At 46.2% G+C, this 71,353-nt stretch overlaps 1 protein-coding gene across 1 annotated transcript; it reads left to right on the top strand.

The window, feature by feature from the left end:
• The first annotated feature begins 20,054 nt into the window (after positions 1–20,054).
• On the top strand, positions 20,055–64,016 carry PARP1 (poly(ADP-ribose) polymerase 1). Its single transcript, XM_049868214.1, has 23 exons — positions 20,055–20,384; positions 26,793–26,958; positions 31,645–31,760; positions 33,686–33,900; positions 35,179–35,278; positions 38,595–38,711; positions 39,403–39,579; positions 40,799–40,946; positions 42,597–42,737; positions 44,165–44,407; positions 44,666–44,734; positions 44,992–45,124; positions 47,177–47,372; positions 50,724–50,852; positions 54,458–54,541; positions 56,086–56,208; positions 56,764–56,892; positions 57,541–57,639; positions 58,110–58,262; positions 61,306–61,433; positions 62,358–62,419; positions 62,999–63,113; positions 63,468–64,016. Exons 1-23 carry the CDS (start codon positions 20,265–20,267, stop codon positions 63,547–63,549), a joined length of 3,045 nt encoding a protein of 1,014 aa, XP_049724171.1. The 5' UTR covers positions 20,055–20,264; the 3' UTR covers positions 63,550–64,016.
• Positions 64,017–71,353: the final 7,337 nt, after the last annotated feature.

Raw genomic sequence — 71,353 nt, 5'->3', positions numbered from 1 at the left:
ATATAGTCAAGGTGACCAAGCCTGTCTTGGGTTGACCTGGCTGTGTGAGTCTGAATCATCACTGGCTTGCTTATTCCTCTCTTCCTTATACCCCTCCTCATTTATTTATCTTACAATTATAGAATGCCACTTTCCAGAACACTGGCCCTTGACTCATAAATTAATCGTGTTCCTCGTACAGGCACTGTGGCAAAATCTTGGACCCCAAAGACTGTGTGCTCCCACTTGGCCACTCACTAGCTGGCTAACCTTTGGAAAATCACATCGCCTCTGGATTTCAGCTGTAAATCTAGGGGAAGAGACACATCTCCCAGGTCCCTCTAGGTTTTTTTTTAAAGTCTCTGGGTTTTGCTTCATGTAATTATATGCCAGGGAACTAAATCTGACTCAGTTATTTCTGCATATGTCAAATAAAAAATCATGCCACAATAGGGTTCTACTGTAATTCCAAAAAATCAAATCTTAAAACATTACTTACGTTTATTTAGTTCTAATTACATTTTCTGCCCTCTGAAATTATAGAGAAAAGAGATTCAAAGAATTTTCATTTTAAAAAAGGAAGTTATTGAAAAATAAATCATGCAAGTGAAAGGTGCCTATATGTGAGTATGGTTATGAAATTTCCACTCTGATTAGAATTATGTAACAATTTCCGCAGCAGCTATCTTTCATAAACACTAAAACTCCCAGCTGGGTCACGGTGTAACTGCGGTTTGGTGAAGCTCTTTTCCTCCTGAACCGGTGGTCTAGCTGTAGCTTTCTTTTCTTTCCTCCTTTTTAAAACAACAAAGGAGTAAAATAAGATAGGCTCAGCCAGTTAAGATAAGGAGGACAAAGATGTTCAAAGTAGAAGCAAGAGAATAAAAAATACACATTTCTCGTGGCTGTGCTCTCCTTGAAAAAACGAGCTTGCTGCGCCCACTTAGGTTCCTCAGTGGGACCCAGTCCTATGGATCAAGTCGTGATGCCCCGCGTTTCTTCCCACCACAACAAAGCCCATTCCTTGATGGAATAGTGCATCCGGGGCAATTGCGTGGGCTTCGAAGGGAACATAATCTTCCGAGGCAATTGTGAGTTTCTTGATGTTGGCCTCGGGTTTTAAATAACTGGGCTCATTTGCTCTGTGAGGAGCGTGCCCAGCAGAAACTGCGCTGCATGGGCAGGGCTGGGCACCAGGCAGGGGTTCGGCCAGCAAGTGCTGGCTGAACTAAAACGACCCCTTAAAGGGCCGCCGCATAATGCGTCTCGGGTCTCCCCCAGGCCCTATTTGACGTTCCCCAACTTTTGTAAACACAAGTCTCTTTTTTTTAAACGTGTGTTCAATCATTCATTCATTCAACAAGTATCTGCTAAGCATCCACCGTGCATCACGTACTAGGTTAAGGGTTAAGAACACAGAAGATTTCATATGTTAGAACTTAGCTTTATTGCCAGGTATAGATCCCTGGGTGGGTTAAGGTGTTTGCCCTCGACTACTAACCTAAAGGTTGGAACCTACCCAGTGGTGCTGCAGGAGAAAGGGCTAGTGATCTCCTTCCATACAGATTAAAAAAAAAAAAAACTGTTGCCGCAGAGCAGATGCCAACTCATAGCAACCCTATAGCACAGAGCAGAACTGCCCCATACGGGAGTAGACTGCCACATCATTCTCCTCTGGGGCACCTGGTGTGTTCAAACCGCCAAACTTTTGGTTAGCAGCCGAGTGGTTTAACCACTGTGCCACCAGGACTCCTTCCATAAAAATTACGGCCAAGAAAATACTATGGAGCCATTCTATTCTGTAACACATGGGGGTCACCATGAATCAGAATCAACTCAACTGAAAAGGATTTGGTTTGGGTTATCGCCAAGTAGGAGGGTTATGCTCTTCATTCACTGAATCATTCATACATTCACTTGGCACTGGAGGTTTAAAATGAGTAAGACTCTAGAGGAGTCCCTGGATGGGCTGCTAGCTGAAAGGTTGGAGTCCACCAGAGCTGCCTTGGAAGGAAGGCCTGGCAATCTACTTCTGAAAAAAAGCAGTGATTGAAAACCCTATGGAGCTCAGTTCTACTCTGACAGACGTATGGGGCTGCCATGAGTCAGAGACTCAAGGGCAACTGCTTTGGTTTTCTCAAGGAGCAAGTGCCAGTCCTCAAAGAATTTATAAAACAGTAGGAAATGCAACCACCACGATAAGGGCATTGCTGAGGGCTGCCTGATTCAGGGTCTTTAATGAATTGATTCTGTTTTATTTCTTATCTAGAGAAGCTGTTTTTCTAAGTTGCCTGTCCCTTTGGAGCAGACCTTTGCTCAAGTATTATCAGTCACTTAAAAAGTATGGAGGCCCCCCCCAACCTTGATTTGACCTGTGGCTCTACAAAGGTGCCCACCTGGTAATCCTGGGCACCAAAACTTGTCCTGGGAGGTGGGTGAAAATAAAACTGCCAGAGGGCCAAGGAGTCCCTTGGGAGAAAGGACAGGATTCCAACCTCGCACCCCGTGCACCAAAACTTCTCTGACTGATGCAGATGGTTCTGTCTGACATCCACGGGCAGCCACAGACACTGAGCCCCGAGGATGCCAGACCGCTAGGGGAAGGTTCAGCACAATTTGTGGCCTGCATTTTGAACTAAACGGCTAGATTCGCAAGACCATTCTTCTCCCCACCCACCCTGGGCTCCACGAGAGCTTCATGCCCAGGGTGCTCCTTCAGGTCAAACCATTGTCTTCCTCTCACAGGAGGCTTAGGAGGCAGTCATAGCAGCAAGGGGAGAGCCCTCTAGGCATCCACGTGGCCATACTTATGCCAGGCACTATTCTAGGCATCAGGGACATAGCGATGAACAAGAACGAATCCCGCAGAGCACTTGCCCTCAGGCTGTCTCCCTTCTGGGGTACAAGAACGAATCACACAGAGCGCTGCCTTCCCGGGTAATCACTGAAACGTCAGCAGGTAGGGTTGCAGGTGTTGTGCATCCTCCCTTGTACTTCAACATAACGTACTTCTGTTCTGTTTTTACAGGCAGCAGGTATTATTTACATAACCAGGAAAAAAAAAAAAGACAATAAGGCTGTTTACATTATGATTGTTTTTTAAAAAATGAAAAGAAAGGAGAGGGAGGCTGTGTGTGGTGGAAGTAACCATGGAAACGGAGCATTGCCTTCCCTCTCTTCCTGCACCAAATCCAAACTAGACCTGTTGCTATGGAGTTGATTCCAACTCACAGCGATCCCATGTGTCAGACTAGAGCTGTACTCCATGAGGTTTTCAACGGCTGTAATTGTATAGAAGATTGCCAGGGCTTTCTTTCGTGGCACCACTGGGTAGATTCAAACCGTCAACCTTTCCAGTTAGTAGCTGAGCACAAACCGTTTATGTCATCCTGCACAGCCACCTCCCTTGTTTCCACCCACCTTCCACAATTGTTCTTAATAATTTCTTTCTTCTTTCATCATGCAAGATCATTTTTTTTCTCTAGTCTCACTCTTCATAAGCTAGGCAACATGAAGTAGTGCAAAGAGCATTTGGAAACTAAGAGCAAACAAGGAAATAAACGAAGACATGTTTATATCATAAATAAAAACAACAACAGAAGAGTAGCTTCTGAGGCTGCTTATGTATAATCAAACGCTTCATGGGATTTGGTTTCTTCGCTTGGAAGTTTAGTGTCATGATTTCATGGACATCCCAGTTAATTGGCCTAATAAACTTGTTTAGTGCTTCTGTTCTACCTCCTAGTTTGTTGAATAGTGCCTGGGGCCTTAAAAGCTTGCAAGTGGCCATCCAAGGCACGACAATTGGTCTCTGTCTGCCTGGAGCAACAGAAGAAGGAAAGTCAGGAATAGGAGGAAGAAATGGATGTGTGGCTAACTGTCTCCATGAACAGCTGCCTCCTTTGCCATGAGACCAGAAGAACTGGATGGCACCTGGCTACCATTAAGGAACATTTTGATCAAAGATGCCATAGCAGAATCCTGATCAAAAGGGGGAAAATGCAGAATGGAACTTCAAATTCTCATGGAATCCAGACTTTCTGGAGCCATTGAAACTGCGTCCCCTGAAACTATTGCCCTGAGATAATCTTAAAAACCTTAAATCAAAAATATTCCCCAGAGTCTTCTTAAAACCAAACAATAGTTTAGCTTAACAGTAAACAAAAGGTCTGCCTTGAGCATTATGCTCTTTTAAGAACTCTCTATATGGGATCAAACTGACAACAGTAACTTGGAAAGATTAGATAGAAACCTTAGGAGGCAATGAGTTTCTGTTAATGAGGAAGGAACAACTTAGAAAAGGAGGATGAGAATGGTTGCACAACTCAAAGAATGTAATCAGAATCACTGAATGGTACATGTAGAAACTGTTGAATTGGTGTATGTTTTGCTGTGTATATTCTCAACAACAACAACAAAATAAAATTAAAAGCAAAACAATGAAGCTTAAACATCAAGGGGAATTTCTTTTTTAATTGGGCAAAAGGTAGAACAGGAAATTCACAGAAGAAATTGAAATAACCATGAAACATAAAAAGATATTCGATATCATCGGCAATCAAAAAATATAAATAAAAATAACCTTAAGAACTGACAATAGTGTTAAGAAAGATATGCAACGACTGGAACTCTCATACACGGTTGCCGCGAGTGTACAACCATTTTGGGAAACCATTCAGCAGAATCTGCTAAAGCTTAATCGATGCAAACCCTATGACTCAGCAATTCCACTCCTAGGTGGATACCTAACAGAGATTGGTACAAAGGCACTCCAAAAGATAGGTAACGTTCCTGCGGATAGCAGCGAGATGTGAAAGAGCCAAAAACCTGGAAACAGCCCAAATGTCCATTTATAAAAGAATGGAAAGTAAATTGAGGTACAGTTACACCATAGAATAGTACACAGCAATGAGAATGAACAGACTTGCAACCACAATGCCATACAGAGGAATCTCACAGACACAATGTTGGGCAGGGGAAACCAAACCCAAAAGAGCACATAGAGAGAGTATGGTTCCATTTAGGAAACTCAAAAGCAATCAAACTACAATGACAGAAGGCAGAACTGTGGTTGACGGGAGGTGATAGCTGGGAAGCATGAGGGATGCTTATGAGGAGCTGCGAATGTTCTATACCCTGAACTGGATGGTAATGGTGGTGGTGGCTGTTAGCTGCTGTCCAGACAGCCCCTGACTCATGGCCACCCCACACACAACTGAAAGAAATGTTACCAAGTCCTGTGCCACCCCCATAATGGGTTTTGGGTGAGACCCTTGTGATCCATAGGGTTTTCACTGGCTGATTTTTGGACATAGATTTGCCAGGCCTTTCTTCCTTGTCTCTTTGACTCTGTCTTTGGCTGTGTCTGTCTCTGCCTTAACCTGGAAGCTCCACTGAAACCTGTTCAGCATCATAGCAGCTCACTATCTTCAATAACACCATTTACAAACGAAATCAGAAAATTATTAGAATCCGAAATTGTAAAGGACTGTGCGTTTTCCTCACACTTTCACAGCAGAGGACATCATTAGTCTCATATGCTGCTGGTAGAAGTACAGATGGGAATGGCCTTTTCAAAGGGCAGTTTTCCAGAATCTCTAAAAATGTTCACGTCTCATCAGCAACCCCACTTCCAGGAATCTATTCATAGAAATAATAGCAGAGGTGTACAAAAACAGAAGTACGGGGTGAAAATTGCAGCATTGTCTTTTTTTTTTTTTAATTATTACTGTGGAAAATATATATAACAGAAATTTTCCATTTCAGCTAGTTCCTGTTCTAGATATTTCACATTAGTGGGATCATTTGTCCTGTTGTGACTGACTTATTTCACTCAGCATAACGTTTTCAAGGTTCATCCATGTTGTGGCATGTATCAGGACTTCATGTATGGCTGAATAATACTCCCTTGTATGCCCATACCACATTTTATTTATCCATTTACCTGTTGATGAACATTCGGGTTGTTTCCACATTTTTGGCTACTGTGAATACTGCTGCAGTAAACATTGGTGTCCAAGTATCTATTAGAGTTCTTGCTTTCAAGTCTGTAGGAGTGGAATTACTGGGTCATTTGGCACTTCTGTGTTTTAACTTTTTGAGGAACTGCCAAACCATTTTCCACAGTAGCTTCACCATTTTGTACTTCTACCGGCAATGGATGAAGGTCTCAATTTCTCCTCACCGTCACTAATACTTGTTACTTTCTGTTTTTCTGACAATAGGCATCCTAGTGGATATGAAGTGGCATCTCATTGTGGCTTTGATTTACATTTCTCCAAGGACAAATGATGTTGAGCATCTTTTCGTGTACACACTGGTCATTTGTACTTCTTCTTTGGAGAGATGTCTATGCAAGTCCTTTGCCCTTTTTTTTTTTTATTGGGTTGTTTGTCTTTTTGTTCTTGAGTTATGTAAGTTTTTTTTTTATATGTTCTGGATATTAATCCCTTATCAGTTATACGGTTACCAAATACTTTCTCCCACTCTGTAGTTGACTCATTTTCTTGCTAAAGTCCTTTGATGCACAAAAATTTTTAATTTTGATGAAACCCATTTTATCAATTTTTCTTTTGTCGTTCATGCTTTTGTTATCATATCTAAGAACTCATTAGCAAAAGCTAGGTTCTGAAGCATGACCCCTGTGTTTTTTTTTAAGGAGTTTTATGATTTTAGTTCTTATGTTTAGATCCATCATCCATTTTGAGTAATTTTCATGTATTGTATGAGGTAGGAGTCCAACTTCATTCTTTTGCTTGTGGAGACCCAGTTGTCCTTTATTGAAGACCCTATTCTTTTTCCAGGAACCCTGGTGGCTCAGTGGTTAAGTGCTCGGCTACTAACCAAAAGGTCAGCCATTTGAACCCACCAGTGCTCCCGTAAAGATTACAGCCTAGGAAACCCTGTGGAGAAGTTCTGCTCTGTCACATGGGGTTGCTAAGAGTTTGAATCAACTCGAGGGCACACAACAACACCATCAACATTCTTTCTCCATTGAATGGACTTGGCACCCTTGTTGAAAATCAATTAACCATAGCTGCATGGGGCAGAATTATCTTTTAAGAACAACAAAAAAGGAAGTGATCTAAAATTTTTTAAAAACCAAGGAAATTATGGGAAGGCTGACTGAGCACAAGCCATCAAACACCCATCTCATCCCAAATCCCATGAGGTCAGAGAACAAATATTTTAAAGAAAATGGATAAACCCATAATTGAAGGGTAGACGGCAGATGGTTAAATCCATGGGGAAACTCCTGGATAACACCACAGGAGAAGCCGTCTCAGAGGTAGGAGTGGGTAAGGAAGCTGTAAATACAGACAACAGCTAAGAGAAGGGAGAGGGGATCCTGGACATTAGTCCCAGTAATGAGGGCACATCCAGTGAGGGTACAAGGCTGGAGAGGCTCTTGTGGCTACAGGCTGTTACGTCCCCCAGAAGGGATGGGAATGCTGGCAGCCAGAAGTTAGATAACCCATCGGCACCCCCATCATATGAGCACACCTCTACCCCTCACCTCCCACACCTCAAATCGCTAGAAACGGGTTGTGGAATACAAAACAGGAGAAGAATAGCTGTATAACCTCATATACACAAATGAACAGTTAACCAAGATCCACTAAGTATTTGAACACTGTCAATACTATGTGTTATGGATTGGATTGTGTTGTAAATCCTAACTCCTACATACATGGATATAATCTCATCTGGGAATAATGTCTTCTTCATTATGTTAATGAAGCTATGTCAACGTATGGTGACTGTCGTTAGGTGCCTTCAAGTCCATTCCAACTCACAGCTACCCTACGTGCCACAGAACGAAACACGCCCGGTCCTACACCATTCTCACAATCGTTGTAATGCTTGGGCTCATTGATGCAGCCACTGTGTCAATCCATCCAGTTGAGGAGGGTCTTCCTATTTTCTGCTGACCCTCTACTTTACTGAGCATGATGTCCTTCTCCAGGGACTGATCCCTCCTGACAACATGTCCAAAGTATGTAAGACACAGTTTCACCATCCTTACTTCTAAGGAGCATTCTGGTGTACTTCTTCCAAGACAGATTTGTTCGTTCTTTTGGCAGTCCATGGTATATTCAAAATTCTTCACCAACACCATAATTCAAAGGTGTCAGTTCTTCTTCGGTCTTCCTTATTCATTGTCCAGCTTTCCCACGCATGCAATACGATTGAAAATACCATGGCTTGGGTCAGCGCACCTTAGCCTTCAAGGTGACATCTTGCTTTTCAACACTTTAAAGAGGCCCTTGGCAGCAGATTTGCCCAATGCAATGCATTTTTTGATTTCTTGACTGCTGCTTCCTTGGGTGTTGATTGTGGATCCAAGTAAAATGAAATCCTTGACAACTTCAATCTTTTCTCCGTTTATCATGATGTTACCCATTGGTCCAGTTGTGAGGATTTCTGTTTTCTTTATGCTGAAGTGTAATCCGCACTGAAGGCTGTGGTCTTTGATCTTCATCATAAGTGCTTCACATCCTCTTCACTTTCAGCAAACAAAGTTGTGTCAACTGCATGTCTCGGTTGTTAATGTGTCTTCCACCAATCCTGATGCCCCGTTCTTCTTCATATAGTCTAGCTTCTTGGATTATTTGCTCAACATACAGACTGAATAGGTATGGTGAAAGGGTACAACCCTGACACACACCTTTCCTGACTTTAAATCATGCAGTATCCCCTTGTTCTGTCTAAACAACTGCCTCTTGATCTATGCAAAAGTTCCGCACAATTAAGTGTTCTGGAATTCCCATTCTTGGTAATGTTATCCATAATTTGTTATGATCCACAAAGTCAAATGCCTTTGCATAGTCAATAAAACACAGGTAAACATCTTTCTGGTATTCTCAGCTTTCAGCCAAGATCCATATGACATTAGCAATGATATCCCCTTTTTGACGTCCTCTTCTGAATCTGGCTTGAATTTCTGACAGTTCCCTTTTGATTTACTGCTGCAACCATTTTTGAATTATCTTCAGCAAAATTTTGCTTGTGTGTGATGTTAATGATAATATTCAATAAGTTCCACATTCTCTTGGGTCACTTTTCTTTGGAACAGGCAAAAATAAAGATCTCTTCCAGTTGGTTCGCCAGGTAACTGTCTTCCAAATTTCTTGCATAGACGAATAAACACTCCCAGTGCTGCATCCGTTTGTTGAAACATCTCAATTGGTATTTCATCAATTCATAAAGCCTCGTTTTTCGCCAATGCCTTCAGTGCAGCTTGGACTTCTTCCTTCAATATCATCGGTTTTTGATTATATACTACCTCCTGAAATGGCTGGAAGTCAACCAATTCTTTTTTATACAGTGATCCTGTATATTCCTTTCATCTTCTTTTGATGCTTCCTGCATCATTTAATGTTTTCCCCATAGAATCCTTCAATATTGCAATTCAAGGCTTGAATTTTTTCTTCAATTCTTTCAACCTGAGAAATGCTGAGCGTGTTCTTCCCTTTTGGTTTTCTATCTCCAGCTCTTTGCACACGTCATTATAATATTTTACTTTGTCTTTTGAAGCCACCCTTTGAAATTTCTGTTCAGTTCTTTTACTTCATTATTTCTTCCCTTTGCTTTAGCTGCTTTACGTTCAAGTGCAAGTTTGAGTCTCTTCTGATATCCATTTTGGTCTTTTCTTTCTTTCTTGTCTTTTTAATGACCTCTTGTTTTCTTCATGTATGATGTCCTTGATGTCATTCCACAACTCGTCTGGTCTTTGGTCACTAGTGTTCAACGCATCAAATCTATCCTTGAGATGATCTCTAAATTCAGGTGGGATATACTCAAGATCGTACTTTGGCTCTCGTGGACTTGTTCTAATTTTCTTCAGGCATGACTCAAAATGAGAAGAAACAGCTGCAAACATCCATTAAAAATCAGAACCTGAAATGTACGAAGCATGAATCTAGGAAAACTGGAAATAGTCAAAAATGAAATGGAACGCATAAACATCGATATCCTAGGCATCACTGAACTGAAATGGACTGGTGTTGGTCATTTTGAATCAGACAATCATATGGTCTACTATGCTGGGAATGACAACTTGAAGAGGAACTGTGTTGCATTCATCATCAAAAAGAACATTTCAAGATCTATCCTGAGGTACAGTGCTGTCAGTGATAGGATAATATCCATACGCCTACAAGAAAGACCAGTTAATACAACTATTTTTCAAATTTACCCACCAACCGTTAAGGCCAAAGATGAAGAAATTGAAGATTTTTACCAGCTATTGCAGTCTGAAATTTATCGAACACGCAATCAGGATGCATTAATAATTACTGGTGTTTGGAATGCAAAAGTTGGAAACAAGAAGGATCGATAGTTGGAAAACGTGGCCTTGGTGACAGAGATGATGCCAGAGACCTCATGATAGAATTTTGCAAGACCAACGACTTCTTCATTGCAAATACTTTTTTTCACTAACATAAACGGCGACTATACACATGGACCTCACCACATGGAATACACTGGAATCAAATCGACTACATCTATGGAAAGAGATAATGGAAAAGCTCAGTATCATCAGTCGGAACAAGACCAGGGGCCGACTGTGGAACAGACCATCAATTCGTCATATGCAAGTTCAAGTTGAAACTGAAGAAAATTAGAACAAGCCCATGAGAGCCAAAGTACCACCTTGAGTATATCCACCTATGTCAGTGTATTGTGTCTTTTAAGCCAACCACATTTGAGATATAAAAGGAGTAGCTGAGGCACAGAAGCAAGCAAGCACAAAGGGAGAGGAAGATGCATACCACATGAAGATCACCAAGGAACCAAGGAACAGAAGCTGAAAAGAGACAAGGATCTTCTCCCAGAGCCAATAGAGACTTCCCCTAGAACTGGTGCCCTGAATTCAAGCTTCTAGCCTCCTAAACTTTGAGAAAACAGATTTGTTTTTTAAAGCCACCCACTTATGGCATTTTTGTGACAGCAGCGCTAAGACACTGTGAAAACCACCTGCAGTAAAACCCAGTGACAACACAGATTCAGTGTTACGGTGATTGGTGGTTGCGCCCTTCCTCTTTCGTACCTCAACTTCCAAATGGGGGCAAGATAAATCTTATCTTTAGAGGATATGGCAGTGGGACATGGAGGACATGGTATTTTTCAGGTAGGAAAATAGCAAGTGACTCTCCTCAGAAGCAGAAGGCAGAAGTTGGGTCCCTGTATCCCAAGTATTCTCCAGGCCCACTTTCCTTGGATCAGGCTAACAAAAGAGGAGATTCCTGAAACACTGCTGCTGTCTGGAAGTCTCAGGCAGTCACAGGACCCCAAATCATCCCCATTGGTATATAAGCCAGGGTGAACAATTGTTAGCAGGTGATATCAAACCACAGCCATGACCAGGATGAATTTGGACCCCACGGTCTTATCCCTAGAACTGCCAACTAGTTACAGTTGGAAGACTCAAAGCAGTTCTTTTATTAACCTCACAATTACATAATCCCCCATTCTAACACTTGCATTTTAGGGAACTCCTACATTATGTCTTAGTGTACCAAACTCTTATATTATGTCTTAGTGTACCAAATTCCACAGAAGAACAAATACCTAAAAGAAACACTGTTAATAGAGCAATAAATTCTAGAGTATGTTGCATCCATGAAAAAAAAATCAACCAGAGATATTGGAAAATAACACATGTAAAGGCCAAAATAAAAAGCTCAGCAAAAGGTGGACTGGATAGCACGGTGGGCAAGCCGAAGCTTTTGGTAATGGGCTGGGAGATGGAGCTGAGACAGTCTCCCACAAACAAATTCCAAAAGTTCAAACAGATGAAGTTATGAAAATGGAGCAAAGCAAACAGCCAGAGCAACCATAGAGGGAAAAAAAATCCCAGCACTGAAGATCCCGCAGTTTTTAGATTGCAAGGGCCATCTAGTGGTGAGGAAGAAGAATGATCCCAGACACAACATGAGCGGGGGAGGAGGTGGTGAGCTGTCACAGAAATCTGTTCCTGCCTTCTTTTTGGACACAGGCATTACCATCTCCATTGTAACTCGGAAAGGCAGGTGACTAGTGGAATGTGAGCCCAGCTCATGTGTGCAATTTTTGCATTACCTGCTGTTTTAGCCATCTAGTGCTGCTATAACAGAAATACCACAAGTGGATGGTTTTAACAAAGAGAAATTAATTTTCTCACATTTAAAGTAGGCTAAAAGTCCAAATTCAAGGCGTCAGCTCTAGGGGAGGCTTTCTTTCTCTCTCAGCTCCGGAGGAAGGTCCTTGTCCTCAATCTTCTCCTGGTCGAGGAGCTTCTCAGGTGCAGGGACCCTGGGTCCAAAGGACGAGCTCTGCTCCTGATGCTCCTTTCTTGGTGGTATGAGGTCCCCCACTCTCTGCTTGCCTCCCTTTCCTTTTATCTCTTAAGAGATAAAAGGTGGTGCAGGCCACACCCCAGGGAAACTCCCTTTACCTTGGATCAGGAAGGTGACCTGAGTAAGGGTGGTGTTACAACCCCACCCTAATCCTCTCAACATAAAATTACAATTACAAAATGGAGGACAACCACACAATACTGGGAATCATGGCCTAACCAAGTTGATACACACATTTTTGGGGGGACACAACTCAATCCATGACACCTGCTTAACAGGAAATCCCTGGTGCTGGGCTTTGGTCTCACTTCGCAGTCAATATTGTGTTTGTCTTTTCTCTTGCTCTTTTTTTTTTTCTCCTGATCAGTCTTGCCAGTTTGGGATTTTTTTTTAATAATTTTTGGCTCGATCTTTTCTATTTTACCTTTATTTATTGTTCCACTGATTTCTGCTCTCATTTACATTGTCTGTCCTTATACTTTCTTTAAAGTTCATTGTGTTGTTTCTTATCACTTCTAAAACATGGACAGTTAACTCACTCATTCTGAGGCCGAAAGGATAGCTACAGGAAGAAGAATCAGTACCAAGTTGGTTCCTATGAGGAGGAGGTCAAGTGTATATATCCCTGCTTTCCAACTTCTCCATTATTTCTGACGCCAGCTGCTCCTCCCCCAGCACTCTTTTTCTCTGCTAGGATCAATAACTCGCTGCAATGTCTCACAGAGCTCAAGACTGTACTTAGAGCTATGTGGTTTATTGGGGTAAAAGGGTATAACTCAGGAGAATCCAGACATAAACAGGATACAACTCAGGATGAAGGTCAGGAAGAGGCATGGGGCAAGGTCTAGAAGGGTCCCCAAAGCAAAGAGCACATCCCTCCCTTCAGCAATTAGGAAGCTCTTGGACAAAACACCCTCTTGCTGGTACAGCTCATGAGGCTGAAGGAAAAGTGCAAAGGATATTGCTGCATAGGCTAAAGAAAAGCCTGGTGTGGCAAAAAGGGGGGAGGTTTTGGCCATAATTGGAGAAGTGTCTAAGACATCCACGTAGAAATTGTGAGGAGGCAGTAGCATATAGCAGTCTGGAGTACACACTGGTCTGGAAAAGCTGCAAGTTACAAAACGGCTTAAATAAGAAGGGTGTATTATCTCATATAAGGACCGATGCACAGTGGTTAAGAGCTTGGCTGCTAATCAAAAAGTCAGCAATTTCATTCTACCTCGGAAACCCTATAGGGCAGTTCTACTCTGTCCTACAGGGTCACTTTAAGTCGGAATTGACTCAACAGCAACGGGTTTTTTTGGTTTATTATCTCACATAAACAGCAAGAAGTATAGAAGTAGGGGGAACCCTGGTGACATAGTGGTTAAGTGCTATGGCTGCTAACCATAGATGTCGGCGGTTCAAATCTGCCAGGCGTTCCTTGGAAATTCTATGTGGGAGTTCTACTCTGTCCTATAGGGTCGCTATGAGTCAGAATCAACTTGAGGGCAGTGGGTTTTGGTACAGAAGTAGGACTAATGGGGGTTGGTGACTCCGCTCACACCATCATCAAGTGTTGAGTTCCTTTCATCTTTCTGCTCCAGCATCCCAGGTAACTCACCTCTGAGATGGTTGCCACAGCCCCAAGCATCTCAGACTCAACCCCCAGCAGCTGGACAAAGACCGTTTCTTCTTCTAGATCTCTACTTTAGAAGGAAGGACATCTTTTGCAGATTTCCTCTCACAGCTCGTTGGCCAGTTGTGCCACCTGCTCAAGTGTGAAGCAGCCACTGGCAAGGAGACCCGGATTAGCTCTCAGAGGAATCTGGGTTCAGCCCCTGGGGTTGGCACCTACACTGGCACATGCTGGAGGGCTGACACCTGAACACAACTGGAGTCCTGTGAGCAAGAAAAGGGGATAGCAAACAGGAAATGGCCATGTTTGGCAACCAGCAGACTGTGCTACACACACACCCAGCCCAGCCTTGTTCTCTCCCTGCCCTCCTCAATTCTGGGAGTCCTTGCTGGGCCTTCCCGCTGGCCTGAGCCTGGCTTCTTACAGATTGGTGAGCCAGCCCCTTTCCTGGTGCAGACTTCTGCTTGGGCTAGCTCAGTTTCACTCCCATATGAACTTTACGACAATCTCACCTTCTTCACAGTCTTCCATGAGAACTCCAGTCATAACCAGCATGGAGTAGTTTTTATGGCTTTACTGAAGATGTTTTAGAGTCACAGGGATGGGTCACACAACACAACATTTCTGACCTCTCGTGAGCCCCTTCTTACTCAGCTTCCCTTCCTTTCCAATGGACTCTTCCCTCAGACGTCCCCCCAGGCTGCTACCATCATGCTCCACACACAAGGCAGGAGAGGAGAACAAATCGTGCTTCATTTTGTTTTGTTTTCTTGTGAACTTCATCGGGCCCTCTCCTGTGATCTGTAAGAAGGTCCTCAAAGTGGAGGCCATGCCTTCTTGGTGGCTATCCCCTCAGTGGGAAGCTGGGAGCTCTCACACTCGAGTTGTCCCCATGCCCCCACGTCCCTCCACTCCCCACCAGGAGGCTACATGTTGTGGCCTTCCTGGAGGATGGCCCCGGGGAGCCAAGGCAGGACATGCAATCCTGACATGGGATCTAGGACAGGGGAAAAAAGAAAACATTTACCGTTAAGTTAAGCCTGGCTCATGGCGACCCCAAGTGTGTCAGAGTAGGGTAGCATAGGGTCTTCAATGACTGCTTTTTTTCATCACCAGGCTTTTCTTCCAAGGTACCTCTGACTCGAACCTTCAACACTTGGGGTAGCAGCTGAGTGCATTAAGGGCAATTAGGTGATACATGGTGCAATTAAACATCTTTTTATAAGCATTCTAGTTGTGTTGCTCTCTCCTACATTCAGTACAAGAGAGGAAGTAGAGGAGGTTGAGAAGCATTGGGTAAGGTTGATGAGCAAGAAAATTGGCTCTCCTTAGGGCTCTAGGGCAGGAATTCTTAACCTTTTGTGTGTGTGTGCCAAGGACCTTTGTGGTGGTGTGTAAAGCCCATGAACCCCTTCTCAGAATGGATTTTGTGTATGAAGTTATCTCAGTGCATTGGTAGCTTCCAAGTACACTATCAGGCAAGCTATTCCAGAAGTCACGGAAGAGAAAGCCTCACAGACGAAATTAAGATATTTGAATCACAGGGTTATTGAATCAGTTTAAAACACACAGCCTGAGCAAGGGGAGCCAGGTGGGGTTGGTCATACACACAGAGGAGGGTACCAAACCCAAACCGAACCTGTTGCTGTAAAGTCGATTCTGACTCATAGCAACCCTACAGAACAGAGTAGAACTGCCCCACAGGGTTTCCAAGGCTGTAAATCTCTGCAGAAGCAGACTGCTACTTCTTTCTCCCACAGAGCGGCTGGTGAGTTCTAACTGCCGGCCTTTTGGTTAGAAGCCAAGTGCTTAACCACTGTACTACCAGGGTTCCTGGAAAGAGTACAAGCAGGTGAAAGGACCATATCAGCTGAACCCTAATATTCATATCTTCTCCCTCTTCTCCTGTCACATCAGCCCTCCCCTCTGGTTGTGAGGTCAAAAGCTGAGGGTGCTCAAGGCGCTTCCACAGACAGAGGGTACCTGGAACCTACACACACTTGCTCTACGCCTGGACTGCAGCTGTAGCTCGCCATCTTTATACAGTTCAGCCTGCTGAACAGACATGGGTTTTATCTGTATTTCCTGGGCAGAGCAAATGTAGAGTCAGAATGGGGCCATAATGGTATTATCAATGGCGGACCACTTAGGGATGGCCTAGTTGTCAACCCAGAGATGGAATGATCACACCTTTTGACCTAGCTACTCTCTAAGTTAAACTTTCATTTATTCTGTCACACATTCCATTTATTCTATCTACATTTAATATATCTAACAGGTTACTAACTTATTTATTATCTATATTTAACACATCATATGGACTCCGGCTAGATCTCACAACCTACTTGCTTACTCATCATTCATTATCTCTTAAACTACTAGCTTCTTTACTCTCTGTGCTTAACACTTTTTATGAGTTTCACTCATTCTGTTTTTCTTGTCCTCTATATAAGAAGTGAATATTTTCAAATCCAGCACCCTCCCATTACAATAATGTTTTTAAATATATAAAGTGAAATATATAGTATTAAAAAAGAAACCAGTTATATTGAAAATACAGTTCTACTGAAAGACATCCTGTGTTCATGGGTTGATACACTTAATAGTCTAAGATGTCAACACTGCCCAAAGCAATCTACAGATTCAATGCAATCCCTATCAAAATTGCAACTGCCTTTTTTGCAGAAATGGAAAAGCTGATCCTTAAATCCATATGAAATTGCGAGGGGGCCCAAAAAGCCAAGGAAAACTTGAAAAAGAAGAATAAAGTAAGTGGACTAAACACTTTCCGATTTCAAAACTTGCTACAAAACGACAGTAATCAAAACAATGTCGTACTGGTATAATAATAGACATATAGACCAATGGGATAGAATTGAGAGTCCAGAAGTAAACCTATACGTCTATGGTTAATGAATTTTCAACAGAGTGCCAAGTCCATTCAACAAATGGTACTGGGACAACTGTATTTCCACATACAGAAGAATGAAGTTGAAACCCTACCTCATGACATATACGAAAATTAACTAAAAGTGGATCAATGACACAAATATAAGAGCTAAGCCATAAAACTCTTAGGAGAAAAAAGAGGGGTAAATTTTCAGAACCTTGTATTTGGCAATAAATGCTTAGATACGACACCAAAAGCATGACCAACAAAAGGAAACATATATAAATGAGACTTCATCAAAATTAAAAACTTTTGTGCACCAAAGGACATATCAAAAAAGTGAAAAGACAAGCTACGGAATGAGAGAAAATATTTGGAAGTCATACATCGGATAAGAGTTTAGTATCCAGAATATGTAAAAAACTTATACAACTCAACAAATAATCCTATGGAAAATGAGCAAAGGACTGAAATAGACAATTCTTTTAAAAAGATATGCAAAAGATGCTCAACATCATTAATCATAAGGGAAATGCAAATCAAACCCACAATGAGATGCCACTTCACACCTACTAGGATAGCTGTTATCAGAAAAAAAATGGGAAATAAGTGTTGTCGAGGACGTAGAGAGATTGCTGGTGGGAATGTAAAATGTCAGGAGCTGCTCTGGAAAACAGTTTGGTGGTTCCTCAAAAAGTTAAACATAGAATTACCATAAGCCCATTGCCCTCTAGTAGATTTCGACTCATCCCATGGCCATACAGGACAGAGTAGAACTGCCACACCCGGTTTCCAAGGCTGTGATCTTTATGGAAGCAGACCGCCACATCTTTCTCCCCCTGAGCGAGCTGGTGGGTTTGAACCAACCAGCCTGAACCTTTAACCACTGTACCACCAGGGCGCCTTGTTAAAATTAACAGCAATTCCATACCAGCAATATACTCAAAAGACTTGAAAGCAGGGATACAAACAGATATTTGTACATCAATGTTCACTGCAGCACCATTCACAATGGCCAAAAGGTAGAAACAACCCGTTACTGGAATAAGGTTCTTGCCTCTCACTGGTCAAGAATGAACAGGCTAAGGCACGCAGAATTTTCCACATAAGCAAAGCTTTATAGAAGACGCTTGCAAGCAGAGAAGAGGATGGCCTAGAGCAACGCATACCCCGTCTCACAGAACAAAAGACAGGCTGGGTTTTTAAAAGTTCTTGGGCGGTAAAAGACTCATGTTTATTAACACAGGCGGAGATAGTTAACTACAGTGCACGCACAGCAGCTTTCCAAGATAGCTCCTGTCCTGGAGGCCTCTGAGATTTGTAGCAGGACTTACGATGGGGTGTTGCGCCCGCGCAGTCACTCGCTCCAGCGTTTGATTCCCTGGCTGCTGCTGCAGCCCCTCACTGCCCCTGGTGCAAGGTCACACAGCAGGTCACAGGTAGATGTTCTGCGCATGTTCCTGGGGCTGGTTTTCTCCAGCTGCTTCTGAAAAACAACTTTAAAGAAATGTGTGGGCTATTTTCTGATACCCTGCCCCATTCTGGGCCCCATTGTTCTGGAGAATGGCTTTGTTTCTGCGCCCTGGCCCATTTCCTGTTACTTCACTTGCAGATTTGGGGGGCCCTCTATTTCCTGTGTTCAACCCAAATGCTCATCAACAAGATGAATAAACATATGTGGTACATAAATTAAAAAAAAGAAAAAAAAATTTTTTTTTAGTGGAATAATTACTCAACCATAAAGAGAAATGAAGTTCTGATACATGCCACCACACGGATGAACCTTGCAAAAAACATTTATACTAAGTGAAATAAGCCAGACATAAAAGGACAAATATTGTATGATGTCATTTTTACGGAATGTAAGTAGCAAATGCATAAAGAGAGAAAGTAGACTAGTAATTACCGTGGACTGAGGGTAGAATGAGGAGCTTTTTCTCAATGGGCACAACGTTTTTCTTTGAGGTGGTGAATAAGTTTCGGAAACAGTGGTGATGGTTGCACGACATTGTGAATATAATTAATGCCACTGAAGTGTACACTTAAAAATGGTTAAGATAGGAAATTTTATGTTCTGTATATGTTTTACCACAATAAAAAAAAAATTCAGCTCTGCATTAAATAACAAGATAAATCAACTCAGCAGTACCGGGTTTGGGTTTTTTTGTTTGTTTGTTTGTTTGTTTGTTTTGGTATGAGGAGGTCTAGTAACTACCGCTCGTGCAAGTACCGATGAACTTAAACAGTAGTTTGAATTATCTCCAACAACTGTAAAAACCCATTATCATCAAGTTGATTCCAACTCCTAGCAACCCTATAGGACAGAGCAGAGCTGCCCCACAGGATTTCCAAGGAGCCCCTGGTGCATTCAAACTCCCAACCTTCTGGTTAGCAGCCGAACTCTTAACCACTACACCACCAGGGTTTCCAACTGGCATAAAGTGATATGAAAGTATGTGACACTGTATATCACACTGTGACCCCACCCTGAATCCTCCCCCAACCCTTCCCTTCAACAGCAGATACTGGTATTGCTAATACTCCTGGGATTTAAATTCATAATGAGCAAGAGTCTGAATTTCAGTTCGTCTTCTGTCCCAATGGTCTATGGACTTCAGGTTAGAACACCCGCCAAGGGTCAGTTCGGGTTGACCTCCCACCACACGGTCCACCCTACAACAGATCAGTCATATTCAAGAGCCACCCAGCATCTTCCAGAACAGACTTGCCCTTCGCGGGCAAGAGGACACACTTGAAAAAGGGCTACCCATTGCCATGGAGTCCCTGCTGACTCATAGCAACCCTATAGGACAGGGTAGAACTGCCCCATAGAGTACCCGAGGCTTTATGGAACCCAAATGCCATGTCTTTCTCCCGCAGAGCGGCTGGTGAGTTGGAACCGCCAACCTTTGGGTTTGCAGCCAAGCACTTAACCACTGCGCCACCAGGGCTCCTTATAAAACGGGCAAGAAAAAAGAAGATTTTTTTTTTTAGAGGGTAGAATTAGAGTAGTAAGAGCAAGTAAGCTTCTCTGGAAGACAAAATGGGTAAAAGGAAGGGGACTGGTCCTTCACAGACGGTTCGAGCCCCACCACCATCCCCCTCTGGCAAACAGCAGCTGCTCAGAAAACGCCGCTTCGGGCGCACAGGAGACACCGCCCACCCGCGACCCGCAGGGGGCGCGCGCGTGCTGCCCGCCCGCCCCGTAAGCGCAGGCGCCGGGGACGTTCCCGCGGCCAGGCATCAGCAATCTATCGGGGAGCGCCGGGTGGTCGGCGCGGCGTGGTCGGCGGGGGCGGCGGCTTTGGGCGCTGGGGCGCCTGCGGTGGGCGGGCAGGCACGCGCGGGGCGGACGGGGCGGCGGCAGCCGGCGGCGGCAGCGTGTCTTCAGGTGGCGGCGTCGGGCTCCAGGAGCTGCAGCGGCACGAGGAGGAGGATGGCGGAGTCCTCGGACAAGCTCTATCGGGCCGAGTACGCCAAGAGCGGGCGCGCCTCTTGCAAGAAGTGCAAGGAGAACATTCCCAAGGACTCGCTCCGGATGGCCATCATGGTGCAGGTGCGGCCCGGAGGCCCGAGCTGGGCGTCCGTTGCGGCCCCGGCGGCGCGGGCCGCTTTGTACCGAGCGGGTCGAGCGGCGGGCGCAGCCCCTCCCTGAGAGCGCGAACCCCCCACTCGCCCCCGCAGTGTTCAGACGTGGAAGGGGCGGGTTGGGGAGGGTGCAGGCTGGAGAGCTGGCCCGGAGGGGCGAGCAGGGCCGGGAGGGGCGAGCAGGGCCCGGAGGGGCGAGCAGGGCCGAGAGGGGCGAGCAGGGCCGAGAGGGGCGAGCAGGGCCGAGAGGGGCGAGCAGGGCCCGGAGGGGCGAGCAGGGCCCGGAGGGGCGAGCAGGGCCCGGAGGGGCGAGCAGGGCCGAGAGGGGCGAGCAGGGCCCGGAGGGGCGAGCAGGGCCCGGAGGGGCGAGCAGGGCCCGGGGCCGCCCGAGCCGCTGGCCTGGGCCTGTGGGCGCCGCTGCTGCCACCATTCCTCGCGCGCTGCGTGGCCCGCCCGGGGACATTCCCGGACGGTTTTGTTGATCTTGCAGCAAAAACCCGGGAAATCTGGGGCTGCTGGTACCTTTTGATTTTTAAAAGTCGCTTCTGCCCTTGTTTAGGGCGGAAGAGCTCTTGTTTTTTCTTTTTACTGTCCGCCTTAGGGGGGAAAATAGATATGGTCTTTCGAAACTAGGCTGATTTTTTTTTTTAACACGTTATTTTTTCGAGCAGTTTTAGGTTTTCGGAAAAAGTGAACCGACTAGAGAGCTCCGTATCATCCCCTCCCCGCTGCACAGTGTTCTCCCCGTTATTAACACCTTGCAGTGGTGTGGTACATGTGTTACTGACGATGAACCAATGTTGATAAACTTAACTAAAGCCCGTAGTTTACGTTAGGGTTTTACTCTGTGTTGTATGTACGCTCCTGTCGGTGTTGACAAATGCGTAATATGTCCACCATTACAGCATTGTACAGAATAGTTTCACGGCCCTAAAAATGCCTTGTGCTCCACCTATTTATTCATCCCTCTCCCTGACTCCTGGCAACCCCTTTCACTTTGCTTGTAGGCTTGACTTTTTCCAGAATGTCCATATGGTTAGGATGGTACAGTATATAGTGTTTTCAGACTGGAAGCTAGCCTAACTTTGACCTACCTTGTGCTGGAAGATTTTTGTCCTACATTGATGCTGGCTGCTGACATGGGAGAATTTTTTTTCTTTTTTAAATCTATTTTTGGCTCTCATGTCAGCGGCCTGCTCACCCTCATTTTGAATCTTAATTTATGCAAAACTATGCAAGTTGGTGTAGTCTCTGTCCAGTACACGCCCTGCGGGTCTCACATATGTTTTAAAATAATATATCCCAGGTTCACAGATGTTCCCTTAATGCGTTTACAGCTGTCTGCTATGTGTAGAGTGGCTCTGGGAGGGTTGGTCATCTGGGCTTTTTGACCAGTCAGGGGTTCCCCCTCAGTGCCCTAAGGGGTTTTGGAGTGTACTGTGAGGTGGTGTGTCTTAATGCTCCTGCTAAGGGCTGGGGGTTCCTGCCTGCTCCAGCTTACAGTTTGCTGATGTAATTCTGGCTCTCACCTAGCTTGGTGCTCAGCATCAGTTAACTGTTTTCCTCCCTTGCAGCGAGACAGGAGTGTGTGTGAGGAATGACCACATAGCCCTCACTGGATATTCAGGACTTATGGGGTAGAGGTGTGGGAGACAGTACACATTAATGAAGTGGGTACCCAGTGCCAGGTGTACTTTATTCATTTCATAATATGGCAGTTACTGAGGTGGTTATCTTGGCATCCTCAGGACCTACCTAGTTCTGTACCTGGCATATGTATTTATTCAGTAAACATTTACTGAGCACTTGTTAAGTCCCAGGCACTGTGTTAGGTGCTAGGAACATAAAGACACACTGCTGGTCAGGGGTGGTATCCCCCTCATGGAACTGTGTGCCCAAGAGAGGAGGCCAAGAGGTCGCGCAAAGTGTGGGAGCTTGAAAAGGAGTCATTGTGTACAAAAGTGGGGCACAGGAAAATGAGGATAGAGGAGTAGCCTGGACCTGCAATTTGAAGAGCCATTTCTCCCATTAAGGGGCTTTGAATGGGGCATTGGTGCATCGGTGGTAGAATTCTCACCTCCCACGAGGGAGACCTGGGTTCTATTACCAGCCAGTGTACCTCGTGTGCAGCCACTACCCGTCTGTCAAGTTTGTCATACTGTGGTAGCTTGAGTGTTGCTGTAATGCTGGAAGCTTTGCCACTGGTATTTCAGATACCATCACAGTCACCCATGGTGCACAGGCTTCAGCAGAGCTTCCCAAACAAAGACTAAGAAGAAAGACCTGGCAATTTACTTCCGAAAATTAGCCAGTTAGCCAGTGAAAACTATTCATTACAAGGAAACATTGTGAGATTCACAACCTATCATGGGGATGGCACAGCCACAGGCAGTATTTCTATCGTACTTGGGGTCACCGTGAGCTGGGGCCAACGTGATGGCAGCTAACAATGATAGCAGGAGGTTTTGAATTTTACCCTCAGTATATGGGGAGCCTGCTCTTATGAAGTCCCATCTCAGTGCAAGGATTCTGCAGGGATTCTTAACCTAGGGTCTGTGGGATGGTGGCTGGAACTCAGAAGAAATCCATGAATTGGTGTGGGAAAATTTTTTACATCCCTATTTTTACTAATCTCTAGATGAAATTTAGTATTTCCCCTAATAACGAATGTAAGCGTCAGAAAAACAAACCCATTGCTGTTGAGTCAATTCTGACTCATAACGACTCTATAGGACAGAGTAAAACTGCCCCGTAGGGTTTCCAAGGAGCGCCTGGGTGGATTTAACTGTTGGCCTTTCGGTTAGCAGCTGAGCGCTTAGCCTTTGCGCCACCAGGGCTCCATAAGCAGCAAAGCAAAGGCCTGTTAGTACCCTTGATTTTGTCACCAACGTTAATTGCAGATATTTAATATCGCTTTATAGTTGTTGATTTCTCAAGTTATCTACAATCATAACTACAAAATTGCAATAGTTACTAAGTCAGGTACTAGATCTTGTTACTCGATGCTTTATAGCACTTAAGCCCATTTAAAGTACGGGTTAGCGTGTTATACAATTGCTTTCTAAATGTTTTGATAATTATCTCAACAAAATTGCACTTTATTATACATTTGGAGACCTTATTCTGAGAAAAAAATGTCCCCAGGCTTCACCAGGGGCCAGAGACGTCCCTGTTTTAGTGGGAAATCCGTTGCCTTTCCGACTCACTAAACCTACCCAATAGGGTTTCCAAGGCTGTAATCTTTATGGAAGCAAACTTCCACATCTTTCTCCTGTGGAGCAGCTGGTGGGTTCGAACCACCGACCTTTTGGTTAGCGGCTGAGCACTTAACAACCGCGTCACCATGACGCCTCTCTAGTGGGAAGGACAAACAGAAAACTAAGGACAGCTTTTGTGTTGAGGCAGGGACGGTGCTGTTGGGGAAGAGAGGGTTGGCTCTGCCTGGGGGGTCTGGTATGGCGCCCTTGAGGAAATGAGATGAGTGAATTGTTTCGTACTGCTCCTAGCAACCCTGACCCCACATGCAACAGAACAAAACACTGCCAGGTCCTGTGCCATCTCACAGTCATTGCTGTGCTTGAGTGTGGATTACTCTGTGCCAAATAAAGTTTAACCTTCTGGGCGTGCTTCTACATTCTTGATAGTGAAAGAAATTCCCCGTTAAAAGTAAATGTGGTTTTCTGTAATTGTAGTTGGGGCTGGATTTGAGTTTTAATTCAGCATGTAAAGTTGGTCTCCTGGCTGGCTGAGCTGCTTAAGGCCGGAAAGAAGCCATTCTTCTCAGACTTTGGCTATAAATACCTTCTTTTACATTTGTGTAGGAGGATTGTTCTCTTAAGTACCCAAATACCCGATACTTTAGCTGTCCTGCCCCCAGGCAGTCCCTTGAGGCAGCCAAAGGGATGGAACTAGGCCTTCCAGACTTTGATCTTTAGGGGGCTGGGGGAAACCTGTGTGTTCTGTCCTTCCAACCAGTTGCTGTTGACTCCCACTCACGGTGACCCCACCTGTGTTAACTGTGCTCAAGAGAGTTTTTAATGGCTGATTTTCAGAAGTAGATCCCTGGGCCTTTCTTCCCACATGGCTCTAGGTCGACTCAAACCTCCAACCCTTCGAGCGACTAGAGTGCCCTCTAGACAGGCTGTATTTGGGCAGCACCTAGGATGCCCACCACTGTACCAGTAGTTGGGAACATAGCGCTCTGACCAAGTTTAAGGGGTGGTTGTGTGGCCCCAGGAAGACTCCACAGTTGTGTGTTTGTCTGGGGCAGAGCCACTGAGCCACACTCCTGCATTTGCACCAAGGTTTTTTTTTTTTAACCTGAGCAGAGACAATGGGACCGGGGAGAGCTGGATGGCCACCACTGGTGTCTTAATGTGGCAGCTGGTAAGATTGGTGGAAAGAAGGTGAGCCCACACTCAGAAATCCCATTGGTATCTGATTTGGAGGAATTGCTTTCTTTTATTGGATTTGGAGGAAGTGTCTTTCCCTCAGCAGGAATTCCTCCATCCTTCCTTCTTTCTTCTCGACAGACCTGAGACATTCGGTGAATGCTCATCCAGTGCCTTCTGGAACAGGCAGTGTCGGATGCTAGCAAGACAGGCACAGTGCCCCCCCCCCCCCTCAGGGAGCACATGGTCCAACCCACTGCAGGACACAGACCTTGATCAAATAAATCACACAGATGTGTTATTCTTAACTGTGGTGAGCGGGAATGAGGGGACCTGAGGAAGGGATGTTTTGTCTGCACTAAGTGGGGGCGTGGAACATTCTAGGGAAACCCTGGTGGTGTGGTGGTTAAGTGCTACGGCTGCTAACCAAAGGGTCGGCAGTTCGAATCCTCCAGGCGCTCCTTGGAAACTCTATGGTACAGTTCTAGTCTGTCCTGTCGGGTCGCTATGCGTCGGAATCGACTCCGGCAGTGGGTACAGGGAATAGCTGAGGCTGCTGCAAACCCGGGTGGCCAGCTGATGATAACGCATTCTTATAGTGCCGTGGCCTTAACCTGACGTTTTAATGTTAGATCCAGAAAGAGGCCCCTCACGTATTGGGGGGGGGAGTTGGGATACCTTGTCATTTTTTTTTTTTTTTTTTACAGAATATTTCCCCCATCCCCACAACTCAGTCTTAAAATTTCTGCATAATTGTTATTTTTAATACTGTTGTAATATTTTCATTATGTATACAAGACATTTAGTTTTATGTTCTGGAAAGGCAGATGTTTGAGGGGGAGGGCTCCCTTACTTCAGTTAGAGCGGTTTGTGTATTTTTAATTAGGCTGTGTTGTCAGATTCAAATTAGGGCCTGAATCACCCTGAGGCAAAGGTATCCAATCTATCTGTCTCCGTCTATGAAATGGAGGTGGTGATTCTCATCATAGAAGCCGATCGCCAGGCCTTTCTTCCATGGCACCACTGTGTGGATTCAAAGTGCCAACCTTTAGGTTAGCAGTTGACCACAAACGATTTGCACTACCCAGGGACCAGTAAATGGCACTCTTCCTAGCCCCTGTCACTGCCTGGGAGCATAAACCTGATGCTGTCACCTTGAAAAGTCTGATAGTGTTAAGTCAATACCAACCTGAGTGTGAAACAAAGGAAAGAAAACCACCATGAGAGGGGAAACCACCTTTTGTTCCTACGTGGTGGGCTTCCAAGTACCTCCACCTGGGAAATGGTGCTTCATCGAGGCCAGTGAGCAAGCTGGCAGTCTAGCTGCAGGCCTGGGGGGGTTTCTGTTGCATTTCCCCTGCCCTGTTCTCATTCATTCTCCCTCACAGAAGTCAGTTCATTCCACACATACTTGTGTGGCTACTGTGAGCCTGACACTTTCTTTGGCACATCTTCCCTGCCGTGCTCATTATCTGGGACTTGTTCCTCATTCTTGAGTGCAGAGGCGCTTGAGAGCCCTTTCTAGGCCACAGAGGCCCTTTGAGTCCGGGCCTGACAGGGCCAGCTGTCTGGCCCTTCCCTGTCAGCTGCAGTGGGATCTTGACAAGGGATGGCATGTCTTACGTGCATTTCACTACACGAGATAAGTCATGTCTGTGAAATGTAACAGCTTGCAAGTAAAAGGGATGCCACCATTCCCTCGAGTGTTTCATGTCCTGAGAGAAAGGGGTCAGGAAAAGCAGGCCGCACTTGCCTAAGCTGTCTGGAGAGACTTGGAAAAGAAATGTGGAATAGGGGTGCAGTTTCTCATCGTTCACTTTTCCTGTGAGGTAGAGAGGAAGGAGGCAAGGTGGTTCTCGTTTTACAGATAAAACAAGGGTTGAGTAGATTGGTAGCTGCCGAGGGCTGGGGTTGAGGTCAGGGTTGATAAGTCTGAGTTGGAGGCTAACTGCCCGCTTGCTTCCTTCTGATTCACTTCCTTCTAGTCACCCATATTCGACGGGAGAGTCCCACACTGGTACCACTTCTCCTGCTTCTGGAAGGTTGGCCATACCCTCCCGCACCCTGACGTGGATGTGGACGGGTTTTCCGAGCTGCGTTGGGATGACCAGCAGAAAGTCAAGAAGACCGCAGAAGCTGGCGGAGTGGCAGGTGGGTGCAAGCCGGGGCCTTTCCCAAGAGAGGAAAAGAAAGTTCTCGGCCCCGTCTGGCACACAGGCATGTGGAGAACACCTCACGGATCCAGTGTTGTTGTACTGCACTGTGTTTTCCCAGAAGGAAATCTTCTCCGACTGCACGATCATTCCTCTACCTTCCTAAATTGGTAATAGCGTTCTCGGGACTCAGGACGTCGATGGGAACGTTGCCATCGTACCACGTGGCCATGTGTGCCTGTGCTAAACTGTTTCCCTATCTCCCCGCCCTTCTTGCAGCTGTCAGTACGTTTGCCTCTAACTGCTTCTGATCTGCTGGAGACAGAAGCCAGTAACCCAGCTGAGAATTGTGAATAAAATTAAGAGTAAATTTGCCGAGAGTCTAGAGGAGTGTGAGTGTGTCAGTTTTAGCAGAGGAAGGGTGTAATAAAAAATGTTCTGGGGCTTTTTCCTCTTTCTTATTCACAATAGTGGACATGGTTGGTTTAAGGGACCTAGTAGTTACAGATGGCAAGTTATGATTCTAGAATATAAGAAGACATAATAATTTTGCAGAAAATGTGTCTCTTTTGGCAAAGCGTCTTAAGCCGTAAACTGAAGATACTGCCCACTAGTTGTCCACGAAGTTTTCCTCCAAAGAGCCTACCTTAACATCTTTTCAGACCTACAGAAAGTTTGAATCACCCACATCCTATAATCCAGAGATAATTATTGACGTTGTAGGGTGTCTCCTTGAGATTTTTTTCTCTACAGTTGACTCACATGTATGCATGTGTGGATGTGATTCTTCTTCCGTTCCTGTTAACGTGGAATCCTGTCCTTCGTGTTGTTTTTGCATGTAACGATTATTTACTTTGCATGTTAAAAGTTAGAGATTTTCATCGTTTTTAATAGCTGATTTGAGTTACGATGACTTTACGACCGTCTGGTGTGTGTGTGTTGTTTTTTTAATACGTCTTATCTTTAGTAATAAGCACGACATACAGTGTTGGAGCGCGTGATATGCTGATGTTGTCATTCTCAGATGTTCACTCCCAGATGTTCACTGTTAGGATTTATTGTTCGAAACACTGCATTTAGCAGGCCATAGTGAAAACTGGAAGGAAAAAAAAGAGGTATTTGACTGACCTCAGAGCCGACTTATAGTTGTTATACTGGAGCCCCGTTGTAAATCAGGGAGTACCTGTAATATGCGTTTGTGGGGGATTAGCTAAATTTCATGCACGGTTCTAAACACTTGACATGTATTAATTTCATTGGGTTTTTATAATAGCCCTTTATCGGTTTTTACACGTGAAGAAACTGAGGCACAGGGAGAATAAGTGTAACTGGCCCAAGGTTATGGTGGTGGTAAATGCCTGAGCCAGATTCAAACCCAGGCCATCTGATACCAGGCTTTTAACCATTTAGCTATATTATGCGTAGAGCTGGAGCCCTGGTGGCACAGTGGTTAAGAGCTCCAGCTGCTAACCAAAAAGTCGGCAGTTCAAATCCACCAGCTGCTCCTTGGAGACCCTGTGGGGCAGTTCTACTGTGTCCTGTAGGGTCACTGTGAGTCTAAATCAACTAGATGGCAATGGGTTTGGTTTTTTGGTTTATGCTTGTGGAGAGGAGCCTTGGTGGCGCAGTGGTTTAGCAGCTTAGCTGCTAACCTGAAGGTCAGTGGTTCAGACCCCACCAGCTGCTCCACAGGAGAAAGATGTGACAGTCTGCTTCCGTAAAAATTTACAGCCTTGGAAACCTTATGGGGCAGTTGTACTCTGTCCTATAGGGTCGCTATGAGTCAGAATTGACTGGGCAGCAACAGCTTTTTATACACGGGGCTGCTGCAAACTTCTTATACATCCTTGGGCTCCTGTTCAAGTTACTTCTTTAATTCCAAGGAGTGGAATTGCTGCTTAAAGAAATGAACAGCTTAAAGGCCTATGTGTGTTGGAAGGCACCGGAAGGATCTACTTCTGAAAACTCAGCCACTGAAGGCCCTATGGAGCCTAATTCTAGTCTGACACACATGGGGTCACCGTGAGTCAGAGTCGAGTCGACGGCATCGCCAAGTAGTTACGTTCCTTTCTGTTTTGCTTCTGGTGAGGTGGAACGTTTTGTCCTGTGTTTATCAGCCATTTGTGCTACTTGGAGTCTTAGTCTGTGTCCTTGCTTCATTTTTCTGTTGGTGTGTTCTGTCTTTTGCTTAGTGAAATGTGAAAGGTACTAATTCTTTCTCATACGTTTTACAAGTATTTGCCCAGTTTGACATTTTCGTTTCGATTGTATGTTTTACCACATTCAAGTTTTGTCTTTTGACTAAGTTTTCACGTAGTCATATTTATCTTCTCACTTCTGGTATCTGTCTTTGGTGTCGTGGTTTTATTATTCATTTTTAAATTCTTCATCTGGAATTTTAGAAATAATTTACATATGGCTGCATATACATATCTTGAGTATACAGTTCTTTAAGTTTTGACAAATGTGTATACACTATAACACATACGCCATCAAGTTACAGAACATTTCTATCACCCCCCTTTGTAATCATCCATGTCTCCCTCCCCTCACCCAGGTAACCGCTGTTCTGATTCCTGTACCATGAATTAGTTTTGCCTGTTTTAGAATTTCATATAAATAGAGGAATGTGGGCTCTTGTGTCTGGTTTCTTCCACTTAGCATAACGTGGGAGTCACCCAGCTTGTCTATTGTGTTGACCATTCTTTTTTATTGCTGAGTAGTCCCTTGTAGGACTGTGTCACAGTTTGTTCATCCATTCTCTTGTTGGTGACTTTGGGATTGTTGCCAGTTTAGAAATACAGCCACTGTAAACATTCATGTACAAGTTGGTATACAGACATGCTTTCATTTCTCTTGGATAAATACATAAGAATGGAATGACTAAGTCGTATGGTAGATAAATATGTTCAACTTTTTGAGAAACTGCCAAGCTATTTTCCAAAGTGGTTGCACCATTTTACATTCTCCCGAGTGGTATATGAGACTTACATTTCCTTTACTTCCTCACCAACACTTCACTATGGTCAGCCTTTTAAACATACGCCATTCTCATAGGTGGGTAGTGATGCCTTGTCCTGGCTTTAATTTGCATGTCTTTTTATTATTGAGTCCTGAGAGCTCTTAATAGATATGTCTTTATTTTTAGATTTATGTGTTGACAGTACCTTCTCCCAACCGCTTGCCTATTTGTTTAGTTACTGACATTTTTTGGTGAGCAAAAGGTTTTTGTTTTGATGAAGCCCAGTTCATAGGTTTTTCTTTTTCCTTCTATGGCTAGTGCCTTCTGTGTCCACCCAAAGAACCTTAGCCTACTCCAAGGTCAGGAAGATATACTCCTGCTATTTTCTTCTAAATGCTTTGTCATTTTAGCTTTTACATTTATATCTTAAGTTAATTTTTGGGTTTGGGGTGGTAGAGGCCGTGTGGTAGTTGTGGTCCATTAATCCTTTCAACTAATCTTTCCCTTGTGTCTTTGGTTTTCTTCATTCTCCTTTGCTCCCGAAGGGGTGAGACCAGTGGAGTATCTTAAATGGCTGCTCACAGGCTTTTAAGACCCCAGACACTACTCACCAAAGTAAAACATAGGAACATTTTCTTTATAAACTGTGTTATGCCAATTGAGCTAAATGTTCCCTAAGACCATGGTCCCCACATACACTTTATTTTTTGTCTTAATGCACTTACGAGGTTCTCCAATACAGTATTGAACAGAGTGACAAAAGAAGACAGCCTTGTCTTGTTCCTGATCTTAGAGGAGGAACATTCAGCCTTGGAATTTATTTTTATCTAAGAATTAGCTTTGTCCAGAATAATTAGCTATTGAATGATTTCACTCTTTCCCTGCTAATTTGAAATGACACCTTTACCCTATATTTAATTCTTACGTATACTTTCATCTGTTTCCATATTAAGATTCTTTAATTCAGCATTTAACTTTGATAAATAAAAGTATAATGGAAACTAGAGGATTGGGTTACAGTTTAGTATGGTGCAAGACTTTTAAAAATCCAGTTGCCATTGAGTTGACTCAGACTCCTGGCAGCGCCGTGTATGTCAGAATACAAAGAACTGTGCTCCGCAGGGTTTTCAGTGACTGCTTTTTCAGAAGTGGATTTCCAGGCCTTTCTTCCAGGGTGCCTCTGGGTGGACTCAAAACCTCTGACCTTTTGGTTAGCAGCCGAGTGCATTAATTATTGCGTCACCCAAGGACTCCCGTAAGGCTTACTAAAAAAAAAAAAAAACACTGCCTTCAAGTTGATTCCAACTCATAACAACCCTATAGGGCAGAGTAGAACTGCCCCATAGGGTTTCCAAGGAGCAGTTGGTGGATTTGAACTACTGACCTTTTGGTTAGCAGCTGAATGCTTAATCACTGCACCACCAGGACGCACAGTAAGCACTTAATAAGGACTTTCCAAGTTGAGATGGAATGTCCACAACTAGCCACCGATGTTGGGCTGTATCAGAGAACCTGTCCGAGAAGGGTAATTTTATTACCAGAAAAAGAATTAACAACCACGGTGGTCACAAATGAAGCTAGATTAGGTGAATCAAGTCTAGTTGCATAAAACAAAGTAGGTGTCCCTAGCGTAAGAATCCTGGGGAGGTAGAGGAGAAGGGTGGGACTTTTTGGAGCTAAACTGAGACTGAGATGAGCATTGCTTTATGTTTGATTCTTCAGGCAAAGGCCAGGATGGAAGTGACAGCAAGCTAGACAAGACACTGGGTGACTTCACCGCCGAGTACGCCAAGTCCAACAGAAGCACATGCAAGGGGTGTATGGAGAAGATAGAAAAGGTGAGTGCTTGGGGTTCACGAAGTGACTGGCCTCGGATAACTCACGACAAAGGAAAAAAGTTAGGGCTTTAGATGCTAATTCAACGCCAGTGGCTAAAAATTAAAATCTTAGTCAAGAGCAGAAATGGCAATGACTTTCCTTACCAACAGGTCTTGCCCATTTCAGTCATAGTCCAGCCCTTGTGTGTAGGGCTGCGTCCTCTCTTAAGAGACCTGGGAGAGTCTGGGAAACATTTACGGAAGGGGTTTGTCTTGGTTATAACAGAAATACACAACTGGGTGGCTTTAGCAAAGAGAAATTTATTCTCTCAAAGTCTAGTAGGCTAGAAGTCCAAATTTCAGGGCGCCAACTCCAGGGGAAGGCTTTCTCTGTTGCTTCTGGGGGAAAGTCCTTGTTATCAATCTGCTCCAGTGGAGGAGTTTCTCAGCACAGGGACCTCGAGGCCAAAGGATACGCTATTCTCCTGTCTCTTGTTTCTTGGTAGTATGAGGCCCCCTGTCTCTCTGCTTGCTTCTCTTTGATTTCTCAAAAGAGATTGACTTAAGACAAAACCTAATCTTGTAGATTGAGTCCTGGCTCATTAACACAACTGCCTCTAATCCTGCCTCTAACATCATAGAGGTAGTATTTGCAACACATTGGAAAATCACATTAAATGACAAAATGGTGGACTGTCACACAATGCTGGAAATCATGGCCCAGGCAAGTTGACACACATTGTAGGGGACACAATTCAATCCATGCGGGGTCTCTTCTGGACTCAGCAGTGGCTGGGGGAAGGCTGTTGGTCTGTGTTTGATGGTAGGATTGTGTGTTCTGATATGAGCCTCCAGGTTCCTTCTACTTAGTCAGGGGTGCTTCATTAACCAGCCCTTGCAAGGATTCTAGTCCCTGAGGGCTGATAGCCAGTCAGGTGGAATGGACAGCCATCTGCACAGTGGGAGACACTGGCAGATGGGTGGGCGTGTGGCCTGCAGCTCCCTTACTCTTCTGTGACCTTAGTACACCCCAGTTGATTTGCGTAAGGCATTGATTGAAGGTTTCTGCTCCACGGGGTATTGTACAGGAAATTAAGGTAGCCAGTGGGTGTTTGAGAAAGGAAAAACAGGCTAGATATTCTCCTGTTAACCTTCATCCAAGGGTTTCCAAGGAGCGACCTTTTGTTTGGCAGCCAGTCTCTTAACAACTGCACCACCAGGGCTCCAACAAGAACTTAGGGTGAAAGTTGTGATTTCCTTCATTTCAGGGGGAATACCAGAAGCAGGGGTTGCTTGGCCTGAAATGGAGTGTTATCTAGTGTTATCAGCCCCTAATGCTGCGTTTTTTGGGTTTGAGACTCCCAGGCTGGAACATTCCAGGGATATCAGCCTAGAAATTGTAAACCAGGACAGGACAGAAGCACTGGGCTCTACTTATGGGTCTGTTACCTTTTCTTAAGAGGCTTCCTATGTGGAAAGAGACTGCAGAGTCCTTTCGGGGTGGAGGGGGGAACCCTGCTATGAGAAGCGCACTGCACTTGGGGCCTGCACAAGCTGCTGTGTAGCAGGTCCAGGTGTGTGTGAGATCCAGCTCTGCCCCAGCACACCAAGTTAGGTGTTCTTAGGCCTGTCCCACATCAGCAGAAGCATCCTCAGTGACATTGCTCACCGCCTTCCTTTCCCAGGCCAGGAGGTAGGCAGCCAGTCAGGTGGAATTAACCTGTTTAAAATGAGGATGCTGAGACTTGAGGGTAACACACAATCCTTGGTGGCATAAAAGGGCAAAGCCTCCCAGCAGCCTGATAGTTACTGAACAGGCCTGTGGGCTGGCCCCAAGGCCTCATATGGACTGGAGCGCAGGCTGGCTCGTGCTGCCTGCCGGCCCCTCCGATGCCCACCGTCTTTCCTTGTCTCTCACTTGGTACCACATGTGGCTTTTCTTGCAGGGTCACATGCGCCTGTCCAAGAAGATGCTGGACCCGGAGAAGCCACAGATGGGTGTGATCGACCGCTGGTACCACCCAAACTGCTTCGTCCAGAACAGGGAGAAGCTGGGTTTCCGGCCTGAGTACAGCGCAAGCCAGATCGCGGGCTTCTCCATCCTCACTCCAGAGGACAGAGAATTCCTGAAGAAGCTGTTCCCAAAAGTCAAGAGTGAAGGGTGGGCAGGGGCTGTGGGGCTTTGAGGAGGGGCATGAGGGAGGCCCAAAGACCCTATACATTCCCTGTTGATGTTAGCTGCCATCTAGTTGGCCCTCGACTCCTGATGACCCTATGTACAACAGAACAAAACCTTGCCCAGTCCTGTACCATCCCTATGATCAGTTGCGGATCAAAAACCATTCTGTTGGTATCCACAGGGTTTTCACTGGCTGGTTTTTGAAAGTAGATCTCCAGGCCTTTCTTCTTAGGCCATCTTAGTTTGGAAGCTCTACTGAAACTGACAGACCAGGTGGTGGCTGTGTTCTGTCCTCAGTGGCTCCTGCAGGTCAGGGACAGTGCTGCTGAGCTTGGTCAACAGTAAGTTCAGTGGACCTGCTGGGCAGAGTGGTCAGCAATGCCTTGACTATCACTTCTTTGGGCTTTAAATAGCGCACAGGCCCACCGCTGAGGACAACTACTCAGACAGCCTCTTAGCCTTGGGAGCAGCCCTGTGTTTCAGCATGAAAAGGCTCAACCTCAGGCATGGGTACTTTACCTTTCTGCAAGCCACGCCATCAGCCTTGGCTATGTTGTTACGACCTCCCATCCAGTAGGCCCCTGGCTCATGGCGATCCCATGCCCCACAGGATTGGACCTTTGTGATCACAAGGTTTTCATTGGCTGGTTTTTTGGAAGTCGATGGCCAGACCTTTCTTCCTGGTCTGTCTTTGGAAGCTGCACTGAAAGCTATCTGGCACCATAGCAATGTGGAACCCTCCACTGATGGGCAGGTGTAGCTGCACATGAGGTGCATTGGCCAGGAATTGAACCCAGGTCTCCCAAATGGAAGGCAAGAATTGCACCACTGAACCACCACTGCCCCCAGAGCCTTGAGCTTACCTCTGTTATAGTCTCTGCCAAAACCTCCTGGTGGTCTTGTTTGTGCCAAGAGACGTGTCGGGTTTCTAACATCAGATGGGCCTTGAGCCCTGGATCCTGTTCTGGGTTGTCCCAAAGCCCTGGGGCAACCCCAGCCCTCCTCCTCAGCTAGCAGGCTATGTTCTGAAATGAAGCTTCCTGCCTTCTTGGTTGAGGATACTGCCTGAGTAGATGGCCCTGACACTACCAGCATGGAGTGGAACACGGGTGGGGGGGGGTTGACAAGTGCAAGCAAGGCCTGGCAGAGGAATTAACATTTAAAAAAAAAAAATACATTCCAGATATCGTGTCACCTCAGGTCATTGAGTGTCAGGGTTCTGGCTCTGGCTCTTTCTCGTATATCCTGTATCTCTTTCAGAAAGAGAAAAGGTGATGAAGTGGATGGCAGAGATGAAGGGGGCAAGAAGAAATTTAAAAAAGAAAAAGACAAGGATAGTAAGCTTGAAAAGGCCCTCAAGGTGAGTCCTGAGCTGTGTGTCTCCTTTCTCAGTTTTCTTCCTCATTGTGGGAAGAAAGCTCAAGGAAGTGTGTGTGTCAGCTACCCAAGACCTTTAAGAATTCCCAAACTGATGTTGTACGGTGCTGTCGAGTTGGTTCTGGCTCATACCAACCCTGTGTACAACGGAACAAAACACTGCCCGGTCCTGCACCATCCTCACAATCCTTGCTATATTTGGGCCCATTGTTGCAGCCACCGTGTCAATCCATCTTATTGGGGATCTAACCTTATTTCACTGATCTGTATCTTACCAAGCATGATGTCCGTCTCCAGCGACTGGTTCCTCCTGATAACTTGTCCGAAGTATATGAGACAAAGTCTTGCTGTCCTTGCTTCTAATGGGCATTTTGGCTGTACTTCTTCCAAGACAGATTTGTTCGTACTCTTGGAAGTCCACGATACATTCAGTATTCTTCGCCAACGCCATAATTCAAAGGCATCAATTCTTTGGTCTTCCTTATTCATTGTCCAGTTTTACATGCATGTGAGGAAATTGAAAACACCATGGCTTGGGTCAGGCACACCTTAGTCCTTAAAGTGACATGTTTGCTTTTGAACACTTTAAAGACATCTCTTGCAGCAGATTTGCCCAGTGCAATGTGTCTGATTTCTTGACTGCTGCTTACTTGGGCATTGATTGTGGATCCAAGCAAAATGAAATCCTTGACAACTTCAATCATTTCTCCAGTTATCACAATGTTGTTTATTAGTCGAATTGTGAGGACTTTTGTTTTCTTTATGTTGAGGTGTAATCCATACTGAAGGCTGTGGTCTTTGATCTTCATTAGTAAGTGCTTCAAGTCCTCTTCGCTTTCAGCAAGCAAGATTGTGTCATCTGCTTAACAGAGGTGTTTAACGAGTCTTTCTCCAATCCTGATGCCCCGTTCTTCATATAGTCCAACTTCTCTGATTATTTGCTCCACATACAGATTGAATAAGTATGGTGAAAGGCTAGAACCCTGACGCACACCTTTCCTGACCTTAAACCACGCAGTATCCTCTTGTTCTGTTTGCACAACTACCTCTTGGTCTTAAGTTCTGATTCCTCATGAGCATAATTAAGTGTTCTGGAATTCCCATTCTTCACAATGTTATCCATAATTTGTTATGATCCACGGTCAAACACCTTTGCATAGTCAATAGGACACAGGTAAACTTTTTTTTGGTATTCTCTGCTTTCAGCCAAGATCCATCTGACATCAGCAATGACAGCTGTCATTAAATAGCATGGCTTACTTCCCAGGCTCCCCCTCTACCCTGTGCCCCGCCCCCACCAAAAGAACGAAGCTTTATTTGGGAGAGAACCCACCTTGGACTGCAGGTGCTCAGCTGCAGCAGGAACCGAGGGATCTGTTCTCACTCCCCAGCTAAGTTGTGGGTCACTGTGTGTCCTAGACTGTCAGGGTCGCTTGTAAACACTAGAGGCTGAATATTAAATTCAAGAATGTCAGAGGTTCTTAACCAGGGACTGGTTGCCCCACCTGCTCAACTCCCGACTCAGTGTGTCAGAGCAGAACTGCTCCGTAGGGTTTTCTGAAGTAGATCACCAGGTCTTCTGAGACACCTCTGGATGGCTTGAACCTCCAGCCTTTCAGTTAGCAGACAGGCACTTAACCGTTTACACATAGATGGCTTGAAGAGAGAAAGTTGATTCTTATTTTTTAACTGAGGACCTCAGTAAAAAAAAATTACATGAAATTAGAGGAATAGAAGGCATTTGATGGAAGGAGAAAAAGACCCATTAAATTACTCACTGACCAGATTCATCACTGTCGATTATTCATGTGCTGAAGCAAAGTAAAAAGCATTAATCAGGAAATCCTGGGCACTTGGGAAGTGAGGAGAGAGGACAGTCATACCCTGCTCAGGAGCCTGGTTTCCCTGAGCCATCTGCTTGGCCCGTCGGCGGTGGCATGAGAATTAGCAATTTCTAAGATGGGCCCAGTTGCTTCGTGAGTATCACAGATTTGGCGGGATTGTCTTTCAGTAAAAAATGTGCCACTTGTACACCAGATCTGGCTGCAGTAGGGCTCTGATGCTGTTCCGAATGTGTCCTCCAGTATGTTCAGTGTTCTTTGTCCAGCATTGTCAGGCATAGAGAACATCAGAACACGAAAGTTCTCCCACTGCCTCCCCGCCCCAGCACACGTGTTTCTGCTGCATCCTTCCTTGGTCACATAGGCGAAGTGGTATGCGTCCTTCATCAGGCTTGTATCCTTAGACTTTTTTCTCACACTGTGCTCTGTGGAGGAACAGAGGAGGGGGACTTGCTATTGAGAGTTCTTAAAAATGAAGCTGGAAAACAGGTGCACATGTGTGGCTACAGCTTTGTCAGCCGAGTTAAAAACTTCCTTGTTTGGTGCTGAGGGCAACCCTGTGTGTTGAGGAGGGGCGATGCACTCAGAGGTGGGGTCTGAAGCTGAGGTGGTGCACAGCCCACCCATACTCCTAAAGAGGGAAAAGAGCACCCAGGCCTCAAGCTTCCAAGTGGCGGGGCTAACACCTTCCTCAGAAAGTTGTTGTGAGACTAAGTGAGCTGTTAGGTAAAGGGCTCCAACAAAAAGTAGGCACTTAATAAATGTTAAGTAGATTAATCAAATGTTATTAAATTGATAATAAATGAATACTAAAGATTTAAAATTCTGTATTAATGTGTTGAGTTGTTCTAAGGAAACCCTGGTAGCATAGTAGTTAAGTGCTACGGCTGGTAACCAAAAGGTCTGCAGTTCGAATCCAACAGGTGCCCCTTGGAAGCTCTATGGTGCAGTTCTACTCTGTCCTGTAGGGTCGCTATGAGTCGGAATCGACTCAGCGGCAACAGGTTCGGTTTTGGAGTTGTTCTAACGACAATGATTCCGCTTTAGGAGGGCTTAGTACACGATCATGAGTTTAGCATGTGATGAAGGGAAATCTGAAATGGTTGAGAATCGCCATTATACTCTCCTTCAGCTTGATGGGGAACAACCGTATCCCCGCCTTTACTCCCTCGCCCCTGTAGGTGCCTGGTGTTGCGGGGATAAACATGGGCCTGCACTCAGCCTAGTGCTTCTCTAGCGGTCCTCTCTCCACCTTCTGCCATGTTCTCAGAACACATCCACGGGAGGATAATGACTCGGGGAGCAGATTCCCACCCTGATCAGACCAGGCTTTTCAGAGGGCAGCTCAGCTCTTGCAAGTCTGTTTAGAGCTAAGCAAGACCAGGGGGTGGAGCTCGTCCCCTGGTTGGGTTTCCTTTGAACAGAGCTGGTCCCTCAGCCGCTGAGTCTTGTCCGTAGGCTCAGAACGACCTAATCTGGAATATCAAGGACGAGCTAAAGAAGGTGTGTTCGACGAATGACCTGAAGGAGCTCCTCATCTTCAACAAGCAGCAAGTGCCTTCCGGGGAGTCGGCGGTGAGCTCCCCTTTATGTTAAGTGGGACACGCATGTGATGACCCCAGCCTTGGTGGAGTGATGTTCTAATGATGTGTGGGAGGCCCTTGTGTGAATGCTTGCGCATACTAACTGCAAGGAGTGAGAACTGCATAGTTGTGTTTCCGTGGTCGTCACCACCATCATGGCCACCATCTTCCAAGAGATGGGACGGGGCAGGTACCTTCCTGCACTTTCGTGTTCGATGTAAGATTCCGATGAGGACTGAGGTGGGCTGTGCATTTGCCTTGTGTTTTCCCGCTACATACTTTGGCTTGTGGAGTGTTCTTGGCCCATATTCCCCAAGGGCTTCCAGATGGAGACCCCTCTTGAGAGGCAGCATGCCAGCCTCCCCCAGTTCCTCGGCTGGCCCCTTCCTGGCCGTCTTTCTGGAGGTGAGGTTGGCAGAGTGCCTTGTGCAGTAGCAGGGGGTGCTGTGGCCTCTCACTTTATTCCTGAGTCACTGACGGGTGAGGGAGTTCCAAGAATGTGTCACACAAGGAAATAAGGTCTCAAAGTACAAAACCCCAACCCCAAGCGTGAACTAGCTGCCGGGGGGCGATAGCCTAGGGTGAGCCCTTGTTCCAGCTACTGCCTTGGTGTAGTGAGTGAGGTTTGTAAGTGTCCTTTAAGGTAGCCTTTCCTTTCTGACATGTTTCTTCACTGGCTTCAGATCTTGGACCGAGTAGCTGATGGGATAGTGTTTGGTGCCCTCCTTCCCTGTGAGGAATGCTCAGGCCAGCTGGTCTTCAAGAGCGATGCCTATTACTGTACTGGGGACGTCACTGCCTGGACCAAGTGTATGGTCAGGACACAGACACCCAACCGCAAAGAATGGGTGACCCCAAAGGTAAGTTGGTGGCAAAGGTGCTAGGATTTGGGCCTTTTCATGCTCGGCTCGCCAAGACTGCAGCGCAGTGTTTTGCAGGCTTCTTTACAGTTGGGCCATACTCATGATCAGGTTATCAAATGAATGTCATTGGCCCCACACGTTTGTGAGCTACACAGATGTAGAGCCGGAGGCTTCTGACTGAGGTACAGATTGGTCTAATTAGTGTAAAATCCTCTTGCTTGCAAAAACCATGGATTGTTTTTAGCTTTGTTTACCGAGTGCCTGTTATGTGCTAGACGCTGTTCTAGGCACAGATAATGGTGAACAAATGGATAATAATTCTTGCCATGAAGAGTTTTTCTTAAGGACACTTCCTTACCTTCAAGTATCTCCTATTCTTGAGCTCTTTTTTTTTACCGCACCTACATACTGAATTCCTGTGATGTGAAAAAAACTCAGTTTGGGAACCTTAGTTGTATTGTGTGCCTGGGGGCGGGGGACCCAGCAGTGTCTCGGGTACAGGCCACTGGAAGGACATCCTGTGGATCTCCTGTACCCTCAGACATCACATCCCCTTCCAGTCTTTTTTCTGTCCTTTTACTTGAGCAGTCTCTCTGAGAGGAATCTGACCACGTCCCACCCCTCACCCCCCGCCCCCACAATCAGTCTGCTACCTTTTTCATCCAGTGATGCTCACTGGACATGGGGACATGGCAGGGAAGGACTGTCTCTTGATTAGATGAAGGCTTAGGAGCATTGAAGCTATGGCGTTTCCCTGAGCTTCGTGTATTTGACGTTTATGGAGTGACCACTTAGAGCAGGCCTGTTGTAGGTCACTTGCCATAAAGAATGAACTAGGCTTATGGATGAATTTGTGGCAAACGTTTACTCTTTAGGGGCGCTCTGCATCTTGTTTTCCTTCCTCTGGGGAGGGAAGGCGATTACCCTGATCCTTTGGTGTAAAGTCTTGGAGAGTTCATTGTTTATTTAAGGGGCCTGTAGCTGTAACACCAGCTCTATTAAGTAAAGGAATACTGGAGGACTTTTGTGACATAAGTACTGTAGCAGCAATGATACTGTATTTTTCACAGGAAGCTTTGCATTTTCCTCTTTTATGTGATTTTTTATTAAAGAAAGAAGAACAGATTTTTTGGACAAGCCAGATCCTATCTGCTCTGTTGGGTGGATGGATATTTTTTAGGGAAAGTAGGTTTCTTAATAACTGTGTTTTATTTAGGAATTCCGGGAAATCTCTTACCTCAAGAAACTGAAAATCAAAAAGCAGGACCGCCTGTTCCCCCCTGAGGCCAGCGCCCCAGTGGTGGCAGCACCCCCACCGTCCAAAGCCACACCGCCCCCCACTGAGAACTCTTCTGCTCCAGCAGGTACAGCCCAGGACTGAGCATGGTGGGGCTGGGGCAGGGACCTGCTCTCAGAGCCGCTCCATGAATGCATTTGCCCACTGTTCTCCAGTGATGTGGAGGGTGTCCCCCTGGGTTCACTCTTTGTCATTTGAAACAAAAGTTGCCATCGAGTCCGTTACACCTCACAGCTATCCCATGTGTGTCAGAGTAGAACAGCACTCCAAAGGCTGTGACCTTTTGCTTGATGGTTGTACACTTAACCAATGGCACCGCCCAGGGACCCTTGGCCATAAACATTCTAAAAGGGCAGTGGACAGCAAGTGACCATCTTGTCACTCTGGGAGTCTGGAGGAGCTTCTTCGAAAAGTCAGGGAGGCAGCCTTACCTGGGACGGTGTTTACAATCTCCTGCCCAACCCTGCCCCACATAGCACCATTCCGGATCTGGTTCCGGAGCTCCCTTTTCTGCTTCTGGTCAGGCCTGTGACCAACCAGTCCTTCTGAGTCTATTATGCTTGGTCTTCTGCATCCAGGGTCAGATGAAGTTACTGATGGGCATTAGTGAGAAATACTCTGCACCAACAAAGCAATGAACTGAGTGTGCTTTTTGCTGGCAGCAGATGAGACCCACTACCTTTGTTTAATCAGAGAAACGTGGCACAGCCTAGTGGTTAGGCCACAGTTTTGGTGGGTGGGGGACAAAGGTTCTGTCCCTGCCATGAGCTCGTAAGTGACTTTCTCCCCATCCCCGGTAATAAAGCAAGCCCACCAGGGGTCTGTTAGTGCCCTCCTCTCCATCCGCAGCCATAAATTGAGCTTGCTGAGCATCTCTGCCTGGAGCCAGTGGTCATTAGGGTAAGCGTGTGGCTGCCTGAAGCCCGCGTCCAGGTGCATGCAGGTGGCCTAGGCAGGACTGGTGTTCTGGCTCCTGACCCAAGGGCCGCCTCCTCTGCTCTCCACTCACAGTTCACACACAGATGGTTTTGTTGCTCTGTCGAGGCCTTGGCTGCTTTTCATTTAAACTATTTTGTGTCCCCAACTGTCACCCCAGGGAGGGCTTGAAGGACTTGTCCCTGCAACCTACAGCATTTCTTGTTCTAGAAATGTGGTTCCAGGATTGCATTGCCCTCCGCAGCAGACAAAAGACCCACGCCTGTCCCAGGACTATCCTGCTTGGGGTCAGTTATATCAGCTCAGTGTGATCCTGTTGTCATGGACACGTGCAGTTCTTTTTTAATGGGACTAATAAGTAATTGGAGCCCTGGTGGCACAGTGGTTAAGAGCTCAGCTGCTAACCAAAGGTTGGCAGTTCACTTCCACCAGCTGCTCCTTGGACACCCTATGGGGCAGTTCTACTCCATCCTATAGGGTCGCTATGAATCAGAACCGACTCAATGGCACCAAACAACAGCAACAGTAAGTAATAAGTAACGTGTGAAAATTGTCTTTAGACGTGGGCTGGAAGGAGAATAATAAAAAGGATTGGGAGCCCTACTTTACATAGGGTTTCCTTAAGAAGCTGATGAGCAGGGTGCCGAGGCCATCTGGGGACCCTGTACCTGCACCTGGCACAGGCAGCCCCAGTGCCTTGGCCTGGATTCCTGCTTCCCCCTCTCCCCCTGGCAGCAGCTCCAGTGTTAGCCCTGCCTAGTTGTTCTGTCTTCCATCCCAGATAAACCATTGTCCAACATGAAGATCCTCACTCTGGGGAAGCTGTCCCGGAACAAGGAGGAAGTGAAGGCCATGATCGAGAAGCTTGGGGGCAAGCTGACAGGAACAGCCAACAAGGCTTCCGTGTGCATCAGCACCAAGAGTGAGTGTCAGCTTCTTTGTAAGACAGGGCTGGTGCTGTCTGTCCCCTGGGATTGTGTTGTTGTAAGATGCTGTCGAGTTCGTTCCGACTTCTAATGACCCTCTGTACAATGGAACGGAACAAAACACTGCCCAGTCCTGTGCCATCCTCATGGTCGTTATGCTTAAGTCCTTTGTTTTACAGCCACTGTGTCAGTCCATGTCATTGAGGCTTTCCTCTTTTTCACTGACCCTCTACTTTACCAAGCATGATGTCGTTCTCCAGAGACTGATCCCTCTTGATAACATGCTCAAAGTGTATGAGACAAAGTCTCGCCATCCTTGCTTCTAAGGAACATTTTGGTTGTACTTCTTCCAAGACAGATTAGTTCATTCTTTTGGCAGTTCGTGACATGTTCAATATTCTACACCAGCACCACAATTCAAAGGTATAAATTCTTCCTCCACCATGGGTGACCCTGCCGGTATTTGAATACCGGTGGCATAGCATCCAGCCTTATAGCAACATGCAAGCCCCCAGAGTACGACAGACTGACAGATGCTTGGGAGACAGGATTGTGGCGGGGAGTAAATGAGGAGAACCCGTATTGCAGCCCTCATACATAGACAGCACTCAGCATGTATTTCTTACCATTATCATCGTTTTTCAGGTTTTTTATGAAGGGAAATCAATGTTTGTACGTTGCATTGCTGCTCTGCATTGTAGTATGCATCCACACGTCATGTGTCCACAGCAAAAGAGTGTAAGTTGCTGTTCTCATCTGGCACTGCTCCACAAGATGCTAGTAGGTTCGCGGCCAAAACAAATGCCCAGAGCTCAAGTATGTTTGGAAAATGCAGAGTTAAACAAAGAAAATCAGTTTTCTTTGCAGCTTCATTATGCCGATGACCAAAATCTCCAAGACCTGTCTGTATCTGTGACTTCACTTTGCTTTTTCTTGGCAGTGCCTCCTAACACTTCATTTTCCAGAACTGGAAAAGGCTGCCCCAACTCATCATACCTTCCACGGAGGGGACAATCGTTAGAATGAAAAAAGCCACACGAGCATTAGACTGGGCAGGAAAGGAGAGCTATGAGTGATAAGGGCTTAGAAAAACATCAGTACCAGTTGCTGTCACGTTGACTCTAACTTTTGGCAACCCCACGTGAGTCAGAGTAGAGATGTGCTCCATAGAGTTTTCAGTGGCTGATTTTTTCACAAGTAGATTGCCAGGCCTTTCTTCTGAGGTGCCTCTGGGTAGACTCGAACTTCCAAACTTTCAGTTACTGGCCTGGCTCATTAACTGTTTGCACCACTCAGGGAGTCCCCGAGGGTTTGGAAGTACTCAGTAACTATAACGCTGTAGTAATTTGAGATTTCAGTTTAGTTTTAAACTTAACTCTGGTCCTTCCTCTCCCCCTCGGTCCCCGCCCCGCAACATGAACAGAGGAGGTGGAGAAGATGACGAAGAAGATGGAGGAAGTAAAAGAAGCCAACGTTCGAGTTGTGTCTGAGGACTTCCTCCAGGATGTCTCAGGCTCCACCAAGAGCCTTCAGGAGCTGCTGTCAGTGCACGTCTTGTCATCCTGGGGGGCTGCGGTGAAGGTGGAGCCTGCCGAAGTAGTGGCCCCAAAAGCAAAGTCTGGGGCTGCGGTCCCCAAGAAGAGCAAGGGCCCCGTCAAGGAGGAAGGTGAGGGTACTTGGGCCCAACACTGCCTCAGGTTGTTCCTTGGAGCCTCTGCACACCCCTGTGGGATGCTGCCCAGACCAGTTTTCTGTGTTCCATTTCCACGGGGTGCAGAACGCAGGTGCTTTTGGGCAGTGGGAGGCAGCACACAGGTGCCCTGCTGATGGGCAGTGAAAGCGGAAAGGGCTCACTTCCTTCCCCCACCCCTTATTTATTAGCTTATTTTAGCTTAACGTTTACATTGCTTTGTCCCTGTTGCAGGTGTCAACAAATCTGAAAAGAGAATGAAGTTGACTCTCAAAGGAGGAGCAGCTGTGGATCCTGAGTCTGGTAAGAGAGCAGAGCAGGCCACTGCCACACACTGGTTAGGAGTGTGTGCCCAAACAGCCTCGGTGCACCAGGCTCCTCCCCACAGCGCACCCAAGGGGGGTAGTCCCTTCACCCTCGTGCCTCCCCTTGCAGCCTCCCCAGTCCTGAGAACACAATTGTGCTGTTACCCGGGTAGATGTGAGCCCCAAGGCCTATAGACCCCACCTCGCCAAGAGTACTGTCCCTGCATAGAGAAAACAGCTTTGCCTCTATGACAGGTCTGGAACATTCTGCACATGTCCTGGAGAAAAGCGGGAAGGTCTTCAGTGCCACCCTGGGCCTGGTGGACATCGTCAAAGGAACCAACTCCTATTACAAGCTACAACTTCTGGAGGACGATAAAGAAAGCAGGTGTGTTCCGGGAAGGGGAGAACGTGTCCCGTAAAAGGTATGGGCGTTTCGTGCAGCGTTTAGTGCTGGCTGTCAGCCGTGTGAAACTGAAGCTAATTAAACATGTAACTGGGGAATGAACCTGTGTGTGTGTGTGTGTGTGCATGTGTGCACACGTCAGGTGTATGTGTATACTCAAAATCTTCAGGTGGCATAGACGGTTAAGTGCTTGACTACTAGGCAAATGGTTGCTGGTTCAAGCCCGCTCAGAGACAACCTCAGAAGAGAGGCCTTGCGGTCTGCTGCCAGAAGGTCACCACCTTGAAAACCGTGCGGACCAGTTCTACTCTGCTGCATGTATGAGGTGGCCATGAGTCGAAATAGACTCAAAAGCAACTAACAACAGCAATCTTTTAGCAACTTAAAGAAGCTATTTTTTTTTTTTCTGACGCCGTTGCGTGTACTCTAAAACTTCGGAAGCAAGTCACGTGAGGCAGGCACTGAGCTGACTCTCTAACGATACTTCCAGCTCTCTGGTTACTGAGCGTGTTTGAGTTGCTTTTTTGTTGTTTCTTAACATGGTGCAGGTAGGCAGGTTTCAGGGCTCGGAGAGGGTGAGGGTTGGCCTGGCCCTGGGCATCCGCACCTTTCTAGGCTGAGCAGTCTTCCTCTGGTGAGTGGCTTGCCCCTCAGCACAGCCCGCTCAGAACAAGGCTCTGCAGAATGGAACGGTACACAGAAGGTGCTGCGTTATGAGATTTCAACGCAGTTCCTGGATGTATGTGCTTTCTGGTAACCCAGAAACCCTGGTGGCATAGTGGTTAAGAGCTACAGCTGCTAACCAAAAGGTCGGCAGTTCGAATCCACCAGGCACTCCTTGGAAACTATATGGAGCGGTTCTGCTCTGTCCTATAGGGTCGCCATAAATTGGAATTGACGCAACAGCAACGGGGTTTTTTGTTTTTGTTTTTTAAGATTTATTGACTTTTAGAGTGAAAGGGTAGTATGGGCTGTTAGGGTCAGAAATAATTTTCAGGATGGGTCAGTGTAGAAGATTTCCACAGAAAAATCCCAGCAGAGAATGAATTTATATATGAATTTATATATCCCTGTGTAAGGAGCCCTGGTGACATAGCGGTTAAGCACTTGGCTGCTAACTGAAAGGCCAGCAGTTCGAACCCACCAGTCACTCCTCAGGAGAAAGGTGTGGCAGTCTGCTTCCGTAGAGATGACAGCCTTAGAAACCGTATGCGGCAGCTCTGCTCTGTCCTGTGGGGTTCCTGTGAGTCCGAATCAACTTCATGGCAATGGGTTTCAACAGGGCAATAGCCCAGACAACCAAAAAGTCCCAAGTTATCTTTGAGATTCCGGGTTTTATATTAAAAAAATACGTATAAATCTTATATTTGGGTTTATGCTGTATCTATATTTAATGTTATATAAAAATGAAGTTTTTGTTATTTCATGAGAAAAATTAACTCACCCAAAGCTAAGCACCACAGCACCTAGGGTTTGACATGGAAATTGAAGATGAGAGCTGAGATCTCTAGGTGGCTAGTCCAGCCTTGTCAGCGCCCCTGCTGCCTCGTCACCCCAAGCGGCCCCAACTTCAGGGCATCTTGGCCTCTGAGGTCATCGTTATATTTAGGGTACATCTCATTCAACATATGACTTCCAAGTGATTCTTGGTGTATTTCTTCGGAGAGAGGAATGGGTTTTGTTTGCGTCAAGGCCTACAGGCCTCAGAATTCTCCCCTCAAACTTGGCTGCCGGATCAGAGCTTAACCTATTTGGCGTTCTTTGCTAGTGTGATTCAAAAAGATGTTCTTTAGTTACTTTAAACTTATTATGTAATCCTCGAGTTAATAAAACACGAATTAAGGTCCTTTTTTGTGATACAGGTTCCTTTCCTCTTCTGGGTCAGAACTGTCATCCATTGCCATCGTTTTTGCTCGTTTGAACTTCTTCCTCACCTAATTCCAGGTGGAATGGCGGGGAAGGGAAATTCCTACTGAAATGTCCCCAGCTGACGAACAGAGCTCCTTTCCCCTTCCCCTCCCCCTACTGCCACAGGTACTGGATATTCAGGTCCTGGGGCCGCGTGGGCACAGTGATCGGGAGTAACAAACTGGAGCAGATGCCGTCCAAGGAGGATGCCATTGAGCACTTCATGAAATTATATGAAGAAAAAACCGGGAATGCCTGGAATTCCAAGAACTTCACGAAGTATCCCAAAAAATTCTACCCTCTGGAGATTGACTACGGCCAGGTAATCACCTAACGCTTTTACACCATCTCAGTCTAGTAGAGGGAACCTGTTAACCTGTTGCTGTCGATTCTGAGTCATAGCAACCCCACAGGACAGAGTAGAACTGCCCCATAGGGTTTCCAAGGCTGTAAATCTTTATAGAAGCATCTTTCTGTAGCAGAGCAGCTGGTGGTTTTGAACTGTTGACCTTTTGGTTAGCAGCCAGGCACTAAAACCACTGTGCCACCAGGGCTCAATCCTTGTAAAACACCCTATGAATACATAATACACCCTAAGAATAGAATAAAGGATAAAAGTACATGATCATCTTGATAGATGCAGGAAAAACATTTAACAAAGATTCAACAACATTTAATGATAAAACACTTGACAAACCAGGAATGAAGTTCCCACCATGACGTATGAGACAGCCTAGATGGGCACAGTGCTGATGGTTTGCAGTTGTCTGTGAAGCCAGCACCTAAACATAGCAGGTTATTTGTGGATTCCAGGTGAGGCTTGTTACCTGAACTGTGTTCATCATAGATCATTGTGACCTGGTGTATCAAGATAGAATTATGGTCACTTGACAGGCTGTGCTGAGTTCACAGTTTTTAAGTCCCAAATTAGGAAAGGTGGCAAAATAGCTATAGTTGTAGTTTGAGCATCTCCCTGTATTTGCTACCAGGCAGCCTGCAGTTGTCTCTTGGTCAGTATTTTTTGTGGCCCTTCGTTTTGGCAGAATGCTTGCCTTGTTTTTATGTAGAGAATCTATTTTATAATCAGGAAAGAAAATACACACATTTTTCAGAAGAAGAGAGATTTTTAAGTGGGTACAGAACTTTTAATTCAGAATCCTTGAGCTTGTCTGAAAGAGGGAATTCTTTCATTTATAGAGACCATCAAGAGCACTCGCCATTCAAAATAGAATTTAACTTTTGCTTGTATGATATTGAAGTTGAGGCCTTCAACCTTAGAGTTGCACAGATTTGGTCTGACTGGGCCGTGCCCCATGCTGGGTTAACCTTTTTGTTTTCTCTGATTTCAGAAATACCTATTTGTTTTAGAAATTTTTGAGAAACACAGACAAAAACAAAATAAAAATCACTTAGGATTAAGAAGTTAAAATCATGGCATGTCTTTTTTAATCTTCTTTCATTTCACATGTGTTTTTCCCACCATAGAATTGGAGCCCTGCCTCGCTTACTGGGCTTTATCCACCCACCTTCTGCCCTCATGTACCAGGAGTGTTTCTCTCTGTCTCCTAGAGCAGCAGTGTTGAATAGAGATACACATGTAATTTTAGTTTTCTTAGTAACCACGTTTAAAACACCAAAAAAAGCATCTAGAATTAATTTTAGCAGTTCATTTAACCCAGCATATTCAAAAACGTTATCACTTCAACATGTAATGGATACCAGCAAAATTATTGAGCAATTTTATGTTCTTTTTTTTATACTAAGTCTTTGAAATCTGGTGTGTGTGTGACGTAGCACATCCCATTTCAGACTGGCCACATTTCCATACCTCGCAGCTACATGTGACAAGTGGCGGCTGTATTAAAGTATGCCAGTCTAGAGGGTCATTTTTTAAGACTGCATAGAATTCCATCCTGTAGGTAGGCCATTAATTTATAATTTATCAAAACCACTCCTGCCCACCGCACCCCCTTTAGACATTTAGATTTTTTCTAGGTATTTGCTGTGAGGAGGCTGATATACAATATAGCCAGCCCTCATTACTCATGGATCCTGTATTTGCAAATTTGCCTACTCACCAAAATATGTTCGTAACTCGAAAACTGATGCCGCGCTTTTTGTAGACATGCACATCGCAGCAAAAAATCTGAGTCACCTGATTGAGGTCAAATAAAGAGACATACTGTGTCTTCTTGTTTCGGCTCTCATACTGAAAATGAGTTATCTGCAGTCTGTCTAGTGCCAGATTTTTCCCATTTTTGTGCTTTTGGTTAGTGATGTCGCTGTTTAAGATGACCCCAATGTGGTGCTGAAATACTGTCTAGAGCTCCGCAGCCTTACAAAGAAAACATGTGTTAGGTAAAGTGTAATTCAGGCATGAATTAGAGTATTGGCTGGCTGTGAATTTAATGCTAATCAATCAACAATATATTTTAAGTAAGGTGTGTTTAAACAGAAATACACATAGAACAAGGTTACATATTGATCGCTTGATGAAAACATTGTGACCAGAGGCTCACAGGAACCTAAGCCTGTATTTCTTCTAGAGCAGGGGTTCAGTATTGGCTAATTCAGTACTTATAGAACAGAACTATGGCAAATAACAAGAGTCAACTACATCTGTGTACTTCTGTGATTATTTCTAGTAGAAGTGGATTTACTGGGTCACAGTGTATATGCATTTAGACAAGGTTTTTTAATACATTAAATAGTTCGCTCTCCAATCAAGTTATACCCAGAGGTGAAAGAGTACGTTTAAAACCCAGCATTTCAACAGAAGAGTAGTGATGGTAACAACACAGCCATGGCACTAACAAGCCCAGGTTAGCACTCTGCAGCTTGGTCAAACCAGGCAAAATCCAGTGTCAAAGCCCAATGCCAGTTACCTTCACCTAAAGTAATACCGGACACTGCATTAGCTGTAGGGACACAGTGAGGGACAGAGCAGTCCCTGCCCTCTAAGAGTGAGATAGTTAAGTCAGTGTCAGTATAGTCTGGTGCAGGCTTAGCCTGGATTCGCCCAGCAGCAGGGGTTCAAGTGCTATTAGTTTATTAGGGAGTGCAGCCCTGGGAGTGGTAGTGAGGGGGAGGGAGAGTTAATAATGCTAACATGCACTTCAGTGCCACCGTCAAGCTGGTTGGCAGTAAACAGGACTGATTGCTTCCTCCTTTGGGACTCTACAAGAAGGCTGTATAACCCCGCTTTTGGGTGAGGAAGTGCACAGGAAGCGGGGAAGAATCTCTTCCATCAGTCCCGTGTGCCGTGGGTCCAAGGCCCACCCTCACAGCTCCCCAGCCTTTCCAGGTTGTGCAGTGGGGACCACACAGGTCCCCAGGCAGGGCATCAACAGTCTAAGTGAGGGGATACCTCCCCAGGTGAGGCCCTGAGAGGAGCAGGACGGCCTGCAGGCCAGAACCAAGCAGAGCTGGGTGCTGCAGTGGCCACAGGACTGGGAAACTGGAACAGCCCAGAGGACACAGGGTGCGTGGAAGTGTCTTATCAACACACACCCTCATGAATGTCCTTCTTGGAACCATCACCCAGACCTGTTTGGTTAGCACACAACCTTCTATCTCATATCCTTTATCTGCAGCCCACACCCCATCGGCCACCACCACTTTGCCAGGATTGTTAGGACTGGGTCTCTCTTACTGACTTCCCTTTTCCCTAAAGGATGAAGAGGCAGTGAAGAAGCTGACAGTAAACCCTGGCACCAAGTCCAAGCTTCCCAAGCCAGTTCAGGAACTCATTAAGATGATCTTCGATGTGGAAAGTATGAAGAAGGCCATGGTGGAGTACGAGGTTAGCGCACTTGGTTGTTTTGTCTGTGAGTGTTTGCTGCGGGCGGACGATGATTCAAGTGCTGGGCCAGTGGGGAGACAGCTCTGCAGCTCTCCTTGTTTCTCTCAGAAGCAGAAAACGTTGGATGTCAGCGTCTCTTCCATGTTCTTCAGCCTTAGATAAATCATGAGTGTGGGGCCTTTTTAACTAGGGCTGCTGTAACAAAATACCATACACCAGGTGGTATACAAGATCAGAAATGTATTGGCTCACAATTCTGGAGGCTAGAAACCTAAATCATTGTGTGGGCCTGGCTCTGTTGCCTCTGAAGTTTCTGGGAAGGATCCTTTCTTGTCTCTCTAAGCCTCTGGTGTTCCCCGGTGTTCCTTGGCTTGTGGATACATCTTCATGTGGCCTCCTTCCTCTCTCCTGTCCCTTCTCTTTTATAAGAACGCCAGTAATAGAGGATTAGGACCAACCCTACTCCGGTATGACCTCATGTTAACTATTAACATCTTCAAAGATGCTATTTCCAAACAAGTTCACATCCACAGGGACAGCATGTCTTAGGGGATACAATTCAATCTACAGCAGTCCTGTAGTGCTTGGTCTTTTGCAGGGGGTCCTTTGATTTGCTGTAAAACAGGTGGTATGTTGCAGAGAGGTGCCCTGGGCCCCCAGCCCCCCTTGCATCCTCCTTGTCACCGTGCATAGGACGTGTAGACATGGTTCTTCCATGGCCCAACTAGGCTTGTCAGGGGGAGTCCCAGACTCAGCCCACTTAAAATAAGAGACGACTGCAGCCAGTAGCAACAGGTGCAGAGGGCTTCTGCCACTTGTCTCATCGTGTAAAACCATACCAGCTGTTTTTACAAAAAGGTGGCGCAGAGGGTGGGTGAAGGTTGTTGGATTAGTCATGCTCCTGCCCAAGGCAGAGTGGCAGGAACGGTGGACCAAGGCTACGGGTTCCCTGTTCATCTCCACCCCATCTCTGTACTTCCACTGGGAGAAGAGGGCAGAAGGGCCCTGCTCTGAGCACCAACCCTGGGGGCCCTCAGATAGAAATGGTGGCAGCAGCTGTCTGCTTTCTGGCAGCATCTCAGAGGGGTGCATAGCCTCCACTTGTGACCAGCTTTGTATGCCTCTGTAAACGGGCTCTCCCCCTGCCCCAGCCACCAAGCCGAGAAGCTTCAGGCTACTCGGGAAAAGCAAGCAGTTGGGGTGGGTTGGTGAGCTCATTTGTCCTGGGTTCCTACAAACCCAGCAAGGAGGGCGAGAGGCGCTGCCCAGCCTTACCTGCTCTGTCCCTTCTCCACGGGCTTGCTCTTTGTCCTGTGGCTTCCCGTGGGCTTCCTGGAGGCTACTCAGCCTCTCCCTCCTCAATTCCCAGAGACATCAGGGCTAGAGTCCCTGTCTGGGGTTCACCTTATTGTCGGAGAACAGAGTTGTTACAGCCTGGACATCATCTGACAGGCTTGAAAATGGCCAGGGCTTGTTCAAATAATACATAGCCAGACTTCTGACTGGACCTCCAGTCTGGGGAGGTCTGACGAGTTTGAACAGCTTGTGGATGGGCTCACCAAGAGTGAGAGAGAGCAATGTGGCCAAGGGAAGGGAGAAAAGGGTCTCGGGTTTCATGAGTGTTTTAAGTGAAATATCCTGCGCTTCAGCACCCCAGTTTATCTGCTATTCGTAAACGTCCTCAGCTACTCTCAGACCGTATTCTCTTCCTGAAGAATGACGTTTTGTGTTGTTTTCACTCAGCCAGGAAACTAGCAGGAATGGAAGGGCCAGGGTTCCTGCTGCTGGGACGGGGCAGGCGGGAGAGTGTGTGTAGGCATGCAGGCGTCCATCCTGTGGTTCCCAGTGGGATTGCGGTAGCCATACGGAGAAGTCGACGTGGTGACCCAGGGTGCTTTATCCCCAGCAAGGGGAGCCTGGCGCTCCCTTTGAAGCAGGGGAATCCTGGGCCCAGAGGGGACATGGGGAGGTGCTTGTGACCCATGGAGGGGGCAGGCTTGTGTTGCAACTGTGGTTCAGGGTCCCTGGCCCTGGCGTGTCTCTTCTGCATCTCACTTTCTCCCAAACCAAGTAAGCTGCTGTCAAGGTGGCGCTGTAGTCACTGTCAGCCTGCCTGAGCTGGGAGCTTACAGGAGTCGATGGTTTGTGGTGACTTAGCCCTTCTCGCATCCTTGTGGCCGGTGCGTACAGCTTGAAGGGTGCAGTTTAGGGACATTAGGTCTTTCCTTTTTTAAAACAAACACCAGAATTCTACAACTCAGGCAGTATGGCTCCCTTCAGGGTGTCTGCTTACACTGCGCTCACGTTTCCCTGGGTGAAAACATGCTTTGGAGTTCCTTCTTTAGAATTACTTTACGAGCCAATTTATCATCTGCACTGAAGTCTCTGCTGTTTTATTGTGCCTCGTTTTTGGTCCAAAATAGATTATCCACCTTCTTCCCCAGACTTAGCCCAGGTATTTAACTCTGTCAGGAAACGAGATCCGCCCCCGGGATGGAGCATTGCTGTCACGGAGGGTCAAGAGGCGTGGGCACCAGGACTTGTTTTATTAGAAGCAGTAATTGCTGGTCCTTGGTTGGTGCCTTCTGAACACCTTTCACATCTTCTATTTAATTTTATCCACACAACAGTTCTGTTTTCTAGAATGCTTGTGCGGCTCCATCTGGGTTCCAGGCACTGCAGGAAAGTGTTGAGATGCAGAGGTGGATGTGAGGGGTGGCTGTGGCCTGGGGAGCTCAGAGGGGTCTATTGGGAACAGCCATGGGGACAAATGTCTCAACATGCAGAGCGTGGGGCCCGCTGACAGACAGATGTTTGAGCACACAAATGGCCCAGGGGGCTAAGCGAGCAGCACAAACAGGGCCACTCACAAAAGGAGCACAAGTCTGGGCAACCTTTGGAGGAAGGAGGCCCCATTTTGTAAATGGGAAATCAAGACTGAGGGCAGATAAGCCATTAGTTCGCTGGTGGCCAGGCTGCTGGCTGCACATTTCATGCTTGGTCCACTGCAGCATGCAGCTTCTCTTGCTGGTAGTTCCCAAGCTATTTTCAGCAGTGGAAGTATTGTCAGAACAGATGTGTGCCCTCTTGGGTGACTGATTTGAAAGAGTTACTATCGATTTGAATGTAAATATATATGCTCAGGTGTATGTCCTTTCAAAAAGATTTTCACCCCTGTTGTCTGACCTGGAACCCGGGAGCGTGGACTTACTGCCTTGGCTCTGGGGCCCCAGAGAAAGCCCTCTGGGAGTTGCCTAAGATCGGGAGCTATGATTGCCCTACCCTCTTCCTCACTTTGCAGTGGGATGGGAATTAAGCTGTATCTTCTTACAGAAATGCTGGGTAATTTCAGACTCAGCTTAGGGGAGGGAAATGGCTAATCCCAGCTCTAACCGAAGAGAGCAAGGATCCTCTTCACACATGCTCTCCCTGCAAGTGGGGCCGGGCTGCTAACTGTGGAGTCGCGTCACTGGGCCCTCCCAGGAGGACTGGGTAGACTTCTTACTCCCAGAGGCCTGACCGGTAGCAATCCACTGCTCCCTTCATCACTCTGTGTGATGCCCAGTGATGCCATCTTTAAAGAGTAAACCCCCCTGTCTCTCCAGATTGACCTTCAGAAGATGCCCTTGGGGAAGCTGAGCAAACGGCAGATCCAGGCAGCATACTCCATCCTCAGTGAGGTCCAGCAGGTAAGCAGGGGGCTGGCATCCTCTCGTTACAGAGAACGCGGGCAGCTGCCCACTGGCCCTTCTGGGCCAGCATCCCCAGGCAGACTTCTTCTCTGGGGACCAGCAACAAGAAGCACTAAATTGCATGAGAATTTAGAATTTTCAGTCCAGCGAACACGACAAGTGCCTGCCACTTGTATCATCAGATATTTAATAAACACCCTACAAAACTTGTGGAAGAGTTTGGTTCTCCTACCTCATAAAAACGAGCCCTGGTGGCACAATGGTTAAGTGCTCAGCTGTTAACCAAAAGGTTGGCAGTTGGAACCCACCCAGTGGCTCCTCGAGAGAAAGGCCTGGCAGTCTGCTTTGGTAAAGATCACAGCCTAGGAAACCCTATGGGGCAGTTCTGTTCTGTCACATGGGGTCACTATGAGTTGGAATCAACTCAACAGCACCCAGCAGCAACCTCATAAAAATGTTCTGATTTTATTGTGTGTGTGTCCTTACGGGTTAGGCTAAGTTTATCTTTCAGTCCAGTAGAAGGCTAAATATTTTCTTACTTTCATCCATTGGTCATTCAGCATTTAGTAAGCCTTTGCCAAGTTCCCGCCCCCCCTGCCTGTCCCACTGCCTTCAAGCCTAGCAGTCCCATCCTGGAGGGGCTGCAGACTTTTGCTTGTGTCTCGGGGTAGAGTACGTGTTGGCTGTTGACAGAAGAAAGGGACCCAGGAGGTTAAGTGCCTGCTGGTCCTCAGCAGTGACCGCTTTCCTTGCCACCCGCTGCTGAGAGCTGGAAAGGCTTCTGTCGGCTCAAGCTCTTTCCTGTTCAGAATCCACAGGGGGAGGGCTGGAAGCATCCTTACCCATTTCACAGAGCAAACTGCAATAAATAGACATTAAACAACTTGGTGACGTCTGTGTCATGGTGAGAGGCAGACTTAGCTTCCGGCCTGCAGGTCGCCAGGTCCCTGTAGGCACCTGGGATGTACTCCTGCGGTCCAGCTCTGTGTGCGTTTATCGAGCACCTTCTGCATGTAGAGCACTTACTGGTCCTGTGGCGGTGAGAGAGCTCGGCCTGCTACCTGGACCCCTGGGAGCAATAAAACATGACTCCCTTACCCTGGAGATGACAGTCAGTGGATGAAGAGGGCCCAGCTGAATTTTATAGCAGTGGGGTTTTTCCCCATTTTATTATGAAAAATTTCCAAATATACAGAGAGTTGAAAGAATGGTACAGAAAATACTCATGAGCCCACCAGCCGGATTCTACAGTTGACTTTTTGCACAGTGGTTTGTCTGTTTAATAACTATGTGGCTCTCTGTACAGATGAAATGTGGGGGGAGCCCATTGTGTGTTGAACTGCACTGCTTGAGGATGGAGGTCCTGCCCTTTGCTCAGGTGTGGTCTGGTACTTGTCCTTGGTTCCTGGCTCCTGAACACACTGCTGGCTCTGGATTCACCTGTAGCATTCACTTTCCAGAGGAGGAAGCTTGGTCGAGTGCTGGGGGCTCGGAACTGCCACGCAGTCCTGTTCTTTCTGTTCCCTGTCCCCACCCTGCAGGCGTTGTCCCAGGGCAGCAGCGACTCCCAGATCCTGGACCTCTCAAATCGCTTCTACACCCTGATCCCCCATGACTTTGGGATGAAGAAGCCTCCACTCCTGAACAATGCAGACAGCGTGCAGGTACACTGGGTGGGCTCGGCACGGAGCCACAGATGTGCAGGGCAGTGGTGTGGGGCTTAGGCATTAGGCCCTTGCTCCTGCCCCTCCATGTGTTGGGGTCCCTGTCCTTCCTCAGCAAAATCAGTGTAGGGGGAAAGCCACAGGAGAGGTAGAGTGTCTTCCTTTTGACAGCATCCTTCTGCCCCTTGCCTCATAAGGCAGCAGATGATAGCTCCTGGCTCGGGAGTGGTTGGTAACGTCTTTGGTATAAGTGACCACCTGTCGTCAGGGTGTGTGAGAGGGAAGACCGTCCTTAACTTACCATCTAGCCTCCACCTCTCACCTTCCCCCTGGAGCAAGTCCTCATTAGCATTTCAGGAAATCCATGTGAGCATTCTCTATGAAAGACAGATGACAAGCTGTCCCTGACCATCTGGGAGGTCCCTCTCTCAGCATCTGTATTGGATTCCATTCATGATGGGCAGTATCTGCATGTGGGTTTTCTGGTCCAAACCCGGGTGAGTCTTTCTTCCTCACCTTGGTACTTAAGCCAGCATCTGTGCGTTGCTCCTCTAGGCCAAGGTGGAAATGCTGGACAACCTGCTAGACATCGAGGTGGCCTACAGTCTGCTCAGGGGTGGCTCTGAGGACAGCAGCAAGGACCCCATCGATGTCAACTATGAGAAGCTCAAAACTGAGATTAAGGTAACAGGACAGCCCTTTCTTGAAGCATTTTAACTGCCCATCACGAGCTTTGGGTCCCAAACTTAAATGTGCATCAGTCTCACCTGGAGGGCTTGTCACTTACAAATTGCTGTGGCCCAAGATTTTCCCCTTTTAACAAGTTCCCGGATGTGGTTGCTGATGGTTTTTTGAGAACTTCAAGGTATTTCATCAGTAAACAGTGCACCTGTTTGCAAGGCAGGTCTCAAGCCAGAGCCTCGGCTTGGTGTAGAGACTGATCTTCAAGGGACCTTAGAGAGAGTTCTTTTATTCCCCTTAATCTCGAGATCAGTTGCCATTGAGTAGAGTCAGACTCGTGAAGACCCCTTTTGTGTCAGTAGAACCGTATGTATCCCATAGGGTTTTCAGTGACTGCTATTTTGGAAGCAGATCATCAGGCCTTTCTTCCAAGACAAAAAGGAACTTTGAGGTCTCGAGCAGCCCACAGAGATGAAGAAGTGAAACGGCTGGCCGTGGGTCTGCCTGGCAGTTGGTCGCTCCTGGGCTTCCCCCGGCGGGTCCTGTGTTGACCTGTTACTAGCTGAGCCCGTGGTTGGTTCTGCCTGCCTGGACCCCAGGTGGCCCTCCTTGGGTCTCCTTTGGAGTAATCCCAAGATGGCTTTCTTCTAGGTGGTTGACAGAGATTCTGAAGAAGCCGAGATCATCAGGAAGTACGTTAAGAACACTCACGCCACCACACACAATGCCTATGACTTGGAAGTCGTTGATGTGAGTACCCCTTCTCCCCCACACCTTTGGTGTCCTGCCGGCTTCCCCGCGCATACCCCTAACCTGGGCCTGGGTGGAAAGGAACAGTTTCCTCTGCTCTCAGTAACCGAAGTGACTCATTTGTCTGTTGAGCAGAAAAATTAGCGGTCTTATTCTTCTGGGGTGGCTTTTTATTCTGTCTCAAGGGACATTTCCATTCCCAAATCTAGCATTCTTAGAAAATCTCATTATCAAAGGTCCGAAATAAAGTCGCTCGGGTGTCTGCTGCACAAAATGTTAATGTTAACAGCTAGTCTCTTCCGATGGGACTTTGAGAAGTCGTATCACTCCATCCCAGCCTGATTGAAAACACCTTATATTTTTTAGCTCCAAGGACAACCAGTGAGTTCTCCTGTGTTTGGTCAGATCTTTCAGTTAACCAGTTTAACAAAAGACTTCTTTTCTACCCTGTCTCCCCGTCCCCCTCCCAGATCTTTAAGATAGAGCGTGAAGGGGAGAACCAGCGTTACAAGCCCTTCAGGCAGCTTCACAACCGGCAGCTGCTGTGGCACGGCTCCAGGACCACCAACTTTGCTGGAATCCTGTCCCAGGGTCTCCGGATTGCGCCCCCGGAAGCGCCTGTGGTATGTGCCTGCCCTGGGAGGTGAGGGGGTGTGCAGTACCTGTCTCTGCCATTTTCCCCGTGAAGGGATTGATAGATACTTAAGTGAGATGTACCCGTGCCAGTGAATACGGATGGGCCTTGTTTTTAAGAGTCGGTGTTGGCTTAGCTGCGGCTGGAAGGGCGACTTGCCAGACAGCCTGTCCCAGGCCCTGGAGTGAGCACCTTCCCTTCACTCTCCTGGCCCTCCCTCTGAGGATGGCACAGCTGCGCATACATCAAACATAATTCCTGAAACAAAAGAAGAGTCCAACCTGACCCTGCCATGAAGTGCTGGTGGGATGTGGTGACGGGGAAAGAACAGCTTTGGCCCCAAGCCAGGCTGAATTCAGACCTTGCTCTACCACTTCCCAGCTCATGGCCTCCACGAGCCTCAGTCTCCTTATCAGTAAAATGCAATCATGAATGTTACCCAGGCACAAGGGTTTGTTAGATCCCCTGGTGGATTACAGAAGTGAACAGCTGGGCAGGAATTTAGGGATGGTCTTTCAAGCCTCCTGTAGTACGGTTGTAAAAAGTGAGGAGCAGAGGGGCGTATTGACTCCCACTAGTGCCGAGCAGTGATGTGGGACTCAGGAAACCACCTCGCCCCTCTGAGCCTTGTGTTTTATTAATAAAACCCAAAATCACTGCCATCGAGTCAATTTTCCGACTCATAGGGACCCTATAGGATAGAGTAGAACTGACCCATAGGGTTTGCAAGGCTGTAAATGTTTACAGAAGCAGGCTGCTCACATCTTTATCCCACTTTCACTTATGAGAGGGGTTTGAAAATAATAGCCAAGACTCACTGAGTATTACATGTGCCAGGCACTAGTGTAGGTAATATTTACTAACTCATTTAATCTTCACAGCATTCCCACGTGGTTATTTCCCCAGTTTGTTGTCGTTAGGTGCCATCAAGTCGGCTCTGACTCATAGCAACCCTGTGTACAACAGAATGAAACACTGCCTGATCGCGCACCATCTTCACAATCATTGCAGTGTTTTGAGCCCGTTGTTGCAGCCACTGTCAGTCCATCTTCTTATGGGTCTTCTGTCTTTCTCTGACCCTCTACCAAGCATGATGTCTTTTTCCATGGACTGCTCACACCTGATAACATGTCCAAAGTATGTGAGACCTTGTCTCCCCATCCTTGCCTCTAAGGAGCATTCTGGCTGTACTTTGAAGACAGATTTGTTCCTTCTTCTGGCAGTCCATGGTATATTCCGTAGTCTTTGCCAACACCAAAATTCAGATGCATCAATTCTCAGTCTTCCTTATTCACTGTCCGGCTTTCGCATGTGTATGAGGCGGTTGGAAACACCATGGCTTGGGTCAGGCACACCAGAGTCCTCCAAGTGATGTCTTTACTTGTTAAAGAGGTCTTTTGTAGCAGATTTGCCCAATGCAATACATCTTTTGATTTCTTGACTGCTGCTTCCATGGGTGTTGATTGTGGATCCACGTAAAACGAAATCCTTGACAACTTCAGTAGTTTCTCCATTTATCATGATGTTGCTTATTGGTCCGATTGTGAGGAGTTTGGTTTTATGTTGAGGTATAATCCATACTGAAGGCTGTGGTCTTGGATCTTTATCAGTTAGTGCTTCAAGTCCCCTTCACTTTCAGCAAGCAAAGTTGTGTCATCTCCATATCACAGGTGATTAATGAGTCTTCCTCCAGTCCTGATTCTGAGTTCTTCTTCATATAATCCAGCTTTTCAGATTATTTGCTCAGCATACAGATTGAATAAGTATGGTGAAAAGATACAGCCCTGACACACTTCCTGATTTTAAACTGTGCGGTATCCCCTCGTTCTGTTCAAACAGCTGCCTCTTAGTCTATGTACAGGTTGCTCATGAGCACAGTTAAGTGTTCTGGAATTCCCATTCTTCACAATGTCATCCATAATTATGATCCACACAGTCGGATGCCTTTGCATAGTCAAGAAATCACAGGTAAACATCTTTATGGTATTCTCTGCTTTCAGCCAAGATCCATCTGACATCAGGAATGATATTCCTTTTTCCACGTCCTCTACTGAATCTGGCTTGAATTTCTGGCATTCCCTGTCATTGTACTGCGGCGAGCAGTTTTGAATGATCTTCAGCAAATTTTTACTTGAGTGTGATATTAATGATATTGTTCTGTAGTCTCCGCATTCTGTTGCATCACCTTTATTTGGAATGGGCATAAATACGGATCTACTCAGTCGGCCAGGTAGCTGTCTCCCAGTTTCCTTGGCGTAGACGAGTGAGTGTCTCTAGCATTGCGTCCATTTGTTGAAACATCTCAATTGGAATTCCGTCAGTTCCTGGAGCTTTGTTTTTCACCAGTGCCTTCAGTGCACCTCGGACTTTTTTCTTCAGTGCCATTGTTTCTCAGTCTTACGCTGCCTTCTGAAATGATCGAACGTCAACGAATTCTTTTTGGCACAGCGATGTATTTCATCCACCTTCTTTTGATGCTTCCTGTTTCTAGTACTTTGCATATAGACTCCTTCAATATTGCAATTCGAGGCTTACATTTTTCTTCAGTTCTTTCAGCTTGAGAATTGCCAAGTGTGTTCTTCCCTTTTGGTTTTCTATCTCCAGGTCTTTGCACATTTCATTATAATACTTCAGTTTGTCTTCTCAAGTTGTCCTTCGAAATCTTCTGTTCAGCCCTTTAACGTCGTCGTTTTTTCCATTCATTTTAGCTGTTGTGTGTTCAAGAGCACATTTCAGAGTCTCTTCTTATATCCATTTGGTCGTCCTTCTAGTTTAGAGAAGAGTAAAGTTGGGACCAGAGAGGTTCGGTAACTTCATGAGCCTACTAAGTGCCTGGCAGAGCTGGGATTTGAGCAGTCTGGCTCCTGAGCTCACGCCTCAACACCCACCACACCACTGGCATTGTGAGAATTGGAAGTGACACATTGCAGCCCTTAGCTTTGTGCCCAGTTCACAGTAGACACTCAGTAAATAACTGCTGCTACACACTTCCCATTAGAAGGTTTTCAGCTGTCCTTTTTCCAACCCTGCAGACAGGCTACATGTTTGGTAAAGGAATCTATTTCGCCGACATGGTCTCCAAGAGTGCCAACTACTGCCACACATCTCAGGGAGACCCAATAGGATTGATCCTCTTGGGAGAAGTTGCTCTTGGAAATATGTGAGTAACCTTGGCTTTGGGGCTGGTGGCATTTGATGGGGACGAGTGGAGTGGGCTGTAGGAAGGAGAACCCCCCTTGGCTGAGAGAGAACCATAGAAATTCCCACCATAGGTACTGAACCTGCCAGGTAGGACCCTGCTTGTAAGCAGCAGAACCAGTTCGAGTTAAGTGAACAAGGGAGATACGAGAATGCCACATAAAACCCAAGGGCAGGAAGACAGCCAGGCCCGAGGATCTGAAAACTAGCAAGCAGAGAACTTGTCTTGCACAAGGGGTGGTTACCCCATAGTCCCCTAGGTGTTTACATTTTCTGCCAGAGACCAGCCTTGCATGAACTGGAATCATCCCGCAGAGAAAATCCTTTTGACCCAGCTTGGATCAGGTGTCCAATCTGCTCCCACCAACTATAATCAAAAACGGCAGAGTCATGTGATAGACCAGAAGTCTAAGGATTTTTATGGGCAGACATACCTCCAGAGCCGTCTACCACAGCTCCACACAGGACCTTTCCTTGAAAAGGGCCCCAGGGCAGTTATCATGGGCATCTGCTCCCACTGCTGTAAAGTCTATTCCAACTCATGGTGACCCTGTAGAACAGTAGAAGTGCCCCATAGGGTTTCCAAGGCTGTAAATTTTCATAGAAACAGACTATCACATCTTTTCTCCTGCAGAGCAGCTAGTGGGTGCAAACCACTGACCTTTCAGTTAGCAGCCTGACCACAGCACTACCAGGGCTCCCATCATTGGGCACAAACTGTTCAAACAGCTCTGCCCTGCAATCTCTGGAGTAGAGTGGGAGCTCAGAGCAGTGAATCTGGATGGGGTTCCCTGGGGTATTGATCCCATCTTCTCTCATGACCGTGTCCTGCTAATCCACAGTGTTAATTGAAGAGGGGCTTCTGAGACTGTCTTCTCTTGAATAGGTATGAACTGAAGCATGCGTCACATATCAGCAAGTTACCCAAGGGCAAGCACAGTGTCAAAGGTAACGTGTTTGACCAGCTGCTACTATAGCCTAGGGCACCCTGTGGACTGCTCAAGGAGGGGCCCCTTGTTCTCCCCAAGGGCTGCCTTGAGGTTGAGCAGCTTGAAGTTCATTAAAAAACAGTTTCACTCTGTGGCTGCAGCTAGTATGGCAGATCCCATAGGGGAACCTTGGCTTGAGCACTGTACCAGGTACATTGGCTTTGGACTTTAATCAACTCTTGCCTGCTGCTGGCGGTGAGGGCTTCTCATGACGTAGTGGCACCTGGGGCATTCTAGGTTGCCAGAGTTCATAGCACATAGTGATTTAGGGCTTCCGAATGCCCGTGTTAAGTGACTGCCTTGGAATTCTGTTCAGAACTATGAGATGTGACCCCTTAGTGGGCTGCTACTATTTTCTCATTAAAATCGGTTAAGGCTAATGGCCTGGCAACCTACAGTTTTCTGGAAGAAGGATAAAGTATGGGATTTGTGTGTCTTTAAAATGAACAAACACATAGATAAAATTGGTCTCATCTTTCTGGAACATTTTCACCATCCGTTCTCACAGTTCTTATCACTCCCATCTTTCGTTTGGCAGGTTTGGGCAAAACGACCCCTGACCCTTCAGCTAGTATTACTCTGGATGGTGTGGAAGTTCCTCTTGGGACCGGCATTTCATCTGGTGTTAATGACACTAGTCTACTGTATAATGAGTATCCTTTTATGAGTGTGCTGTGACTGTAGACTCGCTTCTGGGCAGTCCAGTTACCTGGGATAGACTATGATTAGAAACTATCCTATAGTGTCTCCCGGTGAGTACTTCCCCTAAATGGTCTCTCCCTATACTGGATGAGGGATCTGACTATCCACTTGTGTAAGACTGGCTCACAGGGTGTTATCTGCCTCATTCCCCTGATTTCCAAAGGATTATCCATCCTCTGTTTTCTGCCTGGTAGAAACCCGGAAGGCCAACAGCTGGGAAAGTTTGGGCTGAGGGGCACTTAGCGGATGGCATGTGCGGGCTCCATCGTGAAACTGTTTGCCCCCTTGACATGCTTCCCCTCCAGGTACATCATCTACGATATTGCTCAGGTAAATCTGAAGTATCTGCTAAAACTGAAATTCAATTTTAAGACGTCCCTCTGGTGAATTACAAGATATGGCCATGTCACACACCAGTGACTGGTATGGATTCGCCTCGTGCTTACGTGTCAGCCCACCGACCAGACACCTCAGCTAATTTTATATGAACGTACAGTAACCTGTTCAAAGGTCTTCCCAACTTTTCAAGCCCCTCGTTTTCTGTTTGATTTTTTTTTTTTTCCGGTGGGGGTGGGGGGGTGTGCTTTTTCCCTCTAGGTATATCACTTGTGTGGTACAACTGACAATAGAGGAAAAGTTGGGAAGAGTTGTTTTTTTTTTTTTCTTTAATATTGTTTGCCTAGACTAGTTCTGTGGAAAGTCCACGTTAGAATGTCTGCCCTATGGTTTCCCCGGGAAAGGAAAATACATGCTTGCACCCTTTTACTAATACATGTTTCCACCCTTTACCTTTAGTTTTGATTTTGGAAAAATGTTAAGCATTTATTTTGAGGTAAAAATAAACTAATTTCATACTAATTAGATTTTTCTTTTTATTTTGCATTTATTGACTCCTCGGCTTTTTTTTTTTTTTTTTTGGTGGTGCACGTGGGAGATCAAAAGGAGGGACATAAATAGTTTCTCATACTTGAAACAAAAAGAGCTTTCCTCTTCTAAAAACACTTGAGCATGGAAGCTCTTGAAATACACATGGTAAATAAAAAGTTGCGTTTGGAATTTTTCAGGTCTGTGAGCAGTTCTGTCTTCCACATTAAACCTCTATTGCTGACAAACCCTAGGGCTAATAAACCACCCAGTGCCGTCGAGTCCATTCCGGCTAATAGTTCTCAATTAAAATGGATATGGCTCCTGCGGTTGTGTATCATGTGTTTAGTCTTATTCTGGCTGTGATACGGTTGGTCTTCACAGTGTGCGGTCCACAAGGACCACAGGGGGATTATTTACCGAAACCTGTATAACCCCAGAATGTGCCAGGCCACAAATCAGGCACTGGCCAGTGGCAGCGCCCCATCCGAGTGGCAGAAAAACCAACCACCAAAGATAAGTCACTCAGTCTTATTTTTCTTCAGCTTATCAGATATACTGTGGCAATCGAACACTTACCAGCACGTTGTTCTCTTCTCTGGAGGGCTATTTTACAGATGCCGGGTTGTGTCATACCACCACCAGCTGCCCTCGAGTTGATTCCGACTCGTGACCCAGAGCAGAACTGTGCTCCATAGGGTTTTCTTTGGCTGATTTCTCAGAAATAGATCACCAGGCTTTTCTTCCCAAGTGCATCCGGGTGAACGCCAGTCTTTCAGTTAGCAGCCAAGTGCTTACCCATTTGCACCACCCGGGGACTCCTTCCCTCATACAACTACACTATATTTGAGTGATGCTTAAATGCTTCCATTTAAGTTCCCTGAAAGCTTCGGGCTGTGTCTTGTGCTTGCTTCTGGTCATTTACAGAAGGGAAATGAGGGATGTGGGCCAGAAGTCGGAGTCACAGGCAGGATAAGGCAGAATCAACACCACCAGTAGCAGCTGAAGCTGCAGAGAATCCTGTCCTGGAAGAGTTTGAAAGCTATGGGTTGAGTTCCAGAAACTATCCAGCAGAGCAGAGGAAACAAGCACAGTGAGCTACTGTCTCAAACCGAAAGTTATACTGATTTTTGTGTTGACTGAAACAAAAGACACATAATTCAAGACAGGAAAGAAGAAAACCACTGTTTTCTGTGAGTTCGGCCACATTGTAGGTGACCATGACAACACTCACAGGTTACAAGCTGTGGCTTTGTGCTACAGTAGCCATGTTTGTGACCTCACTCAACTAACAGACTTTGAGGGCCATACAGACCATAGTCAAAGTATTAGATTCCAGTACCTAATTAAAGGAAGTTTTTTTAGATTGGAATGATTGCCTAATGCTTCCCTGTAAGCAAAACTGATTTCTTAAAGGGAATTTGCATTTCTGAGTCCCTGTTTTCCTTCTCAAAGGGGGGACCTCCCATTTTATGTTTCCATGTTCACATTTTGCTTTTCTTAACTAGCTGAAACCTTAACCCAAAGCAAAACCGTTGCACACAAGTTCCAAGCGAGCGCTCCACTCCGTGGGAGAAGGACTGCTGCCCCCTGCCTCTCCCGTGCAAGCAGCCCTCTCCCTGCCTCCTGCCTCTGCCAGAAATGCCATCAGACAGCTGTGGCTGCCCAAGGCAGAACTTGGTTCACGTTTCAGACCAAGCAGTTCTACATAGTGGCTCATGCATTACCTTTTTAAAAAGTTCTAAGCAGAAACCCTACACGTTAGTCCGATGTACTAACCAATGAATTCTGGCATTGGCAGTCCTCTCCACCCCCACTCCCATCCTTCTGGTGTCACCCTCTTGGGAGTGGAGAGCATCTCCTTCAGTGTCTCAGAGCACTTCTGTAATGCTGCTGTGGAGTGGTTCGTCTGGAACTTCACCTTGGGAGGAACCACAGCACTGTGCTTTTAGGCAGTCCCCGGACTGAAACCCAGAGCAAGCCCTGTGTTACCCTTTGGACTAAGTCCTCCAGGGAATACCTGAGTATCCGTGGGACACTTTTCACTAGACTCTTGCATGCTGTCAAGTCAATCCCAACTTGTAGTGGTCCTATATGACAGAGTGGAACTGCCCTACAGGGTTTCCTAGGCTGTAATCTCTGGAAACAGATTGCCAGGCCTTTCTCCCGCAAAGCTACTGGCTGTGTTTGAACCACCAACCTTGTGGTTAGCAGCCAGGTGCTTAACCATTGTGCCACCAGGGCTCCCTTCCATTAAACTAAATGACCTCGAATGTCTTTTATCATAAAGCTGGATGATGGAAAAGGAAGACGGAAGAATCGATGCATTTGAACTGTAATATTGGTGAATAATATTGAATATACAGTAAACTGCCAGAAGAACCCCCCACGTGTCTCAGTTTGTCGTACTGTGGGGGCTTGTGTGTTGCTGTGATGCTGGAAGCTATGCCACCAGTATTCAGATACCAGCAGGGTCACCCATGGAGGACAGGTTTCAGCTGAGCTTCCAGACTAAGACTAGGAAGAAGGACCCGGCAGTCTACTTCTGAAAAATATTAGCCAGTGAAAACCTTATGAATAGCAGTGGAACATTGTCTGATACACTGCTGGAAGATGAGCCCCCCAGGTTGGAAGGCACTTAAAACATGACTGGGGAAGAGCTGCCTCAAAGTAGAGTCGACCTTAATGACGTGGATGGAGTAAAGCTTTCAGGACCTTCATTTGCTGATGTGGCACGACTCAAAATGAGAAGAAACAGCTGCAAACATCCATTAATAATCAGAACCTGGAATGTACGAAGTATGAATCTAGGAACATTAGAAATCATCAAAAATGAAATGGAATGCATAAACATCGATACCTAGGCATTAGTAAGCTGAAATGGACTGGTATTGGCCATTTTGAATTGGACAATCATACAGTCTACTATGCCGGGAATGACAATTTGAAGAGGAATGGTGTTGCATTCATCATCAAAAAGAACACTTCAAGATCTATCCTGAAGTACAAAGCTGTCAGTGATAGGATAATATCCATATGCCTACAAGGAAGACCAGTTGATACAACTATTATTCAAATATATGCACCAACCACTAGGGCCAAAGATGAAGAAATAGAAGATTTTTATCAGCTGTTGCAGTCTGAAATTGATCGAACATGCAATCAAGATGCATTGATAATTACTGGTGATTTTAATCTGAAAGTTGGAAACAAAGAAAGATCAGTAGTTGGAAAATACAGCCTTGGTGATAGAAACGATGCTGGAGACCGAATGATAGAATTTTGCAAGACCAACAACTTCTTCATTGCAAATACCTTCTTTCACCAGCATAAACGGCAGCTATACACATGGACCTCACCAGATGGAACACACAGAAATCAAATTGACTACATCTGTGGAAAGAGACGATGGAAAAGCTCAATACCATCCGTCAGAATAAGGCCAGGGGCCAACTGTGGAACAGACCATCAATTGCTCCTACGCAAGTTCAAGCTGAAACTGAAGAAAATCAGAGCAAGTCCACGAGAGCCAAAATATGACTTTTAGCATATCCCACCTGAATTTAGATACCATCTGAAGAATAGATTTGATGCATTGAACTCTGGTGACCAAAGGCCAGGCGAGTTGTGGAATGACATCAAGGACATCATACCTGAAGAAAGCAAGCAGTCATTGAAAAGACAAGAAAGAAAGAAAAAACCAAGATGGATGTCAGAGGAGACTCTGAAACTTGCTCTCGAACGTCGAGCAGCTAAAGCAAAAGGAAGAATTGATGAAGTAAAAGAACTGAACAGATTCAAAGGGCGGCTCGAGAAGACAAAGTAAAGTATTATAGTGACATGTGCAAAGAGCTGGAAATGGAAAACCAAAAGGGAAGAACATGCTCAGCGTTACTCAAGCTGAAAGAACTGAAGAAAAAATTCAAGCCTCAAGTTGCAATAGTGAAGGATTCCATGGGGAAGATATTAAATGATGCAGGAAGCATCAAAAGAAGATGGAAGGAATACACAGAGTCACTATACCGAAAAGAATTGGTCAACATTCAACCATCTTAGGAGGTACCATAGTAGCAGGAACCAATGGTATTGAAGGAAGAAGTCCAAGCTTAAGGCATTGGCGAAAGCAAGGCTCCAGGAATTGACAGAATACCACTTGGGATGTTTCAACAAACGGATGCAGCGCTGGAGGTGGTCACTCGTCTATGCCAAGAAATATGGAAGACAGCTTCCTGGCCAACTGACTGGAAGAGATCCGTATTTATGCCTATTCCCAAGAAAGGTGATCCAACCAAATGTGGAAATTATAGAACAATATCATTAATATCACAAGCAAGCAAAATTCTGCTGAAAATCATTCAAAAACAGCTGCAACAGTATATCGACAGGGAACTGCCAGAAATTCAGGCTGGTTTCAGAAGAGGACGTGGAACCAGGGATACCATTGCTGATGTCAGGTGGATCCTGGCTGAAAGCAGAGAGTACCGGAAGGATGTTTACCTGTGTTTTATTGACTATGCAAAGGCATTCAACTGTGTGGATCATAACAAATTATGGATAACATTGCAAAGAATGGGAATTCCAGAACACTTAATTGTGCTCATGAGGAACCTTTACATAGATCAAGAGGCAGTTGTTCATACAGAACAAGGGGATACTGATTGGTTTAAAGTCAGGAAAGGTGTGTGCCAGGGTTTTATCCTTTCACCATACCTATTCAATCTGTATGCTGAGCAAATAGTCTGAGAAGCCAGACTATATGAAGAAGAAAGGGGCATCAGGATTGGAGGAAGACTCATTAACAACCTGCATTATGCAGATGGCAGAACCTTGGTTGCTGAAAGTGAAGAGGACTTGAAGCACTTACTAATGAAGATCAAAGACCACAGCCTTCAGTATGGATTGCACCTCAACATAAAACAAAAATCCTCACAACTGGACCAATGAGCAACATCATGATAAATGGAGAAAAGATTGAAGTTGTCAAGGATTTCATTTTACTTGGACCCACAATCAACAGCCATGGAAGCAGCAGTCAAGAAATCAAAAGACGCGTTGGGTAAATCCGCTGCAAAGGACCTCTTTAAAGTGTTGAAGACCAAAGATGTCACCTTCAAGACTAAGGTGTGCCTGACCCAAGCCATGGTATTTTCAATCACCTCATATGCATGTGCAAGCTGGACAATGAATAAGGAAAACCGAAGAAGAATTGATGCCTCTGAATTGTGGTGCTGGCGAAGAACAGTGAATATACCATGGACTGCCAAAAGAACGAATAAATCTGTCTTGGAAGAAGTACAACCAGAATGCTCCTTAGAAGCAAGGATGGCAAGACTGTCTTACATACTTTGGACATGTTTTCAGGAGGGATCAGTCCCTGGAGAAGGACATCATGCTTGGCAAAGTACAGCGTCAGCGGAAAAGAGGAAGACCCTCAACGAGGTGGATTGACACAGTGGCTGCAACAATGGGCTCAAGCATAACAACAATAGTGAGGATGGCGCAGGACTGGGCAGTGTTTCCTTCTGTTGTGCGTGGAGTCACTATGAGTTGGAACCGACTCAACGGCACCTAACAACAGCCAGAAGAACGAACAATCTGTCTTAGAAGAAATCAGTCAGAATGTTCCTTAGAAGTGAGGATAGCGAAACTAGACAACACATCTGGAAAACCAATCATAGGGAAAGGACATGACGATTGGTAAAGGGGGGTCAGCGATAATGGGGGAAACCCTCAGTGAGATTGACTGACAAAATAGCCACACCAATGGAGTCAAACAGTCGTCAGGGTGGTGCAGGACGGGGCAAGGTCGCCATGAGGGCCAACCAGACAGCAGCTAACAACGTCATCACGAAGTGTATGGTTTATCCGTTCAACATTAGAGGCTTCGAGGTTTATTGTCCTTTGGCCTTCTCCGGAAAGCTCGTGTCTTCTTACTACTCGGACCTGAATATCAGGAATGATTTATCTATGACCTGTTGGCCTGGTTTACCGACACGCGAATATCACCCAGGTACTTTAGGGATTTACATTTCCCGAAGTGGTTTTGTTTCCTTTCCCTTAAATTCTGTTTCAACTCCAAAAGATTGCTTTTTTCAGGAATGTTGTTTCCACCACTTCTTCAGGCAGAGTCTTTCAAATGGTGTCTCTTTGGGGCTAGTAGCCCTTCAGTGAGGTGGTGAAGTGGTTAAGCGTTCAGCTGCTAACCAAAAGGTTGGCAGTTCAAATCTACCAGCCGCTCCTTGGAAACCCTGTGGGGCAGTTCTACGATGTCCTGTAGTGTCGCTATGAGGTAGAATTGACTCGACGGCAATGGGTTGTGTTCTGTTGAATGCAATGAAAGGCACCATCCCACTGCCCACCTCACGTCTGCCGTGTAATCCCTGGACAGGAGATTAGACGGCAGCCTCTCTATTGGCATTGTCAAATGTGCCCGTTTTTTGTGGCTTAAAAGGTCAGTGCCAGTCTTCTCATTGTTTCTCTTGACCCTCAAATCAGTAATATAAGAAATAGGAAGGTACATTTTGGGGAAATCATTTTTAAAATACTAAAATGTGGCCTCTAAACATCTTCCTTTCTGGTGAATTGGCCCTTGTGTAAAAGATTGTTCACCACTGAGTCAGCGGGAAATGCAGGTAATGAGAACATCTAGATACGAGCTGTGTACCAGGTGGGCTTAATCTTGTATTGGAGGCATTCTGCACAGCTTTGCTTTTGATCAAGAGACTCATTTCACAACAAAAAAAGTGCAGCAGTGAGCTTGCACCCATGAATAAGCTGGTTTGCCACATACTCCATCACCTGGAAGTGGCCTAATTGAAAGATGGAATGGCTTACAGAAGGTCATAATGGTGCCAGTTGGGACACACCCCTGCAGGGATGGAGTTCTGTCTTACAGGATGCAGTAACCTGTTGCCATCAAGTTGACTGAGACTCATAGCAACCCGACAGAACAGAGAACTGCCCCATAGGGTTTCTCAGGAGCAAGTAGTGGATTCGGACTGCAAACCTTTTGGTTAGCAGCCAAATGCTTAACCACTGCACCACCGGGGCTCCCTGTAGGTGGTTCTGTTTCCCCTGACAGGGGCCCTTGGAAACCTTATGGGGCAGCTCTACTCTGTCCCATAGGGTCGCTATGAGTTGGAGTCAACTCGACAGCTGTGGGGTTGGTTTTTTTGGTATTCTCTCCTGACAGCCACAATGCATGGGTCTGGGAGTCATGCGAGAAGTGGGAGGAGATCCTCTCACTACCATCACACCTAATGCTCCACTCACAGGATTTCTGCTTCCCATCCTGGCAACCTTGAGATCTACTGGTTTGGAAGTCTTA

This window comes from Elephas maximus, chromosome 24, assembly GCF_024166365.1.
Source record: "Elephas maximus indicus isolate mEleMax1 chromosome 24, mEleMax1 primary haplotype, whole genome shotgun sequence".
Taxonomy (NCBI): domain Eukaryota; kingdom Metazoa; phylum Chordata; class Mammalia; order Proboscidea; family Elephantidae; genus Elephas; species Elephas maximus.
The sequence above is the reverse complement of the archived record's forward strand: the minus strand, read 5'-3'. Positions and strand labels throughout refer to the sequence as shown.

What these genes read in the sequence shown, in the direction of transcription:
- PARP1 (XM_049868214.1), top strand. Translation starts at nt 20,265, where the DNA reads ATGGCGGAGTCCTCGGACAAGCTCTATCGGGCCGAGTACGCCAAGAGC. An exon ending in TGGAGATTGACTACGGCCAG is followed by an intron (nt 47,373 to 50,723) that starts GTAATCACCTAA and finishes TTTTCCCTAAAG; the next exon opens with GATGAAGAGGCAGTGAAGAA. An exon ending in ACTAGTCTACTGTATAATGA is followed by an intron (nt 63,114 to 63,467) that starts GTATCCTTTTAT and finishes CTTCCCCTCCAG; the next exon opens with GTACATCATCTACGATATTG.